General features: G+C 59.2%; 6 protein-coding genes across 17 annotated transcripts in view; 3 read left to right on the top strand and 3 right to left on the bottom strand.

Moving 5' to 3' along the window:
* Positions 1-3,436, top strand: part of LOC142025939 (myosin-7-like) — a 16,070-nt gene extending 12,634 nt beyond the window's left edge. The window contains exons 31-38 of the mRNA XM_075018684.1: positions 43-167; positions 250-558; positions 683-886; positions 1,030-1,155; positions 1,244-1,519; positions 2,237-2,332; positions 3,082-3,216; positions 3,313-3,436. Of these exons, the coding sequence (XP_074874785.1) occupies positions 43-167; positions 250-558; positions 683-886; positions 1,030-1,155; positions 1,244-1,519; positions 2,237-2,332; positions 3,082-3,216; positions 3,313-3,333 (1,292 nt within the window). The 3' untranslated portion in view covers positions 3,334-3,436. The remainder of the gene's footprint in view (positions 1-42; positions 168-249; positions 559-682; positions 887-1,029; positions 1,156-1,243; positions 1,520-2,236; positions 2,333-3,081; positions 3,217-3,312) is intronic.
* A 2,885-nt stretch (positions 3,437-6,321) lies between these two features.
* On the bottom strand, positions 6,322-45,363 carry LOC142025932 (solute carrier family 12 member 6-like). Of its 12 annotated transcripts, none has more exons than XM_075018668.1 (33): positions 44,751-45,363; positions 43,141-43,454; positions 42,956-43,051; positions 40,865-41,011; positions 40,411-40,465; positions 40,202-40,332; positions 39,560-39,786; positions 39,343-39,473; positions 39,062-39,181; positions 38,585-38,683; positions 38,243-38,300; positions 37,007-37,181; positions 36,807-36,910; positions 36,598-36,696; positions 36,342-36,461; positions 36,141-36,245; positions 35,884-36,052; positions 33,482-33,677; positions 31,954-32,108; positions 30,537-30,668; positions 30,355-30,444; positions 30,021-30,109; positions 29,608-29,741; positions 27,903-28,475; positions 27,080-27,143; positions 26,140-26,728; positions 25,847-26,002; positions 24,870-24,902; positions 20,712-24,771; positions 20,580-20,626; positions 8,767-8,936; positions 7,948-8,025; positions 6,322-7,505 (listed from the first exon to the last, which is right to left on the bottom strand). In XM_075018668.1, exons 2-24 carry the CDS (start codon positions 43,396-43,398, stop codon positions 28,390-28,392), a joined length of 2,976 nt encoding a protein of 991 aa, XP_074874769.1. In that variant the 5' UTR covers positions 43,399-43,454; positions 44,751-45,363; the 3' UTR covers positions 6,322-7,505; positions 7,948-8,025; positions 8,767-8,936; positions 20,580-20,626; positions 20,712-24,771; positions 24,870-24,902; positions 25,847-26,002; positions 26,140-26,728; positions 27,080-27,143; positions 27,903-28,389. The 12 variants fall into 12 exon arrangements, with proteins under 12 accessions (XP_074874769.1, XP_074874768.1, XP_074874766.1 ...); XM_075018667.1 differs by having other exon boundaries at positions 20,712-24,902; positions 26,140-26,166; positions 26,449-26,728; XM_075018665.1 differs by having other exon boundaries at positions 20,712-24,902.
* A 664-nt stretch (positions 45,364-46,027) lies between these two features.
* On the bottom strand, positions 46,028-46,425 carry NOP10 (NOP10 ribonucleoprotein). Its single transcript, XM_075018678.1, has 2 exons — positions 46,301-46,425; positions 46,028-46,228 (listed from the first exon to the last, which is right to left on the bottom strand). Exons 1-2 carry the CDS (start codon positions 46,352-46,354, stop codon positions 46,088-46,090), a joined length of 195 nt encoding a protein of 64 aa, XP_074874779.1. The 5' UTR covers positions 46,355-46,425; the 3' UTR covers positions 46,028-46,087.
* Positions 46,426-46,594: 169 nt separating this feature from the next.
* CIDEB (cell death inducing DFFA like effector b) lies at positions 46,595-50,112 on the top strand. Its single transcript, XM_075018550.1, has 5 exons — positions 46,595-46,820; positions 47,883-48,006; positions 49,017-49,166; positions 49,489-49,685; positions 49,899-50,112. The coding sequence occupies exons 1-5, from the start codon at positions 46,708-46,710 to the stop codon at positions 50,020-50,022; spliced, it is 708 nt and encodes a 235-aa protein (XP_074874651.1). The 5' UTR covers positions 46,595-46,707; the 3' UTR covers positions 50,023-50,112.
* Positions 50,113-50,118: 6 nt separating this feature from the next.
* NOP9 (NOP9 nucleolar protein) lies at positions 50,119-56,604 on the bottom strand. The gene is made up of 10 exons (XM_075018549.1): positions 56,363-56,604; positions 54,504-54,956; positions 54,156-54,314; positions 53,819-53,960; positions 52,970-53,159; positions 52,499-52,639; positions 51,861-51,971; positions 51,209-51,427; positions 50,938-51,043; positions 50,119-50,813 (listed from the first exon to the last, which is right to left on the bottom strand). Exons 1-10 carry the CDS (start codon positions 56,484-56,486, stop codon positions 50,659-50,661), a joined length of 1,800 nt encoding a protein of 599 aa, XP_074874650.1. The 5' UTR covers positions 56,487-56,604; the 3' UTR covers positions 50,119-50,658.
* RABGGTA (Rab geranylgeranyltransferase subunit alpha) lies at positions 56,485-65,488 on the top strand. Its single transcript, XM_075018489.1, has 17 exons — positions 56,485-56,718; positions 56,836-56,880; positions 58,670-58,771; positions 58,909-59,033; positions 60,553-60,719; positions 61,343-61,543; positions 61,813-61,896; positions 62,004-62,086; positions 62,890-62,991; positions 63,112-63,220; positions 63,306-63,357; positions 63,678-63,766; positions 63,876-63,964; positions 64,045-64,167; positions 64,512-64,625; positions 64,725-64,812; positions 65,220-65,488. Exons 1-17 carry the CDS (start codon positions 56,485-56,487, stop codon positions 65,369-65,371), a joined length of 1,959 nt encoding a protein of 652 aa, XP_074874590.1. The 3' UTR covers positions 65,372-65,488.
* The last annotated feature ends 695 nt before the right edge of the window (positions 65,489-66,183 follow it).

Here is a 66,183-nt window from a genome sequence, read left to right as displayed (position 1 = left end):
CCGCCGCCGTCCACGTGACCCGGCGGGATCTCCCCCGCGCAGAGGAGATCTCGGACCTGACGGAGCAGCTGGGCGCCAGCCACAAGACCATCCACGAGCTGGAGAAGGCGCGGAAGCAGCTGGACGCCGAGAAGCTGGAGCTCCAAGCCGCGCTGGAGGAGGCCGAGGTGAGCCGAGGCGCGTCCCCACGCCTCCCCGTCTCCTGCCGGTCTCCTCCGGGGTCCTCGACGTCCTCTCCGTGCCCCCCAGGCCTCTCTGGAGCACGAGGAGGGCAAGATCCTGAGGGCCCAGCTGGAGTTCAACCAGGTGAAGGCGGACTACGAGCGCAAGCTGGCCGAGAAGGACGAGGAGACGGAGCAGGCCAAGCGCAACCACCTGCGGGCGGTGGACTCGCTGCAGACCTCGCTGGACGCCGAGACCCGGAGCCGCAACGAGGCGCTGAGGCTGAAGAAGAAGATGGAGGGCGACCTCAACGAGATGGAGCTCCAGCTCGGCCACGCCAACCGCCTGGCCGCCGAGGCCCAGAAGCAAGTCAAGACCTTGCAGGGCTACCTCAAGGTACCCGTCGGACGGCCGTCCCGCGAGGAGGCGAGGCGTCGCCGTTCCCGCCGCCCCGCGGCGGCGACCCCCCCTTCCGCACCCTCCCCGCTGACCGTCGCCCCCTCCCCGCGCCGCCCGGCAGGACACGCAGCTGCAGTTGGACGACGCGGTGCGGGTCAACGAGGACCTGAAGGAGAACGTCGCCATCGCGGAGCGGAGGAACAACCTCCTGCAGTCGGAGCTGGAGGAGCTGCGGGCGGCGGTGGAGCAGAGCGAGAGGGCCCGCAAGTTGGCCGAGCAGGAGCTGATCGAGGCCAGCGAGAGGGTCCAGCTCCTCCACTCGCAGGTGAGACCTCCCGGAGCTCCCAGGAGAGAGGTCGCCTCCGACCCTGGAGAAACCGGGGGCGCGGGCGGCTGCTGGGTCGGGTCGTCGAGAGCTCCGGGCGAAGCCCCACGGCCACCTCCCGAGAGCCGCTCTGCCGTCTCCAGAACACCAGCCTCATCAACCAGAAGAAGAAGATGGAGGGCGACATCTCCCAGCTGCAGGCGGAGGTGGAAGAGGCCATCCAGGAGTGCAGGAACGCCGAGGAGAAGGCCAAGAAGGCCATCACCGACGTGAGTGCCGCGGGGGGACCCGCGCCCGGGGGGGGGACGGAGAAGGCGCCCGGGGCCGCCTCCTCCCATCGCTTCTCTCCTCGGGCAGGCGGCCATGATGGCCGAGGAGCTGAAGAAGGAGCAGGACACCAGCGCCCACCTGGAGCGGATGAAGAAGAACATGGAGCAGACCATCAAGGACCTGCAGCTGCGGCTGGACGAGGCCGAGCAGTTGGCCCTCAAGGGGGGCAAGAAGCAGCTGCAGAAGCTGGAGGCCCGCGTCAGGGAGCTGGAGAACGAGCTGGAGGCCGAGCAGAAGCGCAACGCCGAGAGCGTCAAGGGCCTCCGCAAGTCCGAGCGGCGCGTCAAGGAGCTCAGCTACCAGGTGGAGTGCCTGGGGTGGCCCGGAAGGTCGCCCGCTGGCCCCGCGGCCACAGCGACCTACGGCCGATGCCGTAGCGTGACCTAGAAGGCGGTTGACCCGGTGGTCAGGGAGACGCGGGTTACCCAGGCCACCCACTGCCTCCATGTCTGATGCTGTAGCATGACCTAGAACATGGTTGACCTGGTGGCCAGGGGGACATGGGTTACCCAGACCACCCACTGCCTCCATGTCCGATGCCATAGCGTGACCTAGAACGCGGTTGACTCAGTGGCCACTGGACACGGGTTACCCAGACCACCCACTGCCTCCATGCCCGACCCTGTTGTATGACCTAGAACACGGTTGACGTGGTAGCCAGGGGGACACGGGTTACCCAGACCACCCACTGCCTCCATGTCCGGTGCCGTAGCATGACCTAGAACACAGGTGACCCGGTGGCCGTGAGCCCCCCAGGCCACCTCCTGCCCTCCCAGCATCCCCAGGGTCTTTGCGTGACCCAGAACCTCACGTGGGACCTCGGCAGGGCCAAGAAGCCACCTTCACCCTGGGGGTCAACCCTACCTTCTGCCCCATAGCCGAGACGACCCACAGATCTTGAGACGTTCCGCTCCACCCCCCCTAGAACATCGTTAATCATCTCCTGACCCTAATTGCTCTCGTGGTGCCCCAGAGCACGGATGGGTCTGGGTCCTGACCTACATGTGTCTCACCTGGCAGACGGAAGAGGACCGCAAGAACCTGGTCCGGCTGCAGGACCTGGTGGACAAGCTCCAGCTGAAGGTCAAGGCCTACAAGCGGCAGGCGGAGGAGGCGGTGAGCGCTGGGGGGGGCGGCCATGGGGCCACGCCCTAGGATGGAATGGGGTGGGGCTGGGACGCAGGAGAGGGTGTGGGGAATCCCAGGGGACCTGGACATGGCGTGATCAGGGGTGGGGAGGGTGGGTCAAGGGAGAGATGGAGGGGGGGACAGAGGGATGATGGTGGGATGGATGAAGGTTGGAGGGATGGATGGAAGGTGGGAGAGATGGTTGGTTGGTTGGATGGATGGATGGAAGGTTGGATGGATGGATGGTTGAGTGGATGGTTGAATGACGGGATGGAAGGATCCAACCCGCGTTGCTTGGGTGGATGGAAGGTGGGACGGATGGACGGTTGAGTGCCTGGAAGGTGGGACAAGTGGCTAGAAGGTTGGATGGATGGATGGGTGGATGGATGGAAGGTTGAGTAGATGGCTAATTGGATGGTTGAGTGGATGGAAGGTGGGACAACTGGCTAGAAGGATGGATGGGTGGATGGATGGACAGATGGGTGGAAGGTTGAGTAGATGGATGGTTGATTGGATGAGGAGCTGGTTGGTTGGATGGTTGGGTGGATGAAGGTGGGTTGGATGGCTGGAAGGCAGGATGCTTGGCTGGATGGTGTGACCGAGGGAACACTAAGAAGCGCAGAGAGACGGACAGCTGGACGGCCGGTAGGACAGCTGGACGGGTGGCAGGTGGGACAGACGGACGGATGGATGGGGGGCAGCCCCACCGACGCCCCCCCCAACCTCTCCGCCCCCAGGAGGAACAGGCCAACACCAACCTGGCCAAGTTCCGCAAGGCGCAGCACGAGCTGGACGAGGCGGAGGAGCGCGCCGACATCGCCGAGTCCCAGGTCAACAAGCTGCGGGCCAAGAGCCGCGACATCGGCGCCAAGGTGGGACCTTCCCCCTGCCCCACGGCTGCCCCACGGCCGCCCCACGGCTGCCCCCTTGCCCCACGCTCACGTGCCCTTCTTCTCTTTCTCCACCAGAAGGGCCTCAACGAGGAGTGAAGCTCTGGCCCTCCAACCGTCCCCCCAGCCCCCTAACTGCCCCACACCCCCCCTCTCGGCCCCCCAACCTCGGTGGGCCAATAAAAAGCATCAAGCAGCAGCGGTTTGTGTGGGGCTGCTTTTTGGGGGGGGGGGTGTGGGGAGGCAAGGGTTGCCCCACGGCGTGACACCAATGGTCCCACGGTGTGGCATCCCCAAGATGGACGGAGCTGACACAAGATGTCCGACCGCCGTGCAACACGGCGCGCCCCACGGTGCAACACGACGTGACCCACGGTGCCCCACAGCCTCGACCTGCCCCACGGCGCATCTTAACCTGCCCCATGGCGCAAGTCAACCTCAACCTGCCCCATGGCACAACTCAACCCCAACCTGCCCCATGGCGCAACTCAGTCTGCCCCACGGTGCTCCACAACCTGCCCCACGGCGCAACACAACCACAAGCTGCCCCACGGCGCATCTCAACCACCACCTGCCCCACCCCGATCCCACAGCCACACGTGGGGAGAGACCCCCCCGGGGGCAGATGTGGGGCTGGGGAGGGAGGGCAGGGCACTGGAGGGTGGGGGGGCAGCAGTCGTGACCCACACGTGTGGGGCAGAGTTTGGGGATCCCCCTCTGGGACCTACTGGCTCCCAAGGATGCGGCTTCTCCCGCTGCAGGTGCCAATGTCTGCCCCACGCTGTCCTGTCCTCCACGTCCCACCATCTCCTGAACGTCCCACCATCTCCCCACATCCCACCATCCCTCCATGTCCCACCATCTCCCCACATCCCACCATCCCTCCATGTCCCACCATCTCCTCCATTTCCCACCATCTCCCCACGTCCTACCATCCCTCCATCCCTCCAAAGGGGTCCAGGAGGGATGGTCATTCTTTAAGAAGGAAATCTTAATGGCTCAGGACCAGGCTATTCCCACGTGCCACAAGTCAAACTGCCGAGGAAAACGACTGGCCTGGCTGAATGGGGAGCTTTTGCTAGGAGTCAGGAAAAAAAGGAGAGTTTATCATCTCTGGAGGAAAGGGTGGGCAACTCGGGAGGAGTACGGGGATCTTGTTAGGTCATGCAGAGAGGAAATTAGAAAGGCAAAAGCTCGGCTAGAACTAAATCTGGCCACTATTGTAAAGGACAACCAAAAATGTTTTTACAAATATGCTAGCAATAAAAAGAATCCCAAGGAGAATATCTATCCTTTAGTGGATACAGAAGGGAACATAACCACCAGAGATGAAGAAAAGGCCGAGGTACTTAATGCCTTCTGTGTCTCAGTCTTTAATAGAGAGACCAGTTATCCTCAGGGTACTCAGCCCCCTGAGCTGGAAGGCAAGGATGAAGAGCAGAATATACCCCCAGTGTATTCTTCGCTGGGTGAAAAACTGGCTGAATGGATGAGCCGAAAGGGTTGTGGTGAAGAGAGTTAAATCTGGTTGGTGAACGGTCACAAGTGGTGTCCCCCAGGGTTCGGTGTTGAGGCCGGTTCTGTTTAATATCTTTATCGAAGATTTGGACGAGGGGATTGAGTGAACCCTCAGCAAGTTTGGCGGCGACGCATTGTTGGGAGGGAGGGTTGATCTGCTCGAGGGTAGGGAGGCTCTACAAAGAGATCTGGACAGGCTGGATCGATGGGACGAGACCAATGGTATAAGTTCAACAAGGCCAAGTGCTGAATCCTGCACTTGGGTCACAACAACCTCATGCGGCACTACAGGCTTGGGGAAGAGTGGCTGGAAAGCTGCCCAGCAGAAAAAGACCTGGGGGTGCTGGTTGACAGCGGGCTGAATACGAGCCAGCAGTGTGCCCAGGTGGCCAAGAAGGCCAACGGCATCCCGGCCTGTATCAGAAAGAGTGTGGCCAGCAGGAGCAGGGGGGTGGTTGCCTCCCTGTACTTTTTGCTGTTGCCTCTTACAGTGATACCACAAAGGGCAGTGTTGAAGGGCAGTACAAGCCATATTAGTGCCAAGTTAAGTGTTCAGAGAAAGTGAATCCACCTAATACCAGGCAAACACTTGTTTTGGAAATAGACATTTAACAGATTTATCTTGATGTCCAGCTGACTGTGAACAGACAGATTCACTCTCATGTACTCACCTCTGAGAACTTGTCAAATGAAAATAGGATGAACATGGAGAAGTATTCATTTGCACAGCAACTACTATTTGCATGGCCCAAGTATTCATTGTTAACATAAAGCAGGGCATGTAAAATGGTCAAACAACAATAATATTAAATAATTCTGTTTGAAAATACCTAAACAAGCACCAATTCAAGGTTACAAACTTTATGCAAAATAAGGTTCCCAGAGTGGATGACTGTAGCGTTAAGACACAAACATGCGATATATTATTCATTTAATACTGGCAATGAGACATTCTTGCCAAGATCAATGCCTCTTTGGACCAACGTGCTGTGACCACTGGTGAGGTTACACCTCGAGTCCTGGGTTCAGTTTTGGGTCCCTCGCTACGGGAAAGACGTTGAGGTGCTGGAGCGTGTCCAGAGAAGGGCAACCAAGCTGGTGAAGGCTCTGGAGAACAAGGAGAAGGGTCTGGAGAACTTATGAGGAGCAGCTGAGGGAACAGGGCTGTTTAGTCTGGAGAAGAGGAGGCTGAGGGGAGACCTGATCGCTCTCTACAACTACCCGAAAGGAGGGTGTAGCGAGGTGGGTGCTGGTCTCTACTATCAAGTAACTAGGGGTAGGAGGAGAGGAAACGGCCCCAAGTTGTGACAAGGGAGGTTTAGGTTGGATATTAGGAAAAATTTCTTTACTGAGAGGGTTGTCAGGTGTTGGAACAGGCTGCCCAGGGAAGTGGTGGAGTCACCATCCCTGGAAAGGTTCAAAAAACGTGTAGACGTGGCACTCTGGGACATGATTTACTGCGCATGGTGGTGTTGGGTGATGGTTGGACTTAATGATCTTAGAGGTCCTTTCCAAATTTAATGATTTGATTCGATTCGATTTGATTCCATTCTATTCTAGGGAGCAGAACAGAGATGTAGCAAGAAAGGGCAGAGGGACAGCAATAGAAGAAAAAAAGGACAGGGATCTGGACAGATGGAGGAAAAAGCAGGAGGGACAGATACAACATGATACGATGGGACAGAAAGTAAGACAGAGTGACAGACGAGAATAATGATGAGAGGGAGAGACTGTGAGAAGCACAGGAGGCTGGAGAAAGGGAGGTATTAGGAACCCTGCAGAGAGACAGAAGACATGAATAAAAGGAGCAGGGAGCACCACAAAGGGTCAGAGAAAGAGAACAGCAGGAAGGAGAACTGGGACAGTGAGATACAGAATGAAAAAACCCAGATGGTATACACACATTATCCAGTGACCAAGCCCATTTCAGAGTTACACAGTGCCTCAGCTCCTTTGAGAAAAGTTACACATTGACTGAGCCCATTTCGGCGACACGCAGAACCCGAGCAAATTTCGGCGACGCACAGAACCCGAGCAAATTTCAAAGCTACGCAGTTACTGAACCCATTTCACAGTTACGCAGCTACAGAGCCAATTTCAAAGCTGCGCAATTACTAGAGCCAGTAATGCGCACCCTTCCTATTAACCCAGCCGCAGCTACGTTTACCTCGAGGTATCTACAACTCTCCCTCGGATGCCTAATTCTAACAGACGCTTTCACTTACTTATAACAGCTAAGTTTACCTACGGGCACTAAACGCGCACACTGCGCTCTGCACTTGCCTTTGCGATTGCCATTAGTACTGTGATTCTCACGGGGAGACCTAATTACCTGTTTTTTTCTCATTTTATTTTTATTGTTTCATTTGGGCCATTACTGACTCCAAGTACGTTCAGCTATGTCAGTATTTACAGTCCAATTCTACAATGTACTTTTACCACGATGTACAGAAAACAGTTACGGCCTCATTGGTCAAATATTTGCCACTATTACATTTATTCCCCTTTTAATCATTATTTTTACAAATACATTTAAACTCCAAAAATTTAGCATTACCTTAAGAAGAATTGCCACTATTTAGTGCCTGTGATTCTCTGCAGAGTGGTCTTTTCCACATTCCTCGCTCCCATTACATCTATCGCTCCACGTTCAGGAGTTCTCCTCCCCGAGGTGACATTACCTCCACAATCCCTGTTCCCGAGCAGAAAACGAGCGAGCTCCGCTCTTCTTGACAGACTGTCCACTTTCACACCTAGGCACAAAAATAAAAATTGAAAAATATCATTACATCACAAACTACAAAGACCACCCAAAGATTTTACAAACCCACCACGGCAAAATACGGTTACACCCATGCACTTCACAACCCCGGCCTCCTCAATGCTGGCCATCTAGTCCAACTCCACACACCCTTCACCTGCAAAATCCTCAACCGTCTTCCAAAGATCATCCACTGAACAACATATTTCCCTGCGCTGACCAGCAATTGCCACTTTCCAGGGGAGCGCTCCACGGGAACACTGTTCCCGGGAGCCATGAAAAAAATTGCCCTGCCTGTGAAAACGCCGGCCCAAACCCAATCTCCTTCCAAACTCCCCACAAACTACCCTTCCGATACACCAATGTTTCAACACACACCATCATCTCCCCCACCCGTGCATTTTCAACCCGCTACTTTGATATCACAGTGCTACCTGTCATGGTCCAATGTCCATAGCAGCCACGTCACCTAAACGCAAGGTTCCTTCAACTGCCTCGTGCCCCGTGACCACCTGCAAAAACAACACACAAAACTGTTGAATAGACACTTCATCCTTGACCAAAAAAATCCTCCAGCGCTCCCCTCGCCTGCTTCCCACCTCTTCCAAAAACAACACATCCTCACCGTCAGCGTCCTCAAGATAAACTGAAAAACCAGATCGTCACAAACACAGAGCTGTCCCAAAGTTACCGATCACTGCCAGGCCCGCCACGCAAGGCCTTGACCATTTCTAGAGGCTTGCCACAAAGCGTCCGCGTAATCAATATGAACACCATTGCCCAGGTACTGCCTTACCCTACGCAACTTCACGATCCAATTGCGATCCACTCGACTCCTCGTGTGCAAAGAACCCAAAGTCATTTAACCCCCTGTGCTGTCTCTGCCATGCCATACAATACACACGCAAACATGGAGCCATGCAATTCACACGCCAATAGAATGCCGTACGAGGCAGTACTCTTATCGCAGTCAAGGTAAAACAACTCGGGGTGCTGCCGTACCAGACAAAACACAAGGCAGGGCCAATGCAAGAGACTCTCAGATTGCGGTCAATACAAGTACAGAGCGGTAGAACACAAACCAGCACAAGGCGAGACAGCCTGACATGGCAGCCAATACAAGTACAGACCAAAACAACCCAAGAAAAAACCAAATACAGACCAATAAAACTCAAAACGCAAAATGCAGCAAAGCAAGGCAACCTCGCAGAGCCACCAGCCGCATCTTCCCTCCGACTCCCTCACAGACCCACCTTCTCGCAGCGCTCCGCTCCCCTCCTCCGTTGCTCTGTGGCACGCATCTTGTCCCTCCATGTCTTAAAAAAAAACATATTGAACAAGTCACCTGGCTACAGAGCAAGAGCTTAACAATTCCAGAAGTCTCGATTCCATCTAGGAATACCATCTGGAGTCCAACTGCAGCCTGCCATAAAGGAAAAAAAAAAAGAATGGCCAAACTTTAAGCACATCACATCCAAGTCTTAACACCTTAGAGATTCAAATCCGCTTCACCACCCCTCAACAGCCCCTGCCACTCGGCTCCAATCGTCTCCAAAACGCTATCGACGTGGCTGTCCACACAGCTGTAAAAGGAACTAGGCCTTAAGCCTTACTGTTTCTAGGACTATTCCTATTAGACATATAGCTAATGATTAGAAATTGCTTTAGATGTGATTAATAGAATGCAGGTGCTTAGAAAACAACATGCATAAGCTGCTTATTTGTCCCATGTGTCTCCCCCTCCATGGCTAGCCTAAAACCCAGTCAAGCCGAATCAACAGAAGAAGGATCTTACATCTCAGACCTAAGACGTGGGAGTAAGTGATTCACTTTAGAACAAGATAAATTAACAGAACAGCCCGAGTGATCTTCAGAAATGCAAAGGTGATCTTTGATGTGTAAGAAGATCAGTGACTGTGGTGACCCAAGACCTTCTGCCTACGACCACTCACTTCAGAAGAACCGGGACACCAGAACTGATGAGATAAGATGATGAATGATAACGACAGGGGAACAGAGATCGACTGGAAAATTACAAAGACTTGGGACTGGGACAGTGGGTGGTAAAAAGCTATGTAAGATTGGGAAATTTTTGGAAGGTTGCCGTTCACTGCGGTGGTGGCCCAACTCTCAGCTGTTAATAAAGCAAACCGAGAGAAACCCGTGACTGAAAATCCTTTAACAGAATTGGCGACCCAGATGGGACTCTAGGACACAAGAGAGAAAGAGACCAACTGGGTATTTCTCTGGACAAACTCATTACCAACACTCAATTGCCGGCAGAAAATAAGCAGGTGAATTCACCTAAAAGACTTGGGCATGGGTAATTCCAGACAAAATTATCCTGGGAAACTCTTGTGTTTAAACTTGCAAAAAATATTAAGAAAGATGGGGTCAGCACCCAGCATTGAAAGGGGGATGCCCCTTGCTGAGGTTTTAGGAAATTTGAAAAAGATACCCTTGGCACAGACATTGCAAAAAAGGGAATTGATAGTATTGTGCCAAGAGGAATGGCCATTCCTGACAAGAAATAGAGGAGGAGGGCCAATGGATGCGTTGCCTCCTAAGGGAACATTTAAAACCCATAAGCAGAAGTTTTTGAGAATGATTTTGGAAGACTCCGGAAGTCAAGATATTGATTATTGGTACAGTTGGTATAATTGAGCACAACAAAGGAGGAAAACTCCCTTCTTGAAAATGAGGAAAAGTTTACTTCCCTCGGCTCCTGAGGCTGAGGAAACTGAGCTTCTCTCTAATGAGTTTGGACTACATCCCAAACCCGAGAGCAGGACCGGGTGCACTTGGTGAAGTTCCTGCAGTAACTGCAATAATGAGGCACAAACCTTGGAAGCAAGGTGATTTAGTAGCCTGGCACTCGAAAACGCCTCGGCTGCGTGACGATGCTGAAAACTGTGCTCAGTTGTTATTGCGAATTGTCACTGATTATACCCCTAATTGGAATGATATGAGGACTCTGATGCGAGAATTAATTATTTCAGGCCGAGGAAAGAGAAAGGATTTTCCAAAAGGACAGGGAAATTGCTCAGAGAGGCCAGGGGTTAAACCCATGGCCCGAACAAGATCCACAATGGAATCTCGCAACCACAGAAGGAGCTGGGGCTCACCCAGCTGCCATTCAATAATTAATAGAAGCCGTTCGCCAAGCTGGGGAGAGAGTAACTAATTGGACAAAGGTTTTAGAAGGTAGCCAGAGACCTGACGAACATCCAAGCGATTACTGGGAACCATCGAAGGCAACTTTGTTGAAATACGGGGGCATGACCCGTGACAATTTCCAGGAGCCTTTAGCTGTCCGTGTTTTTGTAGATCAGTCTGCTCCAGACAGAAGTAAACATTTTAAGAAACATATGCCAGGCTGGCAGGGTGACACCTTAGCTAAAATTCTAAGTATCGCTGCCTTTGGTTTTGACGGAAGAGCTGAAGAAAGACAAAAACAGGAAGAAGAGAACTTAAAAATCAAAAGAAAGCGAGAGCGGAAAGAGAAGGAGAGAGAAATTGGGCTGTTAGCTGCAGCAATTACTCAGAATTTTAACCCATGAGTGAGAGGCCGGGGATTTTCTCAGGGGAGGTTTAGGGGAAGGGGGGGCAAACTAGAGTTACCCCTATTTCCCAACATGCTAACTCTTTAGAGTGTTTTTGTTGTGGAAATTTAGGACATAGGCAAAGAGAGCGCCCACCCAGACCTGTTGCAACCCAAGGAGAACTTCCACCTGCCCGACCCCCACCGCCTCATTCGCAGTAAAGAACGGTACTCCTCTCCTCTGGAAACTAAAAGAGCAATGGAACCTGTCGGAATCCAGGAGAATGAGTGCAGTCAGATTTCTGCAAAGGTAAACGGTGTCTTGTTACTTTCCCAGGAGATACGGGAGCCACATCGTCTTTGTTCAATTTTGAAGTCCCCCTGACGTCAAATGAAACTGTGATAAGATGGGGGGCGGTAGGGGAAGAGATAAAATATTGGTCTACTCCTCTGCCACCAGTTTTGAATGGAAAATTAGTCTGGGGAAGATTTGTAATTTCTCCAGACTCTCCCCTTTCCCACCTGGGACGAGAACTTTTGCAGGAATTTGGCGTGTTTATCTCTTTGGTGCCTACAGGGATCCAATTAATCGTAATGGGTTCTGAAGCAATCCAACTTCAAGAACAAAAACATGGCGATTCAAAAATACCACCCCAATTAGCTGGAGTTCCCAGACAACTTTGCAGTACGACAGGAAATGAAGTACGATTATTGAAATCTGCTGAAAAAGTTGTGATAAATCAAAAGGAGGGACTCCTCCGTGAATTTGGCAATAACCAATTATAAATGAAGCCATTCCTAGCATCGAAAAACAAATTGTGCATTTCTTGAAAAGGGGATTTTGAGAGAATGCCGTAGTGTAGGGTTCAATTATATGGAACTTAGTTATTGGGCCTAAAAGTAGCTCAGGGTTGCAAGAGCATTCCAGATGCCTTTAGAAGGCCTTGAACAGAATAAACAAGAAGACAGAAAAAGAAAGATCCCAATTAGAAAAACACAGGTGCACATTCCACGATAAAGGGAATTTGGCACAAACAACCTCAATTCAGGGTCTTATCTTGACCAATTGGACTAAGACAAGTTTTGCATGCTCTAACTAACATAGCCAATTATATCCTGTGTGTATGCGTGTGTACAGAGTGAGTATAACTAACTGTATCTTATGTTTATATGCGTGGACAGTATCGATGTAACCAATCACAGTTTATGCTTGTGCGTGTGGACACCAAATGCTTGCATGTAGCAGCCAATCAAAGCTTCTAGACAACTTAGAGAATTGTATAAGAATGATCAGCTGGGCTCAATAAAGTGGCGACCGTAATCATCATATTGGTGTTCTATCATCCGGACCCCGCATGGAATAACCCTAAACCCTACATTTGGCGACCTCCGACATGATCCGATGAGGAATAAGAGGCAACGCTACTTAAAAGGCAGGGGAATTGCCGCGGATTCCGGTGGGCTTGAAAAGAAAGCGGCGGGCTGCTCAAGAGAGGCAGGAAAATCATAAGCTTACATTGGTTAAAAAGGGCGGCATGGGTATCGCAGCATCTGCGAAGGAAAAAGCAGCCGTAAAGACATTTATGAGGCTGGTTGAAGAAACAAAAATAGATATTAAAAAGGATTTGTTACCGTGGGGCCAAAGAAGAGGATTTTTTAAGGACTCTGAGGCTCTCTTTTCGTTGTCTATTTGGGAGAACTTAGGAAGGGAAATATGGGACTCTGTACAAGAAGGAAATAAAATAGCTGCACGTCTGGCAGCACACTGGAAAAAGCGTCTCAAAATGATGCAGCAAATAACATCAGAAACTGCTGCTCAGGATGCGCTAAAACATGCTTTAGCGGCAGAAATTCAAACTATTAATGCTCCTGCTCCCCTAGCGTATTGTTCAGCAGCAGAGACAGTACGCGAAGCACAGGAGCCCCCCAAGCCGCCAATGGCGCCGCCGTTAGAAGAACAGAAAACACCAGTTGCGGCTTTTCCTGTAGAAGAGCTGAATTTTGGGGGGAAGGGAAATAATGCCAATGTTCCCATGGCCACATTAATACCCGAGGAACAGGCGATGGTAAATCCTTTTCCGAAAAAGACAAGTCAGCCGCTATTATGAGCAGAAGACGTTCCCCTGCCCATGGACACTGATGATTGGGGGGCCCAACGGGACTTAGAAAATACTGAGGAAGCTCAAAATCAGCTATGTCCTGATTACAATAATGCAAACGAGGACTTGGCTACTCTAATAATAGAGCAAAAAGAGAAAATGTTAGAATTGCTGGAGGAAATGCGAAAAAGAGGCAGGGGTAAATGTGGGCAGCCGTTGACAAAAAAGGCATATGAAAAAGCAGCAAATGCAATCGTAGCAAGTATGGATTCTTTTGCTAAAGTGGTGGGCAATGGGGAAGAAAAACCCCCCAAGGATAAAACACAAGAACTGATTAACCTGTGTGTACAAAAAGGGGAATGAATGCCCGATGAGGAAAAAGGGTCTAAATGGAGATACAAGGATAGATACAAAGGAATGCGACGGCTAACAGACCCACCCTTACAAAACACGGAACCAGCCCGGGCAGGACCCCCACCACCACCACCCAGCGATCCGTCTTTTTCGCTGCCGGGACAACGTTGGCGCGGAATTATTGAGCAAGCCACTCTAGAAGGAATAATACTGCCGCCTACTGTCGGATCATTTCCCGTGTTCACTGAACCAGGAGGAAGGCGACAATGGGCGCCTCTGGACTGGAAAACAGTTCGAGAACTGCAAAAAGCCATTATGCAATATGGAATAGACAAGAAGTATGTACGACAAATTATACAACAATTTTTTAAGGCACAAACCTTAGTGCCAGCGCATATAAAGGTTTTGGTGGAAATGTTCTTTGAACCAACTCAGAGGTTGTTGTTTCATCATCAGTAGAGACAGAAAGCAGAAGCCCAGGTGAGAAATTTAGATGCTAGGGCACAAAATCCACTTGCATTTGTCAGTGTAGACATGTTACTTGGCACGGGACAGTTTGCTACTGGTCCTGTTCAGGCTGCATTAAGACCAGAGATTTTACAATTGGCGCAACAACTAACTCTGGAAGCTATTTCAGAGGTGCCGCAAGGGGGAAAACCGGTCCCGCCATATTCCCAGATCATACAAGGGGAAGAGGAGCCGTACATGAAATTCCTTGACCGTTCAAAAACTGCTGTCGATGCGTTGCCCACCTTAACCCCTGAAGCGAAAGCTGCGGTTGGAAAGGACTTAGCTATTCAAAATGCGAATACAAAATACAGACTAATCATCACGTCGCTTCCACATACAACTACATTAGTGGATATCATCAAGGCTTGTAATCACTTGCCTCTGATGCAGGAACAAGAGAAAGCTAAAATACATGCTGAAGCTCACGCTGCAGCGCTCGCGGTAGCATTACGACCGATGGTGCAACAGGGAAAAGGAGACTATGGCCCATACAAAGACCCCTCAGCGTGTCATCGGTGTGGTCAACTGGGGCATTTGAGACGTGCGTGCCCTCAACGCATGGCAACGCAGCCTCGATCTATGCCAGAACTAACTAAGAGCAGTCAGTCAAACTTTCCTGGGGTCTGCAACAAGTGCAACAAGTTCGGACACAAAGCCAGCGACTGTCGATCAAGGTTTAAAAAAGACGGAACGCCGTTAACACTATATCTGGGTTTGCAAGTTGCGGAAGCCTCTGTTTGACCACAAAAGCTGTCGCTACACAAAGACGTACAAAATACACATGATGTACAAAAACTTGTCAGAGACCTACAGTGGATTCGGCCTTATTGTGGTAACGAACAGCCCCATTGGATACCGGCGAAATGGGTCAAGCCATGGATTGAGCGACCAGATGTCACAAACTACTCAGAAGATCGAGAGCAAGAGGCAGTGGAGACTTCAGCAGGTCCTGAAGCCCTAGATAGACTGCCTAGACAAATCACGACGGAGACCGGCAGTCAATGCGGAAATTAAGAACGCATGTGAAAAACACAGAGTATGGTACCGGCCCTGGATATGTATCTTAGTGCGAGTGGGTGGAAGGGATAAAAAAAAAAATCTTTTTTTTTTGTGTATGTAATCACTGTAATAGAAATTTAACTAACCAACTAACCTATAACTAATTGTATAGAGAATAAGCAGCTTAGAGTTATTATAGCAAATATATATGATATAATGTTGATCGCCATCTGGCAAAACATTACTCATAAGAGCCGAGTGTGGAAGTAGTATTAAGATACCCTGGTATGTAGTCATTTAATCATAAAAAAAAAATAAAAAATAGGGACTCTCTCTACACAAGAAAAGTTAGCTAAAGCCAAAATTAGAGGTAAGGTCATGGTCTTAGTTAAGAATCTAGAAACAGGGCAATGGGAAGGTCCATTTTCATTAATAGCCTGGGGGAGAGATTATGCTTGTGTTCCACAGATGCAGGCCCACAATGGACTCCTGTTCGATTTGTACGACCATCATCATCTGGAGCATCCTAGATGGTGCGGCAATATGAATACCACCTCAGCCAAAAACAAAGCCCATGAACCAATAGACAGGATGGCTATGACTCGTGCAGCGCGCCTGGCCAGCGACAGGAAATGAAGTACGATTATTGAAATCTGCTGAAAAAGTTGTGATAAATCAAAAGGAGGGACTCCTCCGTCAATTCGTCAATATCCAATTATAAATGAAACCATTCCTACCATTGAAAAACAAATTGTGCATTTCTTGGAAAAGGGGATTTTGAGAGAATGCTGTAGTCCCTGTAACATCCCAATTTTGCCAGTGAGTAAACATAGGACAGATAAGGATGGAGATCCCGAATATAGATTTGTTCAAGATTTACCAGCAGTGAACCAGCATGTAATTGCTCCACACCCTGTGGTGCCAGACCCTACTCTGATTTTAACCCACATTCCAGTCTGGGCCCAGTATTTCACAGTGCTCGACCTTACCGGAGCTTTCTCTAGTATTCCAATTGCTGAAGAAAGCCAACCCATTTTTGCCTCTACTTGGCAAGGGAAACAACTTCCTTGGACCAGGCTACCACAAGGTTTTACCAGCTTCACCAATGATTTTTTCTCAGATTCTGAAGAACGATTTACAAGACTTAGTTTTTCCAAGCAAATCTGTCCTGGTGCAACTTCTTGAGGATTTGTTATGGGCAAGTAAAACGGACAGTGATTGTATTTGAGATACTGAGTATCTGTGTATCCAACTTGTTAAAAAGGGACACCGTGCACCTCCCTCTAAATTGCAGTTTTGCAAACAGCAAGTAAAATATTGGGGATTTATATTAAAGCCCAGAGTACGGGAAGCAGACCCTGAAAGAGTCCAAGCCATTCAAGAATACCAAGACCAGTGACAAAAATACAGCTGAGAGGATTTTTAGGACAGGTAGGATTTTGCCGGCCTTGGATCCCGGGATTCAGTGGAATACCTAAACCTCTGCATGAAGCAACTCAAAATGAGGAAACAGAACCAATCGCTTGGGGCACGAAGAGGGAGAAAGCCTTTCGTACTTTAAAGGCTGCACTCTTCTCTGCCGCAGCGTTAGGGCTTCCTGATTATTCAAAACCTTTTAAATTATATTGTGAAGAAGCAAAAGGGGTTGCAAAGGGAGTGTTTGTACAAACTTTGGGACCACAAGAGAGACCTGTTGCTTATTTTTCTCCTACACTGGATCCAGGGACTAAAGGAACTCCTTCTTGTATCAGAGCAACAGCAGCTCTTGAGCTCCCAGACATCAATTAGCTGTACGAAGACCTCACTGGAGAAGAAAAACAACAACAGGCTCAGTTGGGACCCAGCGGCGAGAAGGGCAGTGGATTCTGAAAATATTATTCCTTCTTGTACTCGTTTGTATTTTATGCTGGAGTGACATCTTGTGGACAAAGTTCGCATTGCGATATCGGGTTGCCTGGACCAATACGACTGTTATTCTAGAAAGGGATTGTTCTTTCCAACTGTGGGGCCAAACTACAGGCCTACAGGAAAAGCCTGGACGCGTCGGTTTTTTTGGCTAGTGTCGTGGTTTAACCCCAGCCAGCAACTAAGCACCACGCAGCCGCTCACTCACTCCTCCCCCATCCAGTGGGATGGCGGAGAAAATCAGGAAAAGAAGTAAAACTCCTGGGTTGAGATAAGAACGGTTTAATAGAACAGAAAAGAAGAAACTAATAATGATAATGATAACACTAATAAAATGACAACAGTAAGTAATAAAAGGATTGAAATGTACAAATGATGCACAGGGCAATTGCTCACCACCCGCCGACCGACACCCAGCCAGTCCCCGAGCAGCCAAAATCACTGCCCCCCCCCCTTCCCAGTTCCTAAACTAGATGGGATGTCACATGGTATGGAATACACCGTTGGCCAGTTTGGGTCAGGTGCCCCGGCTGGGCATGAGAAGCTGAAAAATCCCCGACCATAGTCTAAACACTACTGAGCAACAACTGAAAACATCAGTGTTATCAACATTCTTCACATACTGAACTCAAAACATAGCACTGTACCAGCTACTAGGAAGACAGTTAACTCCATCCCGGCTGAAACCAGGACAGCTAGTTATCCAAAGACCAGACAGAGAGACCCTATTTACCCACTTTTTAATTTTCTCAAATTCTGTGCTAATGTTACAAGTAGACTTGACGATTCAGGGCATACTTGGTCCGACAGTCATGGCTTTTCTAAAGGGTGGTGGGGATATGGCATTCCAAGAACTTATCCTGTATGTCATCTTCACCTTCAAGAACCAACAGGGGGAAATGGGACATGGTGCTTTGACCGTCAAACGTGGGGAATTTATGGTAACGGACACTGGTGCTGTCATTGATTCTTATCTATTGAGCGATCATTTTACTTTCAAATTGAGGATTGTAATAGTTAAATGGGGGCCTAATCTCGAGTGGAATTTTCGGCACCGTCACACGGATTATCCTCATTCATATCATAACATGCATCCTCGGAATGTGTTAAAACAATTGGTACGGAAACCTAGGGACGTTCACCAAGTAGAGAATGCCGGGACCAACAATGGGCATGTGTCATTGATGAAATCTTTTCCTGATAATCTAAATCTAAGTGAATGTTGGATTTGTGTTGCTCTACCAGAGACTGTGAGTCAAGGATTTCAATTAGTAGGAATACCGATTCCTGAAAGCGCAAATTGGAAAAAATACTGGTTTAATACTACTTTTTCCAAATCTTAGGAAGAACAAATTTGGGAAATTAAAACATCACATTCAGGAGACTATTCACAAGTCCACCGTGTACAAAGATGTTATCCCCCGAGTGCTGATAATCAACATTTATGCAAAAATCATTCATTTGTAGGAAATTGGACTCAATGCCAAAACATGACTTCTATCAACTCAGGATTGCATTTACGTTGGCGAGCACCTGAGGACTTAAGTATTTTTTGGTTATGTGGGAGCAAAGCTTATGAAGCTTTGCCTCCAGATTGGGGAGGTATTTGTACCCTAGGAGTAATGTCGACAGATTGGGAAATTCACCCAAAAACTGTCTCAAGTGCAACAAGGCATAGAACCTTTTTAACTAGAATTCAGAGAACTTTAAATCCCTTGATTGAAAGACCAACCTTTGTTAGATGGTTGATTCCAGCTCTAGGAGTAAGTGAACTGGAGAAAGCAGTCTTAAATGTCTCTGGAGAAATTGGAAAAGTAGCAAATTCAACGGCTCACGGGTTTTCCACTCTCCAGAAAGAGGCAACTGAACTTTCAAAAATGACTATTCAAAACCGAATGGCCTTAGACACGATTCTGGCTTCACAAGGTGGAGTTTGTACCATCCCAAATACCGGTTGCTGTACGTACACTGATCGATCGGGAGAATTAATCACAGATGTCCAGAAAATTTGGGACGTTAGTGCCACAAAGCAACAGATTCAAAGAGATGACACATCTTGGGGATTTTCTGACACATTCTCTTGGTTAACGTCTTGGTTTCCAAATTTGACTACTTGGGTCCAAAAAACTTAATTGTACTAGTCTTTGTCATTATAATCATTGCAGTATGTGTGATTGTTTTGTTTCAATGCTGTGTAGGTTGCAGCTTTAGGACAGTAGAGAAGATAGAAAGACAAATATGGAGTTATCAATAGGATCGCAGGAGTGTGATGACAACAAAAGGAGGGAATTGTAAAAGGAACTAGGCCTTAAGCCTTACTGTTTCTAAGACTATTAAGACGTGGGAGTAAGTGATTCACTTTAGAACAAGATAAATTAACAGAACAGCCCAAGTGATTTTCAGAAATGCAAAGGTGATCTTTGATGTGTAAGAAGATCAGTGATTGTGGTGACCCAAGACCTTCTGCCTACAACCACTCACTTCAGAAGAACCGGGACACCAGAACTGATGAGATAAGATGATGAATGATAACGACAGGGGAACAGAGATCGACTGGAAAATTACAAAGACTTGGGACTGGGACAGCAGGTGGTAAAAAGCTATATAAGAATGGGAAAGTTTTGCAAAGTTGCCATTCACTGTGGTGGTGGCCCAACCCTGAGCTGTTAATAAAGCAAACCTAGAGAAACCCGTGACTGAAAATCCTTTAACACAGAGCAGCTCCAAGCCAAACACACCCGTGCGCAGACCGATGCTACACGGAACGCTACAAACAATGTCATTCCAAGAGAGAGAAAACTCTCAGCAAGAGGAATGACTCCGGGACGGGAGGCGGCGTCGGGCAAGACGACCTACGTGGCCCAAACCCGTGAGGCGAGGAGGCTCTACGGCAGACCCCAAGAAGTGGAGTCAAAAGTTACGGCCCGTTACAGGACGGTACTGTCAAAACTGAGGCGACGGATGCGCGAGAAGCCTGGCATCAAGACCTAAGAACGTCAGGATGCAGGAAAGAACTTCCAGTCCAAGAAAACGGATCGCTAGAGGGCAGAGCTGCCGATGCAGCCCAGAAGAACGCCGCAAAAGAGGACTGACCAGAACCTTCCTAGACCGAGTCATGCTTTAGAGCTCCGAAGACAAGAAAAGAAACACCCGACTGGCACTGTGCCGATGAGTACGGGCATTCAAGACCCACGGGATGGTGCCCGAAGCGCATGCTGTGCTCCCCCAGCGCAAAGAGCGACGTCGACATCGAGACCCAAGGAAGGTCTGAGCCACAGAAGACAGACTACATGAACTACTGAAAAGCAACCCGCTCTCTTTACGTGCCCAAAGGGGACTGCTCCTGGGCAGCTCTGCCCTCCTACACTAACTTTAAAACCCCTCCCTGCAATTCCCAAACTTGTCCCTCCCTCCCAGCCTCTCCCCAGCCCTGGTCCCTCAACTTAGCTTTCAGAGAGCCCAGGGTCTGAACTCATCCTCAACAAAAACCACAGGGGCTAACTGGGATGTTCCCGCAGTCACCAGTTTCCTCTTCATCAGCTGCAATTAAAAAAAAAAACACCACCAAAACCAGAAAAGGGAGTAAACATCCCATCGGCCAACGCCAACTACTCTCCCAACTCCCCCCTTCCTCACAAGCACCACAGCGTTCGCTTACCCGCTCATTCCAGAGTCAGACCCCGCGGCCGTCGTCGCTCCTGGTACCTAAGATACCAAGAGACACAAAAATTAGCACAGCACTCATGAGAAGTCACCAGCCCCACGCTCCCCTCGCTACTGCACAGCTCACCTCCAACGCTCATCCAATTCCAAAGGTTCTAGGGACAACGTGGCATTCGGTGGACAACAAGGAAAGGCGAGGAGGCATCCCAGATCCTGAAAGACCCTGCGCCTCATGGCCCTGCTGCTTTCTTGAGAAATACTAAAACTCCATGTACAGATGCATACAGGACGCTCACCCTAACCGCTGCTAAATGCTGTCCCCATCCGTCCTATTCAGAGAGATAATCTCAGCAACTTAGATGGTATACAGCAAAACTGCTGAAAAAAACAAGGTTCCATTTTCAATAAAGTCAGGAATTCCAGGAAAACACAACGCATCGAGAATTAAAAAAAGAAACAACGCATACTATTCAACCATCCTTCCACCCCTGAACACTCAAAACAAAATTACCAACCTGAAAAAAAAAAAAAAAAAAGAAAAAAAGCTGCATACAAGTGTTACTTTCTACTACACAGGCTGCTGAACCTTGACTGGTCCTGAAGCTCTTCCCTCAGACAGACCCCTCTGCTTCCCCAAACGTCAAAACGCCTCTTCCCAAAGGGCTGAGCCAGCCCAAAAGCCGCAAAGGGCTCAAGGAAGAGCTGAGCACCAACACCAGAGAAACCCAGGAGCACAATCAGCTCCCTCAGCACAGCCTGGGGCTCAAATACCCCGGCCCCTGCCCACCACCCTTCCCACAATCGTCGGGGAAAGGGGAAGGGCAAACCACCAGAAGTTATCGAGTCAGCTGGAAGAGCAGCAGCACTCTTCTCACCTGCCTTAAATTTACAGCAAGCAAAGCCCTGAACAGAGAGAGCAACCCTTACTGGAAACGACGATACCGGCTCTTGTACTACAGCTGCAACTATTGCATCGGTAACGGGACCGCGTAGGGAATTGAACCCCATTGTTCTGGGACGCCGATCAAAAAAGATACACATCCTACTAAGCTACGTAAGAAAGTAGTTTGTTAAATGCAATAACAATATTATTATCAAAAATGACACGCTTTAGTTTCCTGTACAAAAGCTAAAATGCTCTGGGGTTACGCTTCATGTCTAGCAAGACCGCGCGTATCACCTAACTTCTACCAGAACTACCTTCTGGATAGGAATGGATGACAAAGCAGAATTAGATCCCATAAGAACGAGGGGCACAAGGATGGTCTTGGGAGGCGTGACGGTGGCAGGAGAAGCGATGGTGGCAGGAGGAGCGATGGTGGCAGGAGGAGCGATGGTGGCAGGAGGAGCGTGCTGAAAGACAGAAGGCGGCTCTGGGACACAACGCAAAACTCAAGAAAGTGTCCCAGTGACAGGGCACAGGACAGGCAAGAACAAATTAAAAAATAAGCACAGTTAACTCAATAAAAGTAGACATTAAATACAACTTTTAAAAGCAAAAGTACAGGACAGACAGGAAAAAAAATCAAATAGGGACAGAAAACTAGATAAAAGTACACAGAAACAAAACCTCAAAATTGAAGGTGTTAAGAGAGGAAAAAATTAGAAAATAGGAGTAACGAACTAAATAAATGGACACATGAGCCTTTGGAAGAAGGGGCAGGCAACTCAGGAGCACTACAAGGATGTCACGAGGTTATGCAGGGAGAAAATCAGAAGGGCCAAAGCCCAACTAGAACTTAATCTGGCTACTACTGTAAAAGACAATAAAAAACGTTTCTATAAATAAATTCGGAACAAAAGGAGGGCTAAGGAGACTCTCCATCCTTTATTGGATGCGAGGGGGAAACATAGTGACAAAGGCTGAGGACAAGGACAAGATATTTACTGCTGCCTTTGCCTCAGTCTTCAATACTAAGACCCCTCAGATGGAAGACAGGGACAGGGAGCAAAACGAAGTCCCCATAATCCAAGGGGAAATGGGTAGCGACCTGCTACACCGCTTAGACACGTCTGTGGGGCTGGATAGGATCCACCCAGGGGTACTGAGGTAGCTGCTCCGTGGAGGTGCTCACCAAGCCACTTTCCATCGTTTATCGGCATTTATCAACTTTTATCAGCAGTCCTGGCTAACCGGAGGAGGTCCCAGTCAACTGGAGGTTAGCAAATACGGCAACCGTCTACAAGAAGGGCCAGAAGGAGGATCTGGGGAACTACAAGCCTGTCAGCCTCACCTCGGTGCTGGGGGTTACGGAGCGGATCATCTTGAGTGCCGATCTCCGACCACAAGGTGACCCGCTTAGTGGATGAGGGAAAGGCCGTGGATGTTGTCTACCTTGACTTTACTAAAGCCTTTAATGCCAGTTCCCGCAGCGTTCTCCGGGAGAAACCGGCTGCTCACGGCTTGGATGGGTGTCCTCTTTGCTGGGTAAAAAACTGTCTGGATGGCCAAGCCCAAAGAGTGGTGGAGAATGGAGTCAAACCCAGTCGGCGGCCGGTCACAAGTGGTGTTCCCCAGGGCTCAGTTTCAGGGCCGGTTGTCTTTAATATCTTTATCGACGGTGTGGATAAGAAGACCGAGGCGCGCCCTCAGTAAGTTCGCAGATGACACCAAGTTGGGCAGGAGCTGTTGATCTGCTGGAGGGTAGGAAGGCTCTGCAGAGGGACCTGGACAGGCTGGATCGATGGATGGAGGCCAGTTGTCTGAGGTTCAACAAGGCTCAGTTCCAAGTCCTGCACTGGGGTCACGACAACCCCACGAGGCGCTACAGGCTTGGGGAAGAGCAGCTGGAAAACTGCCCGGCAGAAAAAGACCTGGGGGAGTGTTGTGGTTTAACCCCAGCTGGCAACTAAGCGCCACACAGCCACTTGCCCACTCCACCGCCCCCAGTGGGATGAGGGAGAGAATCAGAAAAAAAAAAAAAAGATGTAAAACTCATGGGTTGAGATAAAGACAGTTTAACAGGACAGAATGAAGATAATAATAATAAAAGGATTGTAATATACAAAACAAGCCACGTACAATGCAATGGCTCACCACCCGCTGACTGGTGGCCAGTTAGCTCCCGCGCGGTGATCCCTCCCAGCCCCAATCCCCCCAGTTTATATACTGGGCATGAGATCACATGGTATGCAATACCCCTTTGGCCGGTTTGGGTCCCCTGCCCTCCCCTCGAGCCTTCTCGCTGGCTGGGCACGAGAAGCTGAAAAATCCTTGACTTGGTATAAACACTACTGAGCTACAACTGAAAACGTCAGTGCGTTATCAACATTCTTCTCCTCCTAAATCCAAAACAACACTACAGCAGCTACCGGAAAGAAAACGAACTCTGTCCCAGCCAAAAACGGGACAGGGTGTTGGTCAAGAGCCGGCTGAACACGAGCCAGCTGTGTGCCCAGGTGGCCAAGAAGGTGGAAAGGGAACTAGGCCTTAGGACTCATTGTTTCTAGGACTATTCCTATTAGACATATAGCTAATGATTAGAAATTGCTTTAGATGTGATTAATAGAATGCAGGTGCTTAGAAAACAACATGCATAAGCTGCTTATTTGTCCCATGTGTCTCCCCCTCCATGGCTGGCCTAAAACCCAGTCAAGCCGAATCAACAGAAGAAGGATCTTACATCTCAGACCTAAGACGTGGGAGTAAGTGATTCACTTTAGAACAAGATAAATTAACAGAACAGCCCGAGTGATCTTCAGAAATGCAAAGGTGATCTTTGATGTGTAAGAAGATCAGTGATTGTGGTGACCAGAGACCTTCTGCCTACGACCACTCACTTCAGAAGAACCGGGACAAGACAATAAGAATCAGTTGAGACGGCAAAATGTATTAGACTTTTGAAAGCACTGGAGAATAGAGAAGTGAGAGTTCGTGGAAGAATGCCTAGAGCTTCTTTTGACAAATCATCAATTAAATATTGTTTTGGAAAATCATATATATATATATATAGAAGGCGGTTTTGAGTTATCTTTTGCCATTCACTGTGGTGGCGGCCTGACTCTGAGTCGTTAATAAAGCAAACCTAGAGAAACCCATGTTTGAAAACCCTTTAACAGAAGGCCAGCAGCATCCTGGCTTGTGTCAGAAATGGTGTGGCCAGTAGGACTAGGGGAGTGATCGTCCCCCTGTACTCAGCACTGGTGAGGCGACATCTCAAATACTGTGTTCGGTGTTGGGTCCCTCACTACAAGAAAGACGTTGAGGTGCTGGAGCGTGTCCAGAGAAGAGCAACGAAGCTGGTGAAGGGTCTGGAGAACAAGGAGAAGGGTCTAGAGAACGTACGAGGAGCCGCTGAGGGAACCGGGGCTGTTTAGTCTGGAGAAAAGGAGGGTGAGGGGAGACCTCATCGCTCTCTACAACTACCTGAAAGGAGGGTGTAGCGAGGTGGGGGTCAGATAAAAGTTGAAATATGCAATGGCATTAGGGAAAGACAAGAAAAAACTAAAGAAAAGGATTTGGGGAGAAAGAGAGGAGAATGGAAAGAAAATTTTAACAGCAACGGGGTAAGGAACAAACAGGAAAGAATTTTAAAGGGATAGGGAGCTTGATAAAAGAAGAAATAAAATTTCAGAAGTGGAAGGAGTAAGATGAGAGACAAAAAATAGGGGCAACACTAAATCAACAGAGACGTTGAAAGAAAATGTAAAAGCGACAGCATAGAAGAACAGAGAGGAAAAATTAAAAAGTAGGGAGAGCAAACTGGATAAAAGTTGACAGTAAGAAAACTTTAAAAGTGACGGGATTGAGAACAGGGAGGAAAAAAATAAGAAATAGGCTCAGCTAACTAAATAAACAAAGACATGGAAACAAAAGTTAAGAAGTGATGAGTAGAGAACAGGCAGGAAAAAATAAACAGAGAGGGAACTGGATAAATGTAGACAGAGATAGAAAATTCAGAAAGCAAGGGGGTACTGGCCACATGGGGAAGAAGTTAAATATCAGGAGAGAGAGACGGACAGACAGCCCCAGGGAAAGCACCTTGGAAGAGCGATGGGGTGCAGAGCAGGAGTCGCTGAAAACAGAGAATTTTCACCAGCAACAAGGAAGAAGGCAGCGTGGGAAGAATGAAATAACAGCGGGTGGGGAGCCAGAAAGGGAGAGGCACAGAAGGGAAACGTCGAAGGCGACGAGGTACAGGGCAGCGTCGGCGGGAGTTGCTCTCCTCCGGGGAGCAGGACAGCCCGAAAGGGAGATGGAGGCAGGGACAGGCAGAAATTTGGAGAAACACGACAGCGCCGGGCCCCGGACACGCAACTCACCGCAGCTCCTGGTGTCAGCAGGAGACCTTCGCTGCCCCGAGGGTCCTCTCTCCGCCTCTGCTCCTTCCTCCTCCGCAATGCCGGCTGTCCGACCCCGGAGCGGGCGGTGGGTGCCTTCATACTCCTCTCCCAGGAGGCTTCCCACAGGAGCTCCCTCTGGAACAGAAACCTCACCAGCTGCACCTGAAGTTGCCCCAGCCCACCACATAGCTCCTCACCGCCCCCCCCCAGACCCTGTCCAGGGACCCCAGACCCACCCAGGGGCACAGAGGGACAGAGAAATGTTTATTCACCGAGGGACAGGAGACATCAGCCAGCAGCTTGAGGTTCAGTGCCGCAGGACGGAGGAGGGATGCCAGAAGAGGTGGAGGAGAGAGCCGGGACAGGGTAAAATTAAACCCAGGAAAAAAATTAAAAAATACGGGTGTGGTGCCCGATAGAGGCGATGTAGGAAAAATGTCGATGGTGACGGGGTAGAGGGCAGCGCTGGCAGGAGAGGAAAAGGTTTGGGGAACCGGACGGATAGGTGGGCAGGCGGAGGGGGAGACAGGGGCAGGGAGAAACCTGGAGACCTTCTGCGGCCACCGACCCCACACACGCACCGGCTGTGAGGACCAGCCCAGCCAAAGCCGGGACCACCGCAGCCCACCGCGGTGGGGGTCCCGCTCGGTGCCACGCCACCAGCCACGGCCTCCTGCCCGTCCTGCGACAGCTACGCAGCCCTCGGTCCCTTCAGCTGCCAAAAATCGTCTTTCCGACGCCCGTAAATCGTCTCGTCAAACGTCTACCGCTGTCGGCCGGCCCCCGTGGCTCCGGCTTCACCCATGGTGGTGGTCGCCCAGGACGGGAGAGAAGTGACCTGGGGACACGGCGGCACGCGTCCTAACCGCGGGTGGAAGCGTGGGTTGCGGCACCTTCGAGGCAACTCCGCCGCCGCGTCCACGGCACGAACCGCCGCGGGGTTTGACGTGGCGGCAAACTCCCTCCCCTGGCCAATTCTCCGGGTGGTGGCGGTGGGAGAGTTGCCCATCGGGTTGTCCCTACTCTGGTGACCCCCCAAGTGCCACCCACCCCCCACAATGGCAGCAGCGGCGGCGGTGGTTTGGGGGGGGGTCATACTTCAAGTGGTTGCCAGAGCTGGGGGACGGTGAAATTTGGGGGTGGGCAAGGCAAGGAAGGGGGTTTGGAGGGGATTTGGGGTGTGTGTCCCCCCCCCACGGCCGCCCCGCGTACCTGGGGTGCTGCTCCGCGGCCACCGGCCCACGCGCGTCCCCCGACAGTCGGCCCCAGCGGTCCCCTGCAACAGTCAGCCCCGCGTCAGTCGTCCCCAAAGACCCCCCCCCCCGAGAGCCTGTCCCGATGACGGTCACCCCCACATCGGTCACACACCCCCCCCCCGATGTCACCCAACAGTCACCCCCCCCCCGTGTCCCACCCCCCCGCCGCGGTGCCGGGTGTTTGGCGCACGGGTGACGGTGACACCCTGTGTGTGTGTCGTCCCCCCCCCAAGCCCGTCCCCCCGCAGCGCTGAGGGTGCTGGAGCCGTGGGGTGCCCCCCCCCCCAATTTCTCAGCACCCCCAAGAATGCTCAGACGCCGGGGTGTGTGTCCCCCCCCCACCCCCTCTGACCTCACCGGGGAGGGGGCCCGATCCCGTGACCCGCAGCGGTGCCCACCCCCAAAAATCAATAAAGGCTCTGGCGAGCTGTTGACGGCATTTTGGGGGGAATCCCGGGGGTTTTGGGACTCGGCCCAAGGAGGCGGCAGGGCGGAGTGGAGCGGAAACCGTTTATTGGTGACGTGCGCTGGGAGCACCAGGGCCCTACTGGGAGCGCTGGGACCCATACTGGGAGCGCCGGGACCCATACTGGGAGCGCCGGGACCCATACTGGGAGCGCTGGGACCCATACTGGGAGCGCTGGGACCCATACTGGGAGCGCTGGGACCCATACTGGGAGCGCTGGGATTGCACTGGAGGTGCGCTGGGAGCCTTGGGGCGTATACTGGGAACACCGGAGCTCCTATTGGGAACACTGGGGCTCACACTGGGATCTTACTTTAACTGCAGCTCAGGCTGGCATCCTATTGGGAGCACTGGTGCTATACTGGGAGCGCTGGGGTCCATACTGGGATCTGACTCAGACAGCTGCGGCTCAGGCTGGCATCCTATTGGGAGCACTGGTGCTATACTGGAAGCACCGGGCCCATACTGGGAGTGTGGCAGCCCACACTAGGATCGTGCTGGAAGAGCTGTGGCTCAGGCTGGCATCGTACTGGGAGCGCTGGGCCCGTACTGGGATCGTGGTTGGAGAGCTGTGACCCAGACCGGCACGGTACTGGAAGCACAGGTGCTATACTGGGAGCGTTTGGTCCCACACCGGGATCATACTGGGACAGCTATGACCCAGCCCGGCATCGTACTGGGAGCGTCGGGGGCCGTACTGGGAGCGTGCTGGAAGAGCTGCGGCTCAGGCTGGCATCGTACTGGGAGCGCTGGGCCCGTACGGGGCCGGTGGCGGGCGGTACTGGGCCGTACTGGTGCACTCAGGGGCCGGGGGGGTCCCCGTCGCCCCCCCGCACCAGCAGCACCGGCCCCAGCCCCTCGGTCAGCACCTCCAGGAACTCCAGGTCTGAGCCACGTCAAGGGCTTGACCCACAAGTGGCCCCGCTGCCCCCCCAAAACTGCCCCCCCATCTCCCACCCACCCCAGAACTGCCCCATGTGCCCCCTAACTGCCCCCCCCAATTCCCCCCATCTCCCCCCCACCCCAGAACTGCCCCATGTGCCCCCTAACTGCCCCCCAATTCCCCCCCACCCCAGAACTGCCCCATGTGCCCCCTAACTGCCCCCCCAATTCCCCCCTCATCTCCCACCTACCCCAGAACTGCCCCCTGTGCCCCCTAACTGCCCCCCCCAATTCCCCCCCAATTCCCCTCCATCTCCCACCAACCCCAGAACTGCCCCATGTGCCCCCTAACTGCCCCCCAATTCCCCCCCACCCCAGAACTGCCCCATGTGCCCCCTAACTGCCCCCCCAATTCCCCCCCATCTCCCAGCCGCCCCAAAACTGCCCCAAATTTCCCCCAATCAACCCATAAGTCCCCCCCAACTGCCCCCCCCCCCCCCCCCAGTTCCCCCCACTGACCCATTTTGCCCCAGTCTTCCCCACGGTTTCCCCATTTTTCAGCCTATTTTCAGTGGTTTACCCCATTTTTGCCCGGTTTTGTCCCATTTCTCCCACTTCCGTCCCGGTTTTGCCCCAGTTTCCCCGGGTTTGCTGTTTTCGCAGAACCCCAGACTCCGCGTTTTGCCTCATTTTTGCCACGGTTTGTGCCCCGCTTTACCCCACCTTTCTCTTCCCCCCCTTTTTTTCTCCCCATTCCGCTATTTTCCACCCAATTTTGCCCCAGTTTGCCCATTTCCCCCGTTTGTGCCCCACTCCCCCCCCGCCCCGTTTCCGCTTTTCCCGTTTTTCCTGGTTTTCCCCCATTTTCACCACGTCTCCCTATTCCCCCATTCGCTGTTTCTCCTCGCTTTCCGCCTTTCCTCGCTCCACCCCGTTTCTCCCCATTTTCCGTTTCTCGTCTTCCCCATTTTTCCCCCCCGTTTACCCTGTTTTTCCCCATCCCCCCCCCCCATTTTTTCCCTGATTTCCCCCATTCCGCCCCAGTTTCCCCGCCTGCCCCATTTCTCCCCCATTCCTCCCAGTTCCCCCCCTTCCCTTTTCCCTTCTTTCCCGCGTTTTTTTCCCCCGCAGGATACAGTTGTCGAGGGGTCGGGGGGGCCGGGGGGGCGGCGGGGGGGGCAGATCCAGCAGCACCAGCCGGGCCCCCCCCGAGCACCGTCCCACCGCCTCGTTCAGCCGCTCCGCCGCGTGCATGCGCCGCACGTTCCCCCTCCCCGGTGACCACCAGTCACCACCAGCGCGCACCAGTACGGGCCGGTGCCCGCCAGCGCCCACGTCCCCCGGCCCCCCCCACCCACCTCCCAGTATAGCCCCAAATCCCTCCCTCCCTCCCAGTATACACCAGTGCCTCCCAGCAGACCCTCCCCGTGACTTGCGGCGTGGCCCACGGCCGCAAACCAGTATGGTCCAGTGCCCCCTCCGTGACTCCCAGTATGATCCACGGTTCCCCCCCCCCAGGTACATCCCAGTCCCCCCCAGTGGCACTCACGGGCTGGGGCCCCGGCGGGGGGCACCTCTCTCCTCTTCCTCCTCCTCCTCCTCCCCGGCACTGGGGGCCTGCGAGGGGGTGGGGCCTCCCTGTGACATCACTGGCCGTCACGCATGATGTCACGCCTCGCGACATCACCCCCTGCTGCGGCACCTCGTCCCGCGTCACCGGGTCCCCCACCGGGGCTGGGGGGGGGGGGGACGGACGGCGGCACGTGGCAGCCCCAAGGTCCCCACCCCTTCCCCCAATGCGTGACCTCACGCGCCGCTGCGTGACGTCACGCCCCGTGACGTCACGCCCCGCGACGTCACGCCCCGCCGCAGCGCGTCCCCACCTGCGCCTGCCGCATCTGCCGCAGCATCTGGGAGCGCTGCTCCATCATCAGCGTCCGCTCGTAGGTGTACGCCGAGACGTCGCTGTCGTGCTGCAGGAAAAGATGCGAGCGGGTGGGGGTTTTTTTGGGGGGGCACCCGGGTGTTTTTTTTGGGGGGTGGGGGGACACGTGGGGGGTCTCACCAGCTCGACGACGTGGGTCTGGGCGGGCAGCCCCCTGCGGCGGGCGACGGCCTCCAGCAGCCGCCGCAGCCGCACGCTGTTGTCCTCCAGCAGCGCCACCGTGAACAGACGCACCCGGCACCCCCGCCAGGCCTGGGAGACCCACGGACACCCACGGACACCCATGGTGACCCACGGACACCCACGGAGACCCATGGTGACCCACGGACACCCACGGAGACCCATGGAGACCCACGGAGACCCACAGCGCCCGACCCACAGCGACCCACGGCACCCACAGCGCCCGTCCCGCCGCACCCTGCAGTCCCCACGGCACCCCAGAGCCCCGCCACAGCACCCACCCCTGCCCCACGGCACCCACAGTGACCCATGGCACCCCAAAGCCCTCCCCCCCCAGCACCCACCCCACCCCACGGCACCCCAGAGCCCCCCCCGACACCCACCTGCACCCCACAGTGCCCGTTGCTCCTGATGGCACCCACCCGACTCACAGCACCCCATAACCCCCCCCATAGTACCCATAGCCCCCCCAACACCCCTTAGTCCCCCCCAGCACCCACCCTGACCCCCCCCAGCACCCCATAACCCCCCCACTCCCTCTCCTACCCTATAGAACCCATAGCCCCCCCAGCACCCCCCTTGGCCCCCCAGCACTCCCTAGCCCCCCCCACAGCACCCCATAACCCCCCCACTCCCTCTCCTGCCCTAAAGTACTCGTAGTCCCCCCAGCACCCCATAACCCCCCCACTCCCTCTTCTACCCTATAGAACCCATAGCGCCCCCCCAAGAACCCCCCTTGGCCCCCCAGCAGCTCCTAGCCCCCCCCAGCACCCAATCTGGCCCCCCCGAGCACCCCATAACCCCCCCACTCCTTCTTCTGCCCTATAGAACCCATAGCCCCCCCAGCACCCCATAACCCCCAACTCCCTCTCCTACCCACAGCCCCCCCCAGCACTCCCTAGCCCCCCCCACAGCACCCCATAACCCCCCCACTCCCTCTCCTGCCCTAAAGTACTCGTAGCCCCCCCAGCAGCCCCTGGACCCCCCCCAGCACCCACCCTGCCCCCCCCCAGCACCCCATAACCCCCCCACTCTCTCTTCTACCCTATAGAACCCATAGCCCCCCCAGGACCCCCCTTGGCCCCCCAGCACTCCCTAGCCCCCCCCACAGCACCCCATAATCTCCCCACTCCCTCTCCTGCCCTAAAGTACTCGTAGCCCCCCCAGCACCCACCCTGGCCGCCCCCAGAACCCCACAACCCCCCCACTCCTTCTCCTGCCCCTATAGAACCCATAGCCCCCCCCAGCACTCCCTAGCCCCCCCCACAGCACCCCATAACCCCCCCACTCCCTCTCCTGCCCTAAAGTACTCGTAGCCCCCCCAGCACCCCCCCAGCCCCCCCCCAGCCCCACGTACCGGGTGCTGTCGCAGCAGCAGGGGCAGGAGGGTGAGCAGGCGCCCGTCGCCCACCACCCACCAGACGTCCAGGGTCCCCCCCGGTGCGCCGGCCCCCAGCGGTCCCTTGGCCACCAGTAGCGCCCGGCCACCGGCCCCCGCCACCCGCAGCAGCTCTAGGGGGACAGCGGGGGGGGGGTTGGGGGGGGCACAGACCCTCGTGGCCCCCACTGCTAGGGAGAGGGTCCCAGCCCCTCAGGACCCCCAGGTCCCCTGTCCCACCCAAATCCACATCCCACCTTGTTCTCCCACGTCCCTACGTCTGTCCCACTGTCCCCTCCTGCCCCCCAAGTCCCCCCATCTACCCCCTGTTCCCCTGTGTCCGCCCCGTGTCCCCCCACATCCCCCCCTTCTCCCCACGCCTCCCCGTATCCCATCCCCATATCCCCAAATTCCCCCCTATCCCTTCCCATCCCCAAATTCCCCCTATCCCGTCCCCACGTCCCTAAATTCCCCCGTATCCCGTCCCCACATTCCCCCGTATCCCGCCTCCACGTCCCCAAATTCCCCCCTATCCCTTCTCCACGTCCCCAAATTCCCCCTATCCCGTCTCCACGTCCCCAAATTCCCCCTATCCCGTCTCCACGTCCCCAAATTCCCCCGTATCCCGTCCCCACATTCCCCCGTATCCCGTCCCCACGTCCCCAAATTCCCCCGTATCCCGCCCCCATGTCCCCAAATTCCCCCATATCCCATTCCCACGTCCCCAAATTCCCCCATATCCATCCCCAAATTCCCCCGTATCCTGTCCCCACGTCCCCAAATTCCCCCGTATCCTACCCCCAAGTCCCCAAATTCCCCCGTATCCCGTCCCCACATCCCCAAATTCCCCCGTATCCTGCCGCCACGTCCCCAAATTCCCCCGTATCCCGTCCCCACGTCCCCAAATTCCCCTGTATCCCACCCCTATGTCCCCAAATTCCCCCATATCCCATTCCCACGTCCCCAAATTACCCCATATTCATCCCCAAATTCCCCCGTATCCCATCCCCAAATTCCCCCGTATCCTACCCCCACGTCCCCAAATTCCCCCGTATCCCGTCCCCACATCCCCAAATTCCCCCATAAACCACCCCCACATCCCCAAATTCCCCCGTATCCTGCCCCCACGTCCCCAAATTCCCCCGTATCCCATCCCCACGTCCCCAAATTCCCCCGTATCCCATCCCCACGTCCCCAAATTCCCCCATATCCCATTCCCACGTCCCCAAATTCCCCCATATCCATCCCCAAATTCCCCCGTATCCTGTTCCCACGTCCCCAAATTCCCCCGTATCCTGCCCCCACATCCCCAAATTCCCCCGTATCCCGTCCCCACGTCCCCAAATTCCCCTGTATCCCGTCCCCACATCCCCAAATTCCCCCATAAACCACCCCCACATCCCCAAATTCCCCCGTATCCTGCCCCCACGTCCCCAAATTCCCCCATATCCCATCCCCACGTCCCCAAATTCCCCCGTATGCCCCTTCTTTCCCCCCCCCCCCGTACCGACAAATCTCCGGGCAGCCACGGGGTCGTGCCGCCGGCGCCAGCCGTGGGGCCAGCCCATCAGGACGGCGTTGGGGCGCAGGGCCCCCAGCCCGCAGCCCTGCACCAGCGCCGCCAGTCCCGGTCCCCGACCCGGTGCCACCAGCACCTGTACGAAACCCCGCGCCCCCGCCCCGGCCAGCCCTGCCCGCAGCGCCTGCACGGGGCGGGAGCGAGGGGAGAGAGCGGTCAGGGGCTGGGGGTGTCTGCCGGGGGGGGACACACCCCATAAGGAGCGGGAGTTACGGGGAGACAAATCTCATAGGGACCCCCCCACCCCGAGGACCCCAGCCCACAGGGATCTAAACGGATAGGGCCCTGACCCATAGGGATGCGGTTCTATAGGGATCCAGCTCTGGAGGGACCGCGACCCAGGAAAAACCCACAGAAAAGCGGCTCCGTAGGGATGCTGATCTATAGGGAGCCTGATCCGTAAAAACCTAGCTCTATAGGGACACAGCTCCCATAGGAACCCACCTCCATAGGGACCCTGACCCATAGGGACCCTGATCCGTAGGGACCCACACCCACAGAAAACCAGCTCCATAGGGACCCTGACCCATAAGGACCCAGCTCCATAGGGACCCTAACCCATAGGGACACAGCTCCCATAGCAACCCACCTCCATAGGGACCCTGACCCATAGGGACCATGATCTGTAGGGACCCACACCCACAGAAAACCAGCTCCATAGGGACTCTGACCCATAAGGACCCAGCTCCATAGGGACTCTGACCCATAAGGACCCAGCTCCATAGTGACCCTGACCCATAAAGACCCAGCTCCATAGGGATCCTAACCCATAGGGACTCAGCTCCCATAGGAACCCACCTCCATAGGGACCCTGACCCATAAGAACATGCTCCCATAGGAACCCAACTCCGTAGGAATCACGACCCATAAGGACCCACACCCACAGAAAACCAGCTCCATAGCGACCCTGACTCATAGGGACCCTGATGCATAAGGACCTAGCTCCACAGGGACCCAGTTCCCTGGCCCATATGGACCCAGCTCCCATAGGGATCCTGGCCCATAAAAACCCAGATCCATAGGGACCCTGACCCATAGGGACCCAGCTCCCATAGGGACCCAATTCTGTAGGAACGCTGACCCATACGGACCCAGCTCCATACGGACCACAATCTGTAGGGACCCCTACCCACACAAAATCAGCTCCGTAGGGACTCTGATCCATAAGAATCCAGTTCCACACTGACCCCAGCTCCCATAGGGACCCCGCTCTGTAGGGACCCACCTCCATAGGGACCCCAACCCATAGGGGCACGCTCCCATAGGGACCCAGCTCTGTAGGGACCATGACCAGTAGGAACAGATACCCACAAAAACCCAGCTCCCTAGGGACCCTAACCCATAAGAACCCAGCTCCATACGGACCCAGCTCCATAGGAACCCTGACTCATACGGACCCAGCTCCATAGGCACCACGATCCGTAGGGACCTACACCCACACAAAACCAGCTCCATAGGGACCCTGACCCATAGGGACCCAGCTCCATAGGAACCCTGACCCATAAGAATCCAGCTCCATAGGGACCCTGACCCATAAGGACCCAGCTCCATAGGGATCCTGACCCATAGGGACCCTGACCCATAAGAACCCAGCTCCATAGTGACCCTGACCCATAACAACCCAGCTCCATAGGGATCCTAACCCATAAGAATCCAGCTCCATAGGAGCCCTGACCCATAACAACCCAGCTCTATAGAGATCCTGACCCATAAGAATCCAGCTCCATAGGAACCCTGACCCATAAGAATCCAGCTCCATAGGGACCCTGACCCATAAGGACCCAGCTCCATAGGGACCCTGACCCATAAGGACCCAGCTCCATAGGGACCCTGACCCATAAGAACCCAGCTCCATAGTGACCCTGACCCATAACAACCCAGCTCCATAGGGATCCTAACCCATAAGAATCCAGCTCCATAGGAGCCCTGACCCATAACAACCCAGCTCTATAGAGATCCTGACCCATAAGAATCCAGCTCCATAGGAACCCTGACCCATAAGAATCCAGCTCCATAGGGACCCTGACCCATAAGGACCCAGCTCCATAGGGACCCTGACCCATAAGGACCCAGCTCCATAGGGATCCTGACCCATAAGGACCCAGCTCCATAGGGACCCTGACCCATAAGAATCCAGCTCCATAGGGACCCTGACCCATAGGGACCCAGCCCCATAACAACCCAGCTCCATAGGAACTCTGACCCATAAGGACCAAGCTCCATAGAGACCACGATCCGTAGGGACCCTCACCCACACAAAACCAGCTCCATAGGGACCCCGAGCTCCATAGGGACCCCAACCCACAGGGACCACCCCCCCGGGTGCTGACCTGCTCGGCGGCGCGGGCGCGGGGCTGGTCCTGGGGCAAGTCCCCGGGGATGACGGAGCCGACGACCGTCAGCCCCTTCCCCGCCTGCAGCTGGGCGGCCAGGGCCAGCAACTGGGGCTGCGTCGCCCGCAGCTCCTCGTCCAGCTTCAGCAGCACCAGCAGCTGCGGCCTGCGAAGGCAAAGAAAGCGGCACGCGGCTGGGACCCCGGCATCCGAAGCGGGGGCGGGGGGGGCTCCGCCGAACGTGGGGTGCTCACCTCCAGCTGGGCGCGGGGGGCTGCCCGTCTTCCAGGCGCAGGAGGGCGAAGCGGGCGGCGCTGAGGGAGAGACCCCGCAGTCCTTCCCCCCACTCGCTCTGCGCCCTGGCAAGGGAGACGAGAGACAGCGGTAGGGCACGCCGGCGTCCGAAAAGGGACCCCGACCCCCCCGGGTGGGTGTGGGGACACCCCCCCACTCACCCGCGGTACTCCAGGTACTTGTAGGCGGTGGCACCGATCCCCAAAGCCAGAAGAGCGCAGTACCAGCAGGTCACCAGCATCAGCCCCAGGCACAGCCCCGCTCCCGCCAGCGACACCCCCTTGCGGGGGAACCTGGTGTCAGACGGCGGGGACCCCCAGCATCTGGGGGGGGGGGGACCCCCAACATCCCCGGGGGGACCCCGGTGTCCGGGTTGGGGCGGGCTGTGGAGCGGAGGGGGGTCCCGCGGGGTTTTACCAGTGGTAGAGGCGGCAACGGGGGCTCCAGCCGGGGGTGGGCAACAGCCCCTGGAGGGCGCAGGCCAGGTTGAGCCCCAGGTAAGACGTCAGCCAAAACCTGTGACGAAAAAGTGGGGGGGGGGGGGGGGGGGAAGGAGGGCGTCGTCACCGCGTTGACGCCGTCGCCCCGGCTCCCGGAGGCTGCGACGTCAGGGTTTGTCACCGCACACGGAGAGGACGGGCGCCAGCAGGTCGAGGGAACCGAGGAGGACGCCCAGCTCGGCCACCGCCGCCGTCGCCGCCAGCGGCCAGAGCCGACCCCGACCCAGCGCCTGCGGAAAAAGATAAAAAGGGGACGGTGACGCCCCACGGCGCGATGGCGGGGGACGGAGCGGGGGGACGCACAGACACACGCGTGGGGCACTCACGTGGGGCAGGGGCAGGGCACGGGTCCGGGCCAGCCCCCGCAGCAGCCGGCTGCCCCCCAGCAGCGCCTGCAGCCCGGCCCCCGCCGCCGACAACAAGGCCCCCACCAGCGGCACCCACGGGGACGGCCACGAGGCCGCCCCCGCCACCGGCGTCCCACGCAGAGACCCGCCGAACCTGGGGGGGGACGGAGGTGTCACAAGTAAGGGGACGGGGGGGACGCTCCCGAAGACATTGAGGATCTCCCTAGGGACGCCAGCAATCTCCCGCAGGGGATGCCACTGGGACATTGGGGACCCCCATAGGGGTGCTGGGGACCCTCTGGGGACCCCCGTAGGGACAGCATTTGGACACTGGGGACCCGCTCGGGGGCACGGGAGACGGCACGGGGACATCGGGGACATCCCCGGAAACACTGGGGATACACTTAGGGACATCGTGGACTCACTGGAGACACCACCAGGACATAGGGGACCTCCCCAGGGCCAGCAAAGAAACACTGGGGACACCGTGGGGACACCCCAAGGACACCAGTAAGACATAAGGAACTGTCTGGGGCACCACTGGGACGCTGCAGGAATCCCTAGGGACATTAAGGACCCCCTGGGGACACCAGGGACACCACTGGGACATGAAGGACTCTCGGGGGCCCCCTCCAAGAACACCAGTGGGACACAAGGAACTGTCTGGGGACACCGCTGGGACGCTGGCGGACCCCTCTAAGGATACCAGGGACCCACCCGGGGACACCGGGATCCCCAGGGACACCACTGGGACACTGCAAGACCCCTCTAGGGATACCAGGAACTCTCCTGGGGACACCATGGACACCATTGGGACATTAAGGACTCCTTGGGGACACCGGGAACCCCCTCCAAGAACACCAGTGAGACACAAGGAACTGTCTGCGGACACTACTGGGACACTACAAGACCCCTCTAGGGATACCAGGGACCCCCGTGGGACACCAGGATCCCCAGGGACACCACTGGGACACTGCAGGACTCCCTAGGGATAGCAGGGACCCCCCCGGGGACACTAGGAACACCGTTGGGACATTAAGGACTCCCTGGGGACACTGAGAACCCCCTCCAAGAACACCAGTGGGACACAAGGAATTCTCTGGGAACACTACTGGGACACTGCAGGACTCCCTAGGGATACCAGGGACCCCCCTGGGGACACCAGGATCCCTGGGGACACCACTGGGACGCTACGGACCCGCCGGGGACACTCACTTGTCACGCAGCAGCTGCCCCTCGACGGAAGCCCCCAGCAGCAGGGCCGCGCTCAGGTCTGCACTGTCAAGGAAACGCCCCCCCAAAACCAGGCACCCCCACCCCAAAAACAGGGTGACCCCCCCCCCCGCCCCAGGTGACCCTCCCCAACCACCCCACACCCCACACAGGGGGGTCACCGCCTCCCAAAACCCCCGCAGTCCCCCCCCACAACCCCCCTCCCTCCAGACGCTCCCTTTTCTCAAGAAGGACACCAATTTCACGGTGCCCCCCCCCCCAAAATCCCTCGCCTCCCCCCAGATTTCAGCATGTCCCCCCCCCATAAATCGTGGGGGCGGATGCAACCCAGGGCGGTGACCAGGGCGGCCCCCAGGCTCCCGGCCGGGACGGAGCGGGCGATGTCACGGAGCTCCCCGGAGCGGCTGAAGCCCCACAGCACCCCTGCCCCCAGACGCTTGGGTCTGGGTGTCGTCGTCGTCGTGTGTCCCCCCCCCCAAAATCCCGTCTCTCCCCAGGGTCCCACCCGCAGCCCCCCTGGATCCATCCCACCCTGGGGGGGGGCCCCCCCACAGATACCTGGGTCCCCTCCCGCACAGCTGGGTCCCCCGCCACGATGTTGGGGTCCCCTCTTTGGACCCCCGGGTGTCCCCCACCCTGCACATGTCCCCCTCCCGGATGCCGGGGTCCCCTCCTTGCACCCCCCTGCGTGTGTCCCTCCCTCACCACGCCCACGTCCCCTCCCCGACGCCTGGGTTTGCCCGAAAAACGTCCTTTCCCAAACACCTGGGGGGGGGCAGTGTGTTCCCCCCTCGCACTCACCCGAGGCGGTGGGCAGGCTCAGCCCCAGCAGGACCCCGAAGGAGGAATCGTCGTCCTCATCCTCGGCCCCGCCCGGCCCCACCCCCAGCCCCGGCTCGGGGGGGCGGGGCCACAGGTTCTCTGTGGGGCGGGGAGCAGGGTGGGGCACACCTGGGTCCCTCCCCTCCACCCACACCCCCCCCCGCCCCCTGATCTCCCGTATCCTTGAGGCATGCCGCCACGCCACCCCATACCCTTCCCACGCCCTTGCCACGCCCCGCGCCCCGCCCATATCGACTCACGCGCCAGCAGGCGTGCGCTGGGCCCCGGGAAGACCGGACGCGCCTCTGGGGTGTCGTTGCCCCCCGCGCCGTGGGGCCGGGCCGTGGGGCAGGGCTGGAGGCGGCCGCCGGGTTGAGTGGGCAGGCAGAGTCTGCGAGGGGAAAAAAAGAAAACCGTCAGTGCCTCATTAGCATGTCGTTTGCATACGGAGAGGGAGAAGGGCAGGGGGTAACTCACGCGTGTGGGGCCCCCCCCGGCAGGGCGGCGCGCAGGGCCCCCGCCTGCAGCCCCAGCAGGGCCAGCAGCAGCCCGGCAGGGCCCAGGGGGGCGGCGCGGGCGGCGGGCGGGGCGGCGGCCCCCAGCCCCAGCAGCCCCAGCAGCCCCGCCCCGTAGCCCCGCCCGTTGTTCAGCCGGCCCCCGCGGCCCCGCCCCGGCAGGACGGCTGCCTGGGGGGCCACGTACACCTGCGGCGAGAGAGGTGAGAGACCCGCGCCCCGACCTCGCCCGCCCTGCCCCGCCCACCGGGCCACACCCCAGCTGCCTTGGCCCAGGAGGCCCCGCCCCCTTCAAAACGGCCACACCCCCAATACCCCTCCCCAGTGGCCCTGGCTGAGGAAGCCCCACCCCTCCATTATCAGGCCCCGCCCTTTCCACAGGAGGCCCTGCCCACCCCCAGGGTCCTTCAAGGCCCCTCCCACCACCCCCAGGCAGCCCCTACCTCGAGGCCCCGCCCCCACTTCACCACACCCCCCCCGTGGCCCCGCCCCCCCAGCTTTCCCCTCTCCCCCAGGCCCTCACCCCACACCTGCCAGGGCCCAGCCCCGCCCCCCTCCCTGCCCGGCCCCGCCCTGCCCCACCCCTTAAAGGGCCCCGACCCACCAGCAGGATCTCGGCGGCCCCCAGGGCGGCGGCGGCGGCGGCGAAGGCGGCGCTGAGGAAGGCGCAGAGCCCCACGGCCCCCCCCGCCTCGGGGCCCAGCGCCCCTGACAGCAGCCCCAGGGGGCAGCCCCCTGCCACACCCACCCATGACATCAGCAGGGGGCGGGGCAGGGGGCCACCCCCATGCTCCCCGCCCCGCCCGCACTCACCAGGGTCGAGGCCATTGGTGGCGATGGCGCTCAGGGACACGGCGGTCAGCACGGTCTGAGGGGGGAGGAGACGTGACCCCTGACCCCCTTGACCCCTCCCCTGTACCACCGAGCGCAACCCCGGCTTGACCCCAGGTCCGACCTGTGACCCCCGACCCTCCGCGCAACCCCAGGCGTGACCCCCCTCAACCAGACGCGACTCCCATCCTGGGGGGTAGCCCTGGGGCATGACCTCTGACCCCCACCGCTGACCCCATCCATGACCCCTGACCCCAAACATGACCGTGGTGCTCCACCCCCGACCCCACGTGCAATTCCCCCGACCCCAGGGCACGACCCCAACGCCCCTCCCGCAGCGTCCCGGGGACACCCCTCCCCCACCCCGTCCCCTGTGACCCCAGGCCATCAACCTCCGACCCCCAGCCCGTGACCTCCGACCCCCGGCGCCACTCACGCAGGCTCCGAGCAGGAGGCCGATGGCGGAGACCTGCAGGACCCCTCCGGTGCCCACCACCCAGGGCAGCCGCAGCACCAGCACCAGCCCCAGCAGGGTCTGCAGGGACGGCCCCGCCACCCCCCGCAGCGTCCCCAAGAGCCGCCGCTGGGGGGGGGTCCCCGTCACGGCCGGACCCGCGGGCACCAGGGTCCCCTCCCCAAACGCCAGGGTCCCCTGACCCCTTCCTCATCCCCATCCCCAAATGCTGGGGTCCCCTCCCCGGACACAGGGGTCCCTCCTGTGGACACCGGGGTCCCCTCTCCAAACGCCAGGGTCCCCTGACCCCCTCCTCATCCCCCTTGACCCCCTCCTCATCCCCCCTCACCCCTTCCTCATCCCCCTCCCAAACGCTGGGGTCCCCTCCCCAAATGCCAGGGTCCCCTCCCGTGGACACTGGGGTCCCCTCCCCAAAAGCCAGGGTCCCTTCCCCAAACGCCAGGGTCCCCTGACACCTTCCTCATCCCCCTTCCAGACACCTGGGTTCCCTCCCCGGACATAGGGATCCCTTCCCCAAACACCACGGTCCCCTGACCCCTTCCTCATCCCCGTCCCCAAATGCTGGGGTCCCCTCCCCAGACACAGGGGTCCCCTCCCCAAACATCGGGGTCCCCTGACACCTTCCTCATCCCCCTCCCAGACACTTGGGTCCCCTCCTCCCCAGATGCCGGGGTCCCCTCCCCGGACACAGGGGTCCCTCCCGTGGACACCGGGGTCCCCTCTCCAAACGCCAGGGTCCCCTGACCCCCTCCTCATCCCCCTTGACCCCCTCCTCATCCCCCTTGACCCCTTCCTCATCCCCCCTCACCCCTTCCTCATCCCCCTCCCAAACGCTGGGGTCCCCTCCCCAAATGCCAGGGTCCCCTCCCGTGGACACTGGGGTCCCCTCCCCAAAAGCCAGGGTCCCTTCCCCAAACGCCAGGGTCCCTTCCCCAAACGCCAGGGTCCCCTGACACCTTCCTCATCCCCCTCCCAGACACTTGGGTCCCCTCCTCCCCAGATGCCGGGGTCCCCTCCCCGGACACAGGGGTCCCTTCCCCGAACACCAGGGTCCCCTGACCCTTTCCTCATCCCCCTCACCCCTTCCTCAATCCCCCTGACCCCTTCCTCATCCCCGTCCGCAGATACTGGGGTCCCCTCCCCAGACACCAGGGTCCCCTGACCCCTTCCTCATCCCTCACCCCAAATGCCAGGGTCCCCTCCCCGGACACCGAGGTCCCCTCCCCAAACACCAGGGTCCCCTGACCCCCTCCTCATCCCCCTTGACCCCTTCCTCATCTTCCTCACCCCTTCCTCATCCCCATCCCCAGATGCTGGGGTGCCCTCCCCAGACACAAGGGTCCCCTGACTCCTTCCTCATCCCCCTCACCCCTTCCTAATCTCCGTCCCCAAATGCTGGGGTCCCCTCCCCGGACACAGGGGTCCCTCCCATGGACACCGGGGTCCCCTGACACCTTCCTCATCCCCCTCCCAGACACTTGGGTTCCCTCCTCCCCAGATGCCGGGGTCCCCTCCCCAGATATAGCGGTCCCTTCCCTGAACACCAAGGTCCCTGACCCCTTCCTCATCCCCATCTGCAGATGCTGGGGTCCCCTCCCCAGACACCAGGGTCCCCTGACCCCTTCCTCATCCCCATCCCCAGATGCCGGGGTCCCCTCCCCAGACATAGGGGTCCCTTCCCCGAACACCAGGGTCCCCTGACCCCTTCCTCATCCTCCTCACCCCTTCCTCATTTCCCCTGACCCCTTCCTCATCCTCCTCACCCCTTCCTCATCCCCGTCCCCAAATGCTGGGGTCCCCTCCCCAAACACTGGGGTCCCCTGACACTTTCCTCATCCCCCTCCCAGACACCTGGGTCCCCTCCTCCCCAGATGCCGGGGTCCCCTCCCCGAACACCAGGGTCCCCTGACCCCTTCCTCATCCCCCTCACTCCTTCCTCATCCCCATCCCCAAATGCCAGGGTCCCCTCCCCAAACGCCAGGGTCCCCTGACCCCCTCCTCATCCCCCTTGACCCCTTCCTCATCCCCCCCCGACCCCTTCCTCATCCTCACCGGGACGCGTCCGTCGTCGCTGTCGGGGCTGAGGGCGCTGTACGGGGCGATGCGGCGCAGGAGGGCGGGGACGCGGGGGCGGGTGGCCAGCTCCTCCTGCGGGGATAAGAGTGGGTGGGTGGGGGCTAACGAGGGGGCCCCTAACGAGGACGGGGCCCCTAATGAGGAGGGGGCCAAGGCCTCACCTCGAAGAGCGCCAGGTTTCTGTCGCAGGCCAAGCCGGCCTCCGGTGGGGCAGGGCAGGCTGAGGTCCCGCCCCCCGGCCCCGCCCTGCCCCTCCCTTGGGTGGGGCCGTGGGGAGGGGCCGTGGTCTCCTCGCTGGGGCTGGGGCTGCTGTCGGAGGGGGGGGGTCGGGAGCTGGAGGGGGAGGGGGGCTCGGGGCTGCTCTCGGAGGGCTCCGCCCCCCCACGCCAGGACCTCGCCCCCAGCCCCGCCCCCGACATGGTGATGTCACTCCAGGGCAGTGAGGTCAGCAGCCGGGCGATGAGGTCAGCGACACCTGCAAGGAGACAGAGAGGATGAGACGTGGAAAAACGCCCGGACGGCCTGATGGCGTTTTGGGGGGAAAAACAGAGAGTCAGGGGGGCAAATGGGGGTTTGGGTGCCAAAACGGGCATTTTGGGGGGAAAAAAACAACCATTCTGCGGGGAAAATAGACCTTTTCTTGCGGGGAAAAGGTCATTTGGGGGGGTCAAATAGCTGCATTTTGGAAAGAAACAAGCATATTACAGAAAACATAGTCATTTCAACAAGCAATGCCAGCATTCTTTGGAAATAAAAGCATTTGTAGGGAAACGGGCACTTGAGATATAAACAGGTTTTCCTGTGCAAAGAAATAGGAGTTTTGGGGGGAGAAACAGCCATTACCACGGGGAAATAGCCTTTTTTTCCAGGAAGAAAAACAATTTAGGAAGAAAAAACAATTTTAGGAAGAAAATAACCATCTGGGGGTAGGGGAAATGGCTATTTTAGGTGGCGAAGTTGCCATTTTAGGGCCAAGTCGCGTGGTTTTATGAGTAAATTACCACTTTCTGCTGACAAAAAGTGTTTTGAGAGAATAGATCAAAACTAAGAAAACACAAGCATTTTTTGCAAGAAAAAAAAGTATTTTGAAAAAGAAATGATCCATTTTTAGGAACAAAATAACCATTTTGGGCGCAAAACGTGTTTTGAAGGAAACAGACATATTGGGAGCAAAATATGTGCTGTTTCTGGCAAATTATCTGGGCGAAAGTAGCCATTTGGGGGAAACAGCCTTTCTGGGGCAAAACCAACACTTTGCTGCAGAGTCCAGCATTCTGGCACAGAATCCACCACTTTGGGGGATAAAATATGCATTTTTCTGAAAAAAAACACATTTTAAGAGGAAGAAACCTGGTTTTGAAGAAAAAAAATACCACTTTGCAGGGAAAAAATGCCGTTTTTTGGAAAAATCCACTGTTTTGGGAGTGGAACAGCCAGTTTGTGACAGACACCACTGTTGCACACCATGTCAGCGCAGGGGCTATCGCCTTCTGGAAAAAAAGGCGCTTTGGGGAAAAACAGCCACTTTGAGAAGAAAAAAACAATTTATAGCAAAACAAAAGTTGTTTGGAGAGAAAAAATGCCATTTGGAGAAGCGAATGGCTGATTTGCAGCAGAAATCAATACTTTGCAGCAAAATTCTGCGTTTTAATGCAAAATATATTATTTTGAGAGGAATAAAAAGAGTTTTTGAGGGGGAAAAAAGCCATTTTGGGGGAAGGAAGCTCCCACTCCGAGGGGTCAAAAACCACATTGCAGGAAAAATACTCACCTCGCTGGAAAAAAAGCAATCCTGCAGGGAAAAAATGGTCATTTTTTGAAAAAAAACCACCACTTTGTAGCAAAAGCGAAGAGTTTGTGGCAGAAACTACCAATTTGGTGCTGAACCGGCCACTTCGGTGGGGAAAAACTGCTGCTTTGAGGGAAAACCTGACGCTCTGAGGGGAAAAAGCTGACACTTTGGGGCGAAAAACAGACGCTCAGAGGGGAAAAACCTGACGCTTTGGGGCGAAAAAGTGACACTCTGAGGGGAAAAACCTGACGCTTTGGGGCAAAAAAACAACGCTGCTCAGAGGGGAAAAACCTGACGCTCTGGAGGGAAAAACCAACACTCTGAGGGGAAAAACCTCACACTTTGGGGGGAAACCCACCCTTTTCGCAGCAGCAGCTCCCCTTGGGGCAGCCCGGCCAGCCAGGGGTGTCCCAGGCTGCTTTTTTGGGCTGAAAACAGGGCATTTTGGAGGGTCACCCTCCCCGACCCCCCTTCCCGAGGAAACAAACCCCTCTTCAGGGGCTGCCACCGCCGGCACCCGGCGGGGGGGGATCACAGCCACCATTCTGAGGCCAAACCCCGCGCCGGGGAGCTCGATTTCCTCTCAGACCACCCATTTTTGGGGCCGAAATCCCCTTTTTCGGGACAATACCGATCCACGCCACCCTCCCACTGACACCAGTCCCTCCCCCCCACCGCCCCAAACCCCCCGTTTCGGGCCCAAACCTTGTCATCCCTGGGCTCCCCGTTGGGGGGGGGGGGGTCTCCCCCCCTCCCCTTACCATCATTTTGGGGCTAAAACCCGCCGCCCCGGGGCCGCTCGCGAAAAAAAAAAAAAAAAAAAAAAAAGGCGGGAACGACCGTCACGCGCCGTACCTGATGGGGGGGGGGAGGGGGGAAGAGGGAGGGGCGGGCGCGCGCGCCCACCGCCGCCGCCGCCACGCCCCCTCCGCTGCCGCAGGGGCGGGGTGCCGCAGGGGCGGGGCTAAGGCTGGGCGGGGCCTTAGAGTGGGAGGTGGCCCCAGAGAGATGGGAGGGGCGTATGGGGGGGGTGGGCGGGGCCTAGGAGAGGGGAGGGAGTTGGGAGAGCGCCTGGGGGGGCGTGGCTTTCAGGGCGGGGGCGGCGCTCACCCGCGGGGAGGAAGGGGATGAGGGCGGGGCTTGGGATGAGGGCGGGGCTTGGGGATGAGGGCGGGGCCATGCGAGTCTCTCTCTCTCTCTCTCTCTCTCTCTCTCTCTCTCTCTCTCCCCCCGCCCCCACACCACACGGAGCCGTGTCCATCTCATCGGTTTTATTCCACGGCCGGGTCTGGGGTTTGGGGTCTCGGTCTCCTCCCTCAGAGGAGCGGCCGTGCCCGTTGGGTGGGCAGGACGCCGAACCGCCGCTTCAGGGCCAGGCGATGCCGGGAGAACTTGTCGTCGGGGGAAAAACGGGCCGGGTGGGCCGAACGGGTGGGTTGTCCGGCCGGGGACACCTTCTGCGGGGAAGGAAAGGGAAGGGTGAGACCGGACCGGGACCCCCAGAGCCCTCCCGGAGCCCTCCCCGGTACCTTCAGGGTATAAACGCGTTCGCCGCGCTCGTCGCTGTAGCACTGCAGGAACATGGCGCCGTCTCTGCCGCCGCCGCCGCCGCCGCGCAGAGCACCACGGGAAGGGGGCGGAGCATCACGGGGAAAAGGGGCGGGCCGGGCGCCGAGGGGGGGCGTGGATTCGCTGAGCGCCGGGGGGCGTGGCCGCGCTGGGCTCGGGGCGCTGAGGGGGAGCGGCCGCGCTGGGCGCTGGGGGCGTGGCCGCGCTGGGCGCCGGGGGGCGTGGCCCCGCTGGGCGCTGAGGACGATGGGAAATGTAGTCCTGAGGGGAGGGGGCGCCGGGTTAGGCCCAGGCGGTTTTTTTTGGGGGGGACACGGACAGACAGACGACCCCCAGGGGTCCGTGGCGCCGTTTAACGAAGCCGCCGATGTCGGTGGGTGGATTTTATGGGGGTCCCTCCCCGCCAGCGGCTCCGCCCCGTGAACTTTGGACTTTGCCACCGGAGGCCTTGAGGCCTCATCCCGGGATGGACGTGCTGCGGTGAGGGGGCCGGGGGGGTTGGGGCGGGGGGGGGGGGGGGTCACCAGGTTGGATGTGGGGGACAGCAGGTTGGATGTGGGGGGCCATTGGGGCCACCAGGTTAGAAGTAGGGGCCACTGGGGCCACCAGGTTGGATGTGGGGGCCACCAGGTTGGAAGCGGGGGCTGCCATGTTGGATGTGTGGGGCCATTGGGGCCACTGGGTTGGATGGGGGGGCCACCAGGTTGGATGTGGGGGGCCATTGGGGCCACCAGGTTGGAAGTAGGTGCCACTGGGGCCACCATGTTGGATGTGGGAGGGCCATTGGGGCCACCAGGTTAGAAGTGGGGGCCACCAGGTTGGAAGTAGGGGGCACTGGGGCCACCAGGTTGGATGTGGAGGCCACCAGGTTGGATGTGGGGGCCACCAGGTTGGAAGCGGGGGCTGCCATGTTGGATGTGGGGGGCCATTGGGGCCACTGGGTTGGATGGGGGGGCCACCAGGTTGGATGTGGGGGGCCATTGGGGCCACCAGGTTGGAAGTAGGGGCCACTGGGGCCACCAGGTTGGATGTGGGGGGGCCATTGGGGCCACCAGGTTAGAAGTGGGGGCCACCAGGTTGGAAGTAGGGGCCACTGGGGCCACCAGGTTGGATGTGGGGGCCACCAGGTTGGAAGCGGGGGCTGCCATGTTGGATGTGTGGGGCCATTGGGGCCACCGGGTTGGATGGGGGGGCCACCAGGTTGGATGTGGGGGGCCATTGGGGCCAACAGGTTGGATGTGGGGGCCACCAGGTTGGATGTGGGGGGCCATTGGGGCCAACAGGTTGGATGTGGGGGCCACCAGGTTGGAAGTAGGGGCCATTGGAGCCACCAGGTTGGATGTGGGGGGCCATTGGGGCCACCAGGTTGGACGTGGGGGCCACCAGGTTGGAAGTAGGGTCCACTGGGGCCACCATGTTGGATGTGGGGGGCCATTGGGGCCACCGGGTTGTGGGCAGGGGACACAGGGGTGGGGGGGTGACTAGGTTGAAGGCGGGGGGCCGCTGGGGGCCACCGGTTGAAGGGCACGGCCGTGTCCCCAGAGCGGTGGCCCGCCGAGCCTGGTCCCCCCCGGCCCCGCAGCCGCGACCCTTCTGGGTGTGCGACCGGCGGCGGGGGCGGCCCCGGGGGCTGGTGGCCGCCAGCCTGGAGGAGCTGCGGGAGCAGGTGAGGGGCTGCGACCCCCCCCGGGACACCCACACCCCCGGAGACCCCTAATTGCCCCCGGGACCCCCCCAGTTGCCCCCCAATTATCCTCAAGGATATGAAATGCCCCTGAGATTCACTATAATTACCCCTGGGACCACCAAATTGCTTTTAGTCCCCCCCCAAGTGCTCCTGGGACCCCCAGAAATTATCTCAAAGCTTCCTAGTAGTCCCTAAACTATCTTTACTTGCTCCTGGGACCCCCCCAATTGCCCCTGGGACCCCCAAATTGCCCCCAAGGGTGCCTAATCACCCCAGGACCACCCCGTCCCTACTCCTTGGGTTCTGTAATTATGCTGGTTATTTTCTAATTGTCTCTAGAGTTTTCCTAATTGCCCTTTAGACTGCACTAAATTACCCTCAGGGTCTTTAATTTCCACTCAGACCCCTCCCCAATTGCCCCTGGGACCCCCAAATTGCCCCCAAGGGTGCCTAATCACCCCTGGAACCACCCCCTCCCCACTCCTTGGGTTCTGTAATTACCCCAGCTGTTTTCTAATTGTCTCTAGGCTTTTCCTAATTGCTCTTTGGACTGCACTAAATTAACCTCAGGGTCTTTAATTTCCACTCAGACCCCTCCCCCAGTTGCCCCTGGGACCCCCAAATTGCCCCGAGAGTACCTTAACTGCCCCTTGGGAACCCCCCAATCATTTTAATTGCCTCTGTGGGTATGTAATTGCCCCCAGGATGCTCCTGTGACCCCGTAACTGCCCCCAACACTTTCCAACGGCCTCTAAACTCTCCTGAACTGCTCCTGCAAACCCCCCCCCCCGCTCCCCCCAGCCTGTAATTACCCCCCAGGATCCCCTTAATGACTCCCAACGCCGCCCCCCCCCCCCCCACCGCCCCAGTTATCCCCGAGACATCCCAATCACCCCGACAGCCTCTAATTACCCCCGGATCCCCCCCCGGGTCCCCTAACCTGCCCCCGGACCCCTTTAATTACCTTAATTACCCCCCCCCCGGGGCAGGCGGGGGAGGCGCTGAGCCTGGGGCCGCTTGTGACGCTGGTGCTGGCAGAGGATGGGACAGCGGTGGAGACGGAGGGGTTTTTCGGGGCGCTGGCACCCCATACCCCCCTCATGGCCCTGGCGCCAGGGCAGCACTGGGAGCCTCCCAAGGTGAGACCCCAAATACCCCCGGCGGCCCCCCCCAATATTTTTTCGCAGTCCTTTGTATCTCCTAGAACTCACTTCGGACCCTCACCGGGACCCCCCCAAAACTTCTCTGCTCTTTCTTAGGGCCACCTAATTTCTCCACGACCCCCTACAGATCCCTTAGGAACCCCAAATCCCCCCAAGGAACCCTAAAGACCCCCCCAAGATTCCCCATTGCCCCCCAATAACACCCCTGGGCCCCCCAAAATTCCCTAACACCCCCTAAAAACACCCCCCCAGGCCCCTCTAATTACCCCCAACCCTGTTTCCACCCCCCCCATCCCAGGCCAGGTTGTTCAGGGAGCACTGGGAGCCCGACCCCCCCCAGGAACGGGGGTCCCGCCCCGGGGCCGAGGTGGCCCGGGTGACGGTGGCCCTGACCAAGGCGAATCCCCACGACCTGGTGGGGCAGCTGCGGGTGACGGCGGCCGTCAGGGGCCTCCGCTGTGACGTGGGGGGGCTTGGCCCCGAGCGGCTCCTGAGGTACGTGGGGTTTGGGGGGGGTCCTGAGCCGTGGGGAGCCCCCCCGTGGGTCACCTTCCTACCCACGGGGGTGCAAATGGGGCAGGAGAAGATCTTGTTCTCCCCATCCGGCGTCTTCTCCTGCCCCGTAGTCACCCTACGGGGGGGCAGAAATTGGGAAAATCCCCGTGGGGCCAACTCTGAGCCCCATTTCTGCACCACCCCCCTCCTCAGGGAGCTGCTGCGGCTGCTGGCGGCCATGACACGCGCCGTGGGGCAGAGCCTGCTGGGCCTCTCGGCCGCTCTCCGCCATCTCCTCGACGGCGCTTCGCCCCACAGAGTGACCTACAACCGCTAAACCCCACCTCCTGTCCCATAACCCCGCCCCTTCCCCTTCTAATCCCACCCCTTCCTCTTCTAACCCCACCAATAAAATGTTGACAAAGCACTGGGACCAGCTTGGAGAACCCACTGCTGGGACAAAATGGCGTCAGCGGGGAGACAAAGGGCGATGGAGGAAGCGGGAGGGACTGAGGGATCAGGCTCCACTTCTTTCTTGTGGAAAAAAAAAAAGAAAATTATGAAAAAGCATCAATTTATGTAGACAAACGCGCGTTGGCAGAGCGGGAGCAGACAAGACTTGGGCAACAAGTACCAGAGCGTCCCTGTGGCCCCTCCCCTTAGAAAACTTTATGGTGGTCACAACAAGAAGGGCTCCGGACCCGGCCTCTCTGGCACTGAGTCCTCCAGCAGCTCCATGGTGCAGGCACAGGGGCTTTCTGGCCAGCAGTCCTCCAGTTCTCTATGGCTGGGTGGTCCAGAGCAGACAAGACGAGGGATACACACCCCTAGAGCGGCGCTTGCCATCTCGATGGTCCTCCATGAGCTCAGGAGACGCTCTCTCTTTCCTCTTCCCTTCTCTATGTCCCACAGTCCTCCAGGAAAGCGCCTCTCCATCCCCCGGGCAGCCTCTCTATGCCCCCGGCGGGGGTCATCAGTCCTCCAAAAGGGGTCCCAGGAGGTTGCGGCGGCCGGGGGCCGCCTGTAGCCGCTCCCACAGTCGGCGTCGGCGTCGGAAAAGGTCGAGGGCGAGGGTCCGCGCCACCCCCCGCCCGTGGGGGTCGCGCTGGAGGACCTCGTGCTGGGACGCTGCCGGAGAGAGAGGGGGGACAACGGGGCGTCAGGGCAGAGCTCGGAACCCCCTGGGTGGGGGTCTCCTCCAGCGCTGTCGTCCGTCTGTCTGTCCATCCCCCCCAAGCTCGGTGGCACTCACCCAGCTCGTCGGCGATGGCGGCACGGGCGGGGCCGGAGGCGGAGACCCAGACGGCGTCGAGGACGCGGCTGCCGTTGCGGTGACACGCCAGCGAGAGATAGTGACCCTGCGGGAGAGAACACAAAAAACGACGTCAACCATAAAAAAAAAAAAACAAACCCGTTTTGTTAACGGAACGGAGCGAAACAACCCGAAAATAGGGTTCTGGCCCCAAAATGCTGCCGGGGGGGGCGCTCAGAAAGAGGGACACCCCCCTCCCGGCCGCCGTTACCTTCAGTTTGCGGAGAAGACGGCGTCGGGCACGGGTGGGGACGGTGGGGGAGGCGAGGAGGGCGTCCCAAACCCGGCTGCCGGGGGGGCTGCGAGCCAGGGCGAGGAGGGCGGCGGGGGGCAGAGCTTTTAACCCCCCCAGGACGAGCGACGGGTCCCCGAAATGGAGCAGGTGCTGGAGCAGGAGGGAGCCGTGGAGGGTGACGGGACCCAGCGAGGGCTGTGGAGAAGAAAAAATGGGGGGGAGAGGAATAAAGGGGTGGGGGTCCCCCAAAAGCTGAGGGGGGGGCGCTGGGGCAGGAAAAATGGGGGTTTGGGGGAGCGTAAAGGGGGTTTGGGGGGTAAGTGGAAGGATGGGGTTGCCCCAAAAATCCCCCTGGGCGGGATTTGAGATGTAATGAGGGGGAGTGGGGGGGTAAATTTGGGGGGGGGGAGGGGTGAAGATTTGCGGGAGGGGGGTAAAAAGCGGGTGGGGGAGGGGAAATGGGGGTGGGGAGGGAGATGAGGGCGCTGGGGGGTGGGGGGGCAAGTTTGGGGAGGGTGGGGGCAAAGGAGGGGGCAGGAGAGAATGGGAGCAAATGGAGGGACCAGAGGGGGGGAAAACAAGGGGGTGAAGTAGCCCCGCCCCCGTCCCTCTGGCTCCACCCCCTCACCTCTGGCTCCGCCCCCTCTGCGGCCTTGTCTCCGCCTCCAAAGGGGCGGAGCCCGGCCAGGAGCCCCACACAGGCCTTTCGTCGCTCCCGCGGTTCCCAGCAGCCGAAAGCCTATTGGAAGAGAAAAGTGAGGAGGGAGGGGCCTCCGAGCGGGCGGGGCCGGGGTGGAAGGGGCGGGGCAGGCTGTCCTGGGGAGGCGTGGCCTCCTTAAAAGGGATGGTAGCTCTTAAAGCGGCAATGCCTTAAAAAGGAAATGTTCTTAACGGCGGGCCCCATTCCATGTTGCAGCCAACAGAGAGACTGCGCTGCACAGGTGGGTGGGGCGTCAAGGGGGCGTGGCCTGCCTGAGTGGGAGGGGCTTGTCCAGCCTCGAGAAGGACATGATTGGGTCCAATAAGAACCCTCGGTGGGGTTTGGGGAGAGGCTAATGCAAAGGGAAGGCGTGGCCTAAAGGGGCGGGGGCGTGGCCTAAAGGGGCGGGGGCGTGGCCTAAAGGGGCGGGGGCGTGGCCTAAAGGCATAGACCACCACGACGGGAGCTCCAAGCCTATAGCTAACGATGGCGATGAGGTCGTTCCCCGTGGGCGAGGCTTCGCAGAAAAGGGGGTGGAGACCAGCGCAGAAAGGGGCGTGGCCTACCTGGAAGAGGCAGCGCAGCGCCTCCTGCTGGAGGCCGGGGTGGCGCCGGCAGGCCCCCAGCAGGGCGGTGAGGACCCCGGGGTGGCCCCGGGCCAAGGGCTCGGCCAGGGCGGGGCCCAGCTCCGACAGCACCTCCCCCACCTGGATAGGGCGGAGACAGCATCAGCCCCACCCTCCTGTCTGCCCACAAGCCCCGCCCACCCCATCCACAAGCCCCGCCCTCAAGCAACCCACTAACAGGATCTTCCCCGTAACCCCCACCTTCCCGCTTCAGGTCCACCCAATAAGCCCCGCCCTCAAGGAAGAGTGCCCAACGGCCCCACCCACACATCCTCCCCACCCTACCAAGCTCCGCCCCAAAAACCTCCCCACCCCATTAAGCTCCACCTTCACCCCACACGCCCCACACCTTTAAGCCACAATCCCATTGCCCCTCCCTTCCCCAGCCCCACCCCTCCAAGCCCCACCTACCACATCAGCAGGGGCGTGGTCCAGCAGGCGCTGCAGCCCGTGATTGGCCACCCGGTGGGTGGCCACGCCCCGTAGGCGGCCCTTCAGCTGCTGCTGGAAGAGTTCCCGCAGGCGCTGGGGCCCCGCCACCACCATGGCCGCCTCCAGCAGCCGACTGCGCTCGGGGTCCTGCAGCCCGCCCACCAGGGCGCTGGGACAGCCAATCAGGAAAGGGCAGCCATGTCCCTCCCCCTCCTGCCCTGCCAATCAAGAGCTGGGCCCAGGTTCCTCCCCCCCCTCCCCCCCAAGCAACAGAAAGCGGCCCCAGGACAGTCTGGCCAATCGGTAGCCAGTCTCAGTAGCGAGCTGGCCAATCAGCAAAAGGAGTATGGGAGCCGCAACCAATCAAGAGCAAGCCTCAAGAAGTTGCCGGCCAATGGGGGGCCAGGCTGGGGGCTGGCTAGCCAACCAGCAGCTACCTTTAGAAAACAAGTACCAATAGGAAACAGGACTAAACTCCCCTAACCAATCAACAAACAGCATCTGAGACTTCTCAGCCAATCAGGAAACAACCCCAGCAAAGCCCCAGCCAATAGAAAACAGCCTTAAAATGCATTAACCAATCAGAAAAGGGTACTGCAAACCACAGACAATCAAGATGCACCCTGAGAAAACACTACCCAATGAAAAGTAACACAATAATTACTCAGCCAATCAGAAACCACCTTTGAACCCCCAGCCAATCAACAACCAGCCCCAAATACCTTCTCAGCCAACAGAGCCGCACCCTCAGAACCAACCGCCCAATCAGCACCCCCCACCACCCAAATCCCCGCCCTCCCCTCCTCGCAGGGCCCAACGGCAACTCACCTCTCGGCAGGGGCGGGGCCAGGCGGGGCCAGCCAGCCAATGAGGGCGTTGCAGAGGCGGGAGCAGGCAGGCGATTGGCTGCGGTGCAGCACCTCCAGCGCCACCTGCAGGCAGAGACTGGCGCCGGCCGGAGACAACAGGGCTGGGGGGGGGAGGAAACAGGGGCGTAATTAGTGGTCCAGGGGGTTAATTAGGGGGAGCAGAAGGGATTCAGGGGGCTGGGGGCAAAAAGAGGGGGACAGGGGGCAGTTGTGGGGCAGACAAGGGGCATTTGCCCCCCGCCCAGGGGCAGTTACGGGGTATTTGCCCCCCCCACCCCCCCCCAGGGGGCACTTACAGCTGAGATGCTCCTCGAACGCCTCCGCTAATTGCCCCAGGAGAGGCGGGAAGGAAGGGGGAAGCTCCGCCCCCTGCGAGGCTGGCTCCGCCCCCTTGTGTGCTAGCTCCACCCCTTTCCTCTTTGGCTCCGCCCCTCCAGAGGGCAGCTGAGAGATTCCTAGGGGTAAAAAGAGCTGAAATGAGGGGGGGGGGGGGGGAGCGGACGCAACACCCCCCCCCCCCCCAAATAATTACCCTTCACCCAGCCCCCCCCCCCCCCCAAATACCCCCGCAGAGCCCCCCGGTGCCCCCCAACCTCTTCCCTGCCCCCCCCCAAACCCTCCCAGTCCCTTCCCAGTTGCCTCACCTGCCCCCGGGGCACCCCCCAGCACCCGCAGCAGCGCCCGAACCACGAAACTGCCGGCCGGGTGCCGGGCGAAAGCCACCGGGTCGTCCCTCACCGCCACCGCCAGCCGCCCCACGGCTTCTTCCACCGGCCCCGCGGCCTCCTCTTCCTCCCTCTCCTCTTCTTCCTCCTCCTCCTCTTCCTCCTTTTTCTCTTCTTCCTCCTTCGCCGGCCCCACGGCCTCCCCCAGGGCGGGCAGCACCCTCCCCAGGGCGGCCTCCAGGACCCGGGCACCCAACGGGTGCCCCGCCGGTCCCCCCAATCCCCCCGACACCAAGGGGGGCAGGATTTGCCCCAGCACCCCCAGGGGGGCCTGGGGCAGCAGAGCTTGCAGAACCCGCGACCCCCCCGGGTCCAGGGCTACCCCTGGCCCTGCCGCCGCTGCCTCCGCCAGCACGTTAGGGGCAAAAAGGGCTGCGAGAAAACAAAAGAAAAAAAACCACAAAGAATTTCTTAATTGCGCGTGAAACGTGTGAAAGTTTAGGAATGAAACGGTGCCTCAAAACGGAGTTATTTAGCCCAAAAGCTGCACGTGAGCCCCAACAACAATGACGCACCAACCCCAGGCAGCCCCGAAGCCCCTCAGGGTTCTTCCAAGTCTGCCTGCAGAGCCCCAAAATCCCCCCCAGGGAGACCCCAAAACACCCCCCATCTTGGGAGCCCACCCTAGGGAGACACAAAACACGCCCAGGGAGACCCGAGACCCAAAACACCCCCAAGGAGACCTCAAACCCACCCCCACCCCGGGAGCCCCCCCAGGGAGCCCCAAAACACCCCCAGGGAGCCCTCAAACCCCCCACACCCCAGGAGCCCCCCCCCCAGGGAGCTCTAAAACACACCCAGGGAGACCCAGAACTCCCCCAGGGAGCCCCAAAACCCCCCTAGGGAGATCTCAAACCCACCCCCACCCCGGGAGTCACCCCCAGGGAGCCCCAAAACCCCCCCAGGGAGCCCCAAAACCCACACCCACCCTGGGAGCCCCCCCCAGGGAGCCCCAAAACCCACCCCCACCCTGGGAGCCCCCCCCAGGGAGCCCCAAAATACCCCCAGGGAGACCCGAACCCCCCCAGGGAGACCCAAAACACCCCCAAGGAGACCTCAAACCCACCCCCACCCCGGGAGCCCCCCCAGGGAGCCGCAAAACACCCCCAGGGAGCCCTCAAACCCCCCACACCCCAGGAGCCCCCCCCCCAGGGAGCTCTAAAACACACCCAGGGAGACCCAAAACACCCCCAGGGAGATCTCAAACCCACCCCCACCCCGGGAGTCACCTCCAGGGAGCCCCAAAACCCCCCCAGGGAGCCCCAAAACCCACCCCCACCCTGGGAGCCCCCCCCAGGGAGCCCCAAACCCCCCCCAGGGAGCCCCAAAACCCACCCCCACCCTGGGAGCCCCCCCCAGGGAGCCCCAAAATACCCCCAGGGAGACCCAAACCCACTTCAGGGAGACCCAAACCCCCTTCAGGGAGACCTCAAACCCCCCCCACCCCGGAAGCCCCCCCCAGAGAGACCCAAACCCCCCCCAGGGAGACCCAGAACCCCCCCAGGGAGACCCAAACCCCCCTCAGGGAGACCCAACCCCCCTCAGGGAGCCCCAACCCCCCTCAGGGAGCCCCCCAAAACCCTCTAGATCTGCTCACAGCCCCCCCCCAACCCCTCACGGTGCTACCACCCACATTCACAAACCCCCCCAAACCCCCCGGGCTCTCCCCCAACCTCCTCACAGACCCTCAAAACACCTCAGAGACACCCCCCCCCCCCCCCTTCCCCTTCCCGATCCCACCAAATCCCCGCACCGACCCCCCCGTTCGCCGCTTATACCGAGTTCCTCCGGGCTCAGCCCCTCCTGTAACGTCTCCAGAGCCCGTCGGAAATATCCGGCGGTTTCGGGCTCCAGCCCCGATCCCGGCCCGATCGCGTCCCGACCCTCCCGCCTCACCCCCATGGCGGAAGAGGAAAAGCCGCTCCGATCCCAGCATGCACCGCGCGGGAGAGGCGGAACCGCCGCCTTGACCCCCGCCGGCTTCCGTAAAGGAGGAAAATGGCGCCGCCCGCCTGGCCTCGTTGTATCCCAGCATGCCCTTCGGCTTCCGCGGTCCCGCCCCCCCCCTCCCGTTCCCGGCAGCCTTCGCGCCGCCCCGGATCCGCCTGAAGCGCCCGGCTCCGGTTTGTTCGCGGTAGGCCTTGACTGGGAGGGACTGGGAGGGACTGGGACGGACTGGGAGGGACTGGGACGGGCTGGGAGGGACTGGGATGGGCTCCCCGGGGTCCCTGACTCTCGTTCTCTCCCGCAGGTGCCGGATCTTTCTCTCCCCCCCCCGCCTGGAGCCGTCGCCATGGTGAGGGACCCCCCGATCCCATAATCCCCCGGGGCAGACACACACACCCCCCCCGGGATGGACCCCCACCGGCCCATGATGCACTGGGGCACGGCAGTGGCTCCCAGTTATCTGCCAGCCACTCTCCAGAGCCCCCCAGTCCCTCCCAGTCCCCCCAGTGGCCCCCCGAGCCCCCCAGTCCCTCTCAGTAATGTCCCCCAGTCCCTCCCAGTCCCCCCCCGGTGACCCCCAGTCCCCCCCAGTTCCTCCCAGTAATGTCCCCCAGTCCCTCCCAGTTCCCTCCCCCAGTGACCCCCAGAGCCCCCCAGTCCCTCCCACTCCCCCCCAGAGTCCCCCAGTCCCCCCCCAGTGACCCCAGAGCCTCCCAGTCCCCCCCTAGAGCCCCCCAGTCCCTTCCAGTCCCCCCAGTGACGCCAGAGCCTCCTAGTTCTTCCCAGTTCCCCTCCACAGCCCCCCAGTCCCTCCCAGTCCCCCTCCGGAGCCCCCCAGTCCCTCACAGTCCCCCTCCCAGTGATCCCCAGAGCCCCCCAGTTCCTCCCAGTAACATCCCCAGAGCCCCCCAGTCCCTCCCAGTAATGTCCCCCAGTCCCTCCCAGTTCCCCCCCAGTGACCCCCAGAGCCCCCCAGTTCCTCCCAGTCCCCCTCCAGAGCCCCCCAGTCCCTCCCAGTTCCCCCCCAGTGACCCCCAGAGTCCCCCAGTTTCTCCCAGTAACATCCCCAGAGCCCCCCAGTCCCTTCCAGTTCCCCCCCAGTGACCCCCAGTTCCTCCCAGTCCCCCTCCAGAGCCCCCCAGTGACCCCCAGAGCCCCCCAGTCCCTCCCAGTCCCACCCCCAGTGACCCCTAGTGCCTCCCAGTTAATTTCCAGTGACACCTAGCTCCTCCCAGCTAACCTCCAGTGCATCCCAGTTCCTCCCAGTCCCTTCCCCCGTGCCTCCCAGTCACCCGGCAGTGCTTCCCAGTTAATTTCCAGTGACAACTGCTTTCTTCCAGTTGATGTCCAGCACATTATAGTTCCTCCCAATCACCCCCCAGCGACTCCTGGTTCTTCCCAGTCAACCCCAGTTCCTCCCAGTGCCTTCCAGTTATTCCCAGTCAACCCCCCAGTGACCCGCAGAGCCCCCCAGTGCCTCCCAGTTAACTTCCAGTGACAGCTAGTTCCTCCTAGTCAACCTCCGGTGCATTCCAGTTCCTCCCAGTCCCCCCCAGTGCCTCCCAGTTATTCCCAGTCAACCCCCCAGTGACCCCCAGAGCCCCCCAGTGCCTCCCAGTTAACTTCCAGTGACAGCTAGTTCTTCCCAGCCCACGCCTAGTGTGTGCCAGTGCCCTCCAGTTTCTCCCAGTTGCCCCCCAGTTCCCCCCCAGCGACCCCAGTGCCTCCTAGTCACCCCCCAGTGCCTCCCAGTTAATTTCCAGTGACAGCTACTTCCCCACAGTCGATCTCCAGCACATCCCAGTTCCTCCCAGTCCCCTCCCAGTGATTCCTAGTTCTTCCTAGTCAACCCCCAGTCCATCCCAGTGCTCTCCCACTTCTCCCAGTTCCTCCCCTGTGACCCCCAGTGTCCCCCAGTTCCTCCCAGTCATCTCCCAGTGCCCCCCAGTGCCTCCCAGTCACCCCCCAGTGCCTCCCAGTTAACTTCCAGTGCCAGCTACTCCCTCGCAGTCGAGCTCCAGCACATCCCAGTTCCTCCCAGTCCCCTCCCAGTGCCTCCCAATTCTTCCCAGTCACCTCCCAGTTCCCCCCCCCTTCCTCCCAGTCCATCACCCCCAGCATCCCACAATGCCTTGCAGCACGGCCGCCTGAAGCTCCGCCCCCCGGACGCCGCCCGCCGCCGGCAGCGGGAGGAGAAGCTCCGCCTCTACCGCTCCGCCATGGCCACCCTGCTGGAGAAGGTGACCTCTGACCCCGCCCTCTGACCCCGCCCCTGGCTGCCACGCCCCCCCTCCCGCAGGCCCTGGTGACCCCTGACCTCTCAGGCCGACCCTTGCCTCTGCGGCGGTGACCCCTGACCCTCGACCTCTGCCCCCAGCGGGAGCGGGGCGAGCTGGACGCGGAGGCGCTGGCGCTGACGGGCGCCGTCCTGGCGGCCAACCCCGACGTGGGAACGTGCTGGAACCTGCGGCGCTGCGCCCTGCCCCCCGACCCCGCCGACTGGTCGGCACTGGGAGGCACTGGGAGGGGATTTCGGGGGACGGGGAACGCGCTGGGATGGGCTGGGGGTAGATTGAGGAGCGCTGGGGGGGTGCTGGCGGGTTGCTGGGAGGGGATCTGGGGGCACTGGGATGGACTGGGAGGTGATCAGTGGGTGCTGGGGGCACTGGGAGGTGTTTAGGAAGGGTACTGGGGGGCATGGGATGCTCTCGGGGGGGTTTTGTGGGGGCTGGGGAGCACTGGGAGGTTACTGGGAGCAGCGCTGGGATGGACTGGGAGAAGAGTAGTGGGTACTGGGGGCACTGGGAGGTGTTTAGGAAGGGTACTGGGGGGCATGGGATGCTCTCAGGGGTTTCGTGGGGGCTGGGGAGCACTGGGAGGTTACTGGGAGCAGCACTGGGATGGACTGGGAGAAGGTCAGTGGGTACTGGGAGGTGCTTAGGAAAGGATTTGTGCATACTGGGGGCCATGGGATGCCCACGGAGAGGTTTCGTGGGGGCTGGGTAGCACTGGGAGGTTACTGGAAGGGGATTTGGGGGCACTGGGACGTACTGGGAGGTGATCAGTGGGGACTGGGGGACACTGGGAAGCGTTAAGAAGGGATTTGTGGGTACTGGGGGGCATGGGATGCCCTTGGAGGGGTTTTGTGGGGGCTGGGGAGCACTGGAAGGTTGCTGGGAGCAGCACTGGGATGTACTGGGAGGTGATCAGTGGGTACTGGGGGGCACTGGGAGGTGTTTAGGAAGGGATCTGTGCGTACTGGGGGCCATGGGATGCCCACGGAGAGGTTTCGTGGGAGCTGGGGAGCAGTGGGAGGTTACTGGGAGCAGCACTGGGATGTACTGGGAGAAGAGCAGTGGGTGCCGGGGGCGCTGGGAGCTGTTTAGGAAGGGTACTGGGGGTACTGGTGGGCATGGGATGCCCTTGGAGGAGTTTTGTGGGGGCTGGGGAGCACTGGGAGGTTACTGGGAGCAGCACTGGGATCTACTGGGAGAAGAGCAGTGGGTACTGGGAGGTGCTTAGGAAGGGATCTATGGGTACTGGTGGGCACGTGATGCCCGCGGAGAGGTTTTTTGGGGACTGGGGAGTACTGGGAGGTTATTGGAAGGGGATTTGGGGGCACTGGGACGTACTGGGAGGTGGTCAGTGGGTACTAGGGGGCACTGGAAGGTGCTTAGGAAGGGATCTGTGCGTACTGGGGGCCATGGGATGCCCGCGGAGAGGTTTTCTGGAGACTGGGGAGTATTGGGAGGTTACTGGAAGGGGATCTGGGGGCACTGGGACATACTGGGAGGTGATCAGTGCATACTGGGGGGCACTGGGAAGCGTTAGGAAGGGATTTGTGGGTACTGGGGGGCACGGGCTGCCCTCGGAGGGGTTTTGTGGGATGTGGGGAGCACTGGGAGGTTACTGGGAGGGGACTAGGGGGCACTGGGACAGGGTTTCTGGGCGCTGGGAGGTTGCTGGGCGGTGGCCGGAGGGGCACTGGGAGGAACTGGTCTTTACTGGGCTGTCACCGCAGGGTGCCGGGGGAACTGGCCTTCGTGGTGGGGTGCCTGGGGGTGAACCCCAAATCCTACGGAGCCTGGCACCACCGGGGCTGGGTGCTGCGCCGGGCCCCCGCGCCCCCCCCGGCCCCCGCCGAGCGCGCCCTCTGCGACCGTCTGCTGGCCGCTGACCCCCGCAACTGTGAGTGCCTACTGGGACGCACTGGGAGGCACTGGGCGGGAGGTCTGGGGGGGCTTTGAGGGGGTTTGGGGGCAGTTACGGGGCGCTGGGGGGGGCTTTGAAGTCGGAATTTGCGTCTTGGCGGGCGTTGGGGTATACTGGTTTGTACTGGTTTGGGATCGGAGGGAGCCGAGGCGTGCTGGTTTGTACTGGGATGCGCTGGGAGGAGGGTTTGGGGGCTGCTGGGCCACCCTGGGAAGGGTGTAAGAGCTTCTGGGCTTACTGGTCTGTGCTGGGAGCGGGTTGCTGGGCTGGGCTGGGAGTGAGTTTTGGCGGTGTTGCGCCGTAGAGGCTTGGAGCTAGAACTAACCTGAAGGTTGCTGAGCTTACTGGTTTATACTGGGAAGCGGCGGGAGAGAGCGTGAGGGATCTTGGGATGTACTGGGAGAGAGTTTTGGCGGTGAAAGGTTTACTGGTTTATAGTGGGAGCTGGCGGAAAAAGATCTAGGGTATCTTAGAAAGTATTAGGAGCAGGTTTTGGAGCAAGAGGGGTTACTGGTTTGTACTGGGAGTTACTGGGATGGGGTTAAGGGACTCTGAGGGGGACACCAGCCCGCACTGGTCCTTACTGGTGCCCCCCCCAGTCCACGCCTGGGAGCACCGTCGGACGCTGGCGGCCGAGGAAGACCCCGAGGCCGAACTGGCCTTCGCCGGGACCCTGCTCAGCCGCGATTTTTCCAATTTCTCCGCTTGGCACCACCGGAGTCGGCTGCTGGCGCCCACCCGGACGCCGACGTCCCCCGGGGGCGGGGCAGGGGCGTTGCCCTCCCACCGCCTCCAAACGGGTGAGTCCCCACCCCCCCCCAAACCCCACTCTCAGTCCCCAAAACACTGGGGTCCCCCCCAAAACGCCTGCGTCCACCCTTGGGTGCCGGGATCCCACCTTGGTGCCGAGGTCCCTCTCAAATATCGGGGTCCCTCCCAAATATTTGGACTCCTCCCAAATATTGGGGCTCCTCCCAAAAATTGGGGTCCCTCCCCGATATCAGGGTCCCTCCCAGATATCGGGGTCCCCTCGCTGACCCCCCCGTTATCTCCCGTCCCGTCCCGGCAGAGCTGGAACTGGTGCAGAATGCCGTCTTCACCGACCCCAACGACCAGAGCGCCTGGGTCTACCTGCGCTGCATCCTCTCCCGCGGTACGCCGGCGGCCCCCCCAAAAAACTTCGGGACCCCCTCAAAAACCTTGGGGGGGCCCCCCAAAACGCTCCTGAACGCCTGCGTGTGGTGTTGTCCCCTCCCACAGCGTCGCCGCCGCCGCGGATTCTCTGCCTCTACGTCAACCGGGAGGACGCGACGTTGGCCGTCACCTTCTCCCGCCCTGTCGCGGTGAGTCCGGATGTCGGGGTTCCCCCCCCCCTCGGGACACCGGGGTCACCCCCAGAAGCCAGAGTCCCCCCCAGATGCTGGGGTGTCCCCCCCCCAGACACTGGGGTCACCCCCAGATGTCAGGATCCCCCCCCTAGACACCGGGGTCCCCCCCGCAGACACCGGTGTCCTCCTGAGATCGCGGGGTCCCCCCACCAGACACCGGGGTCCCCCCCGGATCCCAGGGTCCCCCCCCGACGCTGGGGTCCCCCCCCCCAGACACCGGGGTCTCCCCCGAATCCTGGGGTCCCCACCCAGACACCAGAGTCCCCCCTGGATCCTGGGGTCCCCCCCTAGACACTGGGGTCCCCCCCAGATCCCAGGGTGCCCCCCCCCAGACACTGGGGTCCCCCCCAGATCCCAGAGTCTCTCCCAGATCCCGCGGTGCCCCCCCCAGACACTGGGGTGCCCCCGACAGAAAACGGGGTCTCCCCCAGATCCTGGGGTCCCCCCCCCAGACACCAGCGTCCCCCCCACAGATGCTGGAGTCCCCCCGGATGCCGGGGTCCCCCCCCCAGACACTGGGGTCCCCCCCTCAGATCCCGGGGTCCCCCCCGGATCCCAGAGTCCCCCCCTGGATCCTGGGGTCCCCCCCCAGACACTGGGGTGCCCCCTACAGACACCAGGGTCCCCCCCCCAGATCCCGGGGTCCCCCCCAGACACCGGGGTCCCCCCCCGGATCCTGGGGTCCCCCCCAGATCCCGGGGTGTCGTCCCCCCCAAACGCCGGGGTCCCCCCTTTTCCCCCACACCCAATTCCGGCAGGTGGGATCGGGAAGTTTAACGTTGACGGCGACGGTGGACGGCTCCGCCCTGGAAGGGGCGTGGCGCTCGGGAGAGGGGCGGCCACGCCCCAGCCACACCTGGGTATCCTGCCTGAGGTTTTCTGCCCAGAAGGGGGTGTGTCCTCCGGAGGTGGGCGGGGCTGTGGGGTGGGGGGCGGGGTCCCCTCCTAAAAGTTTGGGGGTTCCTTGACGGGAGCGACAGCTCTGTGACCTCCCCCCCGACCTGGCTCCGCCCACTGCCCGGCCCCGCCTCCATTTCCGGGTCACCTGGGCGCCCGACCCCGCCCACCGCGAGGTGACGCTCCTCCCAGGTAGGAAGCCACGCCCCTTTTCCCCTCCATGGCCTCACCCCTTTAAACCCTGCCCATATCTAACCACGCCTTTTTTCCCCTACAGATGAGAACGAGGCGTGGTGGCAGGAGCCAATCAAAGCTGGGGAGCTCTTCTGGTAAGCCCCGCCCTCCCCACCCCCTTAAGCCCCGCCCCTTTCCCCCAGCTCCCCTCCACCAGCACCCCTCCCGTGATAGGGCCCCGCCCCCTTTTAAGACCTCCCTGCTGGCCACGCCCCATCCCTTCAGCCCGTCCCCTCAACCCAAGCACCACCCACTCGCTGAAGGCCACGCCCTTTTGGCTAAGCCCCACCCCCTCCATCATCTCCAAGCCTGGCTCCGCCCTCCCCCATTGTTGCCCTAATCTCGGGGGGTGGGGCGCCAAGCCACACCCCCAGGAGCAGTCCCCGCCCCAACCCCCTTGACCCCGCCCTTCTAGGCCAGAAGTGGGCGTGGCCGAGGCGTCGGTGCTGGAGGCGCAGGTGGAGACGTGCCGGCAACTGCTGGAGCTGGAGCCCCGCAGCCGGGGTGAGCCACACCCCCAACCCCACCCTCAAAATCCTGGGCGTGTCCGCCCCATCCGACGCCGGGACCCGTCCTCACCCATTGGGCGTGTCCCTGCGGGGGCGGGGCGCAGGCTGCCTGCTGACGCTGGTGCTGCTGCTGTCGGCGCTGGACCCGTTGGGCCACGAGGAGGAGATCCGGCGGTGCCTGCGGGACCTCCAGGTAGGCGGGGCTTGAGGGGGCGTGGTCCCTTTTTGTGGGAAAAGGGGCGTGGTCTGAATGTAAGCCCGCCCCCCTCCCAGGAGGCGGACCCGCTACGGATTGGCTTCGTGGGCGACGTGGCCTCGCGGGCGGAGGCGGCCGTGGGCGTGTTGAGGATGGGGGCAGGGCCTGATGGGGCCATCAGGCTCTGCCTCCCCGGGAAGGTAGGGGCGGGGCCTGAGGGGGGAGGGGCTGAGGGTGGGTGGGGCTTGAGGGGCGGAGCAGGGGAGGGGGGTCAAGGAATGAGGGGGTGGGGCCTGAAAGTGGATGTGGTCTGAGGGCAGAGTGGGAGGGGTGTGGGGTGGGAGGGGTGTGAGAGGGTGTGGCTTAAAGGGGGTGGGTCAGGGTGGGGAGTCTTGTAGTGGGCGGGGCTACGGTGGGCGGAGCACCAGGGGCTTTTCGAGACAACGGGGCTTAAAGGGGCGGGTGTAAGGAAAAGGGGTGGGGGTCTGAGCTGAAAAGGAGTGGCCCCTCCGGAGCCCCGCCCCCCATCTGGCCCCGCCCCCAGGCGCTGACGTCACTGCCGCTGCTGGAGCACATGGTGCTGGTGACCCACCTCGACCTGGCCGGGAACGACCTGGGGGGGCTCCCCCCCGCCCTGGGGGGGCTGCGGCGCCTGCAGGTGGGGCTGTGGGGCGGGGTGGGGCGGGGCCCCAGACGTCGGGGCGGGGGAAGGGCGGGACGAGGACCCAGACATCCGGACCGCCCCTCCCCCCGCCAGGTGCTGGACGTGTCACGCAACAAGGTCACGACCCTGCGGGGGTTCCCGCCCCTCCCCCGCCTGGAGGAGCTGCGTCTCGACAGGAACCGTATCCGGGGGGGCGGAGCTTAAGGGGGAGTGGGTGGGGCTGTAGGGGGCGGGGGTGGAGATGGGTGGTGAGGGGCGGGGTTGAGTGGGGCGGGGGCTGGTGGGCTGGGTGGGGTACAAAGGGCGGGGCAGGAGGGTAGGGTGGGGGTTGGGGAAGGGGAGGGGCTTAACGGGGTGGGGCATTGGGGGTGATGGGGCGGGGCTGAGTGGGGAGGGGCTTGTTTGGGTGGGAGGGGATGGGGCTAGAGTGGGTGGGGGAGGAGCTTGCTGGGAGCAATAGAGGGGATGGGGAGGGCAGGGCTTAAAGGGGGTGGAGCTTATGAGAGGTGGGGCACGAGAGCAGGAGGACCTTCACTGGGTGGGGTCAAGAAGGTGGGCAGGGCTTCTCCTTGACTCCACCTCTCCCAGCCATAAGCCACACCTCCGCCCTGGCCCCATTGGCCGCGTGCCCTCGGCTGGCTCACCTGCGATTGGCCGAGACGCCCCTGGCCGCCACGCCCGAGGCCGCCGCCCACCTGGCCCAGCTCCTCCCCAGCGTCGACATCACCCTCGCCCAATAGGCCGGTGCCTGGAGCTCCGCCCACCACTCCCCCACCCCACCCCCACTGCTGTCGATGCCCCCCCTGTGGCTTGGCCCCGCCCCTTAGAGAGGGTCTCTAATAAAGTGATGTCACAAGGGTGGGACTTATGAATGGGGGCGGGGCTTGTGAGTGGGGGAGGGGCTTGTGGGCGGTCCCCAGGGGCCCCCAGCCATTTCGGGAGGTTCCCTTCCCCCCCCTCCCACCCCGCGGACCCAGGCGTCCGGCTCTCCCAGTCCCTTCCAGTTGCCCCGCCCCGCCCCAGTTGCTTCATCGAGGCCAAACCCCGAACCGACGCCCGCTTGCGCCATCGCAAAAACCGCGGACACGGGCGTCCGGACCCCTCCCTTTTTTTGGGGGGCGGGGGGGGAGACACACACAGGAAAACCTCAGTAGCGGGGCGGGGCAGCGGCAGGACCCGTTCGTCTGCCCCCCCCGCCCCGGGAGCGGCTGCGTCACGCCCCGCCCAGCCCCCCGGCGGCCCTTGCCAAAAAGTGAGCCTGCCTTGCCCTGAAGCACCCCCCCCTTTGCCAAATAGAGAGCCGCAGGCCCCCCCTTGCCAAATAGTGAGCCGTCAGCCCTGCCCCATAGTTCACCTGCTGGTGACCCCGACTCCCTGCCCCGTAGGGTCCCCCTGCCAAATAGTGAGCCGCCGCCCCACCCCAGGGAGCCTCTTGCCACATAGTGAGCCTTCAGGCCGTTCCATGGGACTCCCCCCTGCCACATAGTGAGCCATCGCCCCCCATAGGCCCTCTGCCAGATAGTGAGCCATTGACATACCCCATAGGCCCCCC

This window comes from Buteo buteo, chromosome 30 (genome assembly GCF_964188355.1).
Source record: "Buteo buteo chromosome 30, bButBut1.hap1.1, whole genome shotgun sequence".
Classification (NCBI taxonomy): Eukaryota; Metazoa; Chordata; class Aves; order Accipitriformes; family Accipitridae; genus Buteo; species Buteo buteo.
The sequence above is the reverse complement of the archived record's forward strand: the minus strand, read 5'-3'. Positions and strand labels throughout refer to the sequence as shown.

Excerpts from the sequence above, each read along its gene's own strand:
- LOC142025932 (XM_075018665.1), bottom strand. The coding sequence starts at position 43,398 with ATGTCGGGGGCGGGGCTGGGGGCGAGGTCCTGGCGTGGGGGGGCGGAG. Across the intron at positions 36,697-36,806 it reads CTGGCGCCCGTCCTCTCCGT|GTTTTGGCTGACGTCTTACC; the intron begins GTGCGGTGACAA and ends TTTTCGTCACAG. Across the intron at positions 30,110-30,354 it reads GGCAGATGCGGCAGGCGCAG|GGAGGCCCCACCCCCTCGCA; the intron begins GTGGGGACGCGC and ends GTGATGTCACAG.
- NOP10 (XM_075018678.1), bottom strand. The coding sequence starts at position 46,354 with ATGTTCCTGCAGTGCTACAGCGACGAGCGCGGCGAACGCGTTTATACC. Across the intron at positions 46,229-46,300 it reads AACGCGTTTATACCCTGAAG|AAGGTGTCCCCGGCCGGACA; the intron begins GTACCGGGGAGG and ends CCTTCCCCGCAG.
- NOP9 (XM_075018549.1), bottom strand. The coding sequence starts at position 56,486 with ATGGGGGTGAGGCGGGAGGGTCGGGACGCGATCGGGCCGGGATCGGGG. Across the intron at positions 52,640-52,969 it reads ACCACGCCCCTGCTGATGTG|GTGGGGGAGGTGCTGTCGGA; the intron begins GTAGGTGGGGCT and ends CGCCCTATCCAG. Across the intron at positions 50,814-50,937 it reads CGCCATCGCCGACGAGCTGG|CGTCCCAGCACGAGGTCCTC; the intron begins GTGAGTGCCACC and ends TCTCTCCGGCAG.
- CIDEB (XM_075018550.1), top strand. The coding sequence starts at position 46,708 with ATGTCGGTGGGTGGATTTTATGGGGGTCCCTCCCCGCCAGCGGCTCCG. Across the intron at positions 49,167-49,488 it reads AGCACTGGGAGCCTCCCAAG|GCCAGGTTGTTCAGGGAGCA; the intron begins GTGAGACCCCAA and ends CCCCCATCCCAG. Across the intron at positions 49,686-49,898 it reads GGCCCCGAGCGGCTCCTGAG|GGAGCTGCTGCGGCTGCTGG; the intron begins GTACGTGGGGTT and ends CCCCCTCCTCAG.
- RABGGTA (XM_075018489.1), top strand. The coding sequence starts at position 56,485 with ATGGCGGAAGAGGAAAAGCCGCTCCGATCCCAGCATGCACCGCGCGGG. Across the intron at positions 59,034-60,552 it reads CCCCCCGACCCCGCCGACTG|GGTGCCGGGGGAACTGGCCT; the intron begins GTCGGCACTGGG and ends CTGTCACCGCAG. Across the intron at positions 64,813-65,219 it reads GCTGCGTCTCGACAGGAACC|CCATAAGCCACACCTCCGCC; the intron begins GTATCCGGGGGG and ends CACCTCTCCCAG.